Here is a 72,089-nt window from a genome sequence, read left to right as displayed (position 1 = left end):
GTGCCACAACTCAAACCATGGCTCAATATCCTCTAATACCTCAATGTGATCCATTCATACCATTCATTTGGTGAGGATAGCCTGTTTCATTTGAAATCTCCAGAAACGCGATTCGTCTGAAAAAGTCAACTGTACAAGATCACCATTGACTTTTGGGGAATTTTGGTCAACCATGACTTTTGAAGTTTTGAATCATCCAAATTATGATTCTTCATTCATTCACTCGTTCATTGCAAGATAATTTCGTGTTCATTTGAAGTGTGCCATTTTCAATTTGTGCGATTCAAGAGATTAGTTTGGAATTTGTTCAAGGAATTGGCATATGGATTTGTCATTGATGAAAGAAAGTGTTTCACATGGATTGCTTGGAATTTAGAACAGGTTCGAAATCATCCATAAGGATTTCTTCAAGGTTTGCAAAAAAAAAAGAGAAGACATTATCCATTTTGAGTTTATTTTGAAAGAATTGCTTCAAGTATGGTTCTAAGATCATGAATTCAAGAATTTCAAGTTCAATATTATTTCAAAGATCCATGATGGCAAGAACATGTTTCAAGGCCTAAAATTCAAAGGATTTCCTATCATTTTCTATTCAAAAGGAATTCAAATTCGATTCAAGATCATTCAAGAATAATTCAAAGCTTCATGCTTGAATAACAATTTCATTCAAGTTCTAAAGAGAAATTCAAGCATTTACAAATGATGTTTTTTGCATGGAACAAATGAATTACAAAGGAACTTTATCTAAAGTTCAAGAATTGCATCATTTCAAAATTCCATTCAAAGTTCATACAATCTAAAGTTGGAATAAATTGGAATTACAAGAAAAGAAAGAAAATGCAATGCTTTCTTGAATTCTTCAATCTTCAAAGTCTTCATTCTTCAAAATCGAATTTCTTCATGCTTTCATCAAGAATGCTCATGTCACATGGAAAAAGAAACAAGAAGGGTGAGATTAGCAAAAAGTTCAACAAAATATTCAAAAGCCCAAGTCAAAACAAAAAGGGTGTGTATTTAGCAAAAGAAATAATTCAAAAAAAGAAATAATTCAAAAAGGAATCAAAGATATTTCATGTCCACTTGCAAGAGAAAAATCTCATAAAGAATATTCTTATTCTTTTTCTTATCTTGCAATGATTGAATCAAGTTCACCAAATTGCCAAACACATCCTAATCTTTTCCTATAAATAGGAGTGTTCTCTTCATTGCAAATCACACAAAAGCTACTATACTACTAGCTTTCTCACTTCTCTCTTTTTTTTCCAAGTTACAAAGTTCCATAGTTACAAAGAAGGGAGAGGTAGTTCTTCATACCTCACTTGAAGATCTTCATCTTCAAGCTTCCAACTTGAAGTCCATCTTCAAGTCTCCCTAATATCCAAAGAGTCTCCCTAATATCCAAAGAGGTGGCTTCATCTTCATCAAAGGATCCTACAACAACAAGCAAAGTTGTTAGGGAAATTGTTAGTAACAATTCAAGGTTGTTAGTAACAATAAAGAATTCAAGGTGTACCTCAACAATAAACCGGCGAACACCTCCTCGCCGTAGGTAAGTTGTATTCATCCTCATGCTCAATATTATTGTTAAATCATTCTTGTAAATATGTTATTATTGTGCATAACTGAAAATTGAAAGCATAGAAGTTGAATTATTGTTGCTGTAAGCTAAAAAACAAACACAGTTGCAACAACAATAACTAAACAAAATTCAGCAACAGTAACAATTTGCAACAGTTCGGCATCATAACAATAATTCAGAAGCAAAAATTCAGCAACAACAAACTCACGGTTCAGATATAACAAACAATAACTCAGAAGCGCATGGAACCAGAAGCTTACCTCGATGAATAATCCGGCAAACACCTCCTTGCCGCAAGTAAGTAGCTTCTATTTTCACTCTCAATATCACTGTTAATTTTTACCGCAAATATGTTCTTGTGCATCACTGAAAGTAAAAAACAGAGAGCATATGTTATTATTGCTATGTCATAAAAACTTGCTGGTACCATGAGAACGAAATTGAAAAACAAACCTTGAGTTTGTCTTCAAACAAAGAGGCCAGAAGCTTTTGTTCACCGCGGGCAAAATCGAAACAGAAAGAGAACCTAACTGAGCGTTGTTATTACTGTTTGTTCATCAAGAGAGAGCAAGCACAGTTATTGTTCGTTCACAGAAAAAGAAAAAAAGAAAAAAAGAGCATCGTTTTGTTGTTGTTACCGCGAGTGAAGAGAGACTCAGAGAGAGGTTGAGTCGTTATTGTCGTTCTTCAACGATAGTAAGAATCGAGAGAGAATTCCATGACTTTGAGAAGCTTCCTTGTTGTTATTGTCGTTCACAGTGAGAGTAAGGCCACCGAGAGAGATTGAAGTGTTGTTGTTGCCATGAGAAGAGCAAACCGAGAGAGGTTTTTGCTGGTGATTTCGTTTTAGCGAGAGAAAACAAGAGAGAGAGCATCACGAATTTGAGAAAAAAAAAAGCTTCTCTGTTGTTGTTACTGTTTCGAACAAATCGATGGAAAAGGGGAGGATTTTCCCTTACCGATTGTTTGCGAGAGATTGAGAGAGGAAGTTGCCACATGTTGTTATTCCGTCGACCTCCGTGGAAGAGAGCAGTCGAGAGTTTGTGGTTGAGCTTCACAGAGAGAGCGTGAGAACTAGTGAGGAACAAGAGCGCCTCTTGTGTGTTGTTCCTAGGGCTTTCCTCAACTCAATTGTGTAGTAACAGATGGGTGGATCCGGGTTTGACCCGACCCGGTCCATTTCCTTTTATTTATTTTTTACTATGAGTCATTTGGGCTGCACCCCCATCCGAAATTTCAAGCTTCTGGCCCAATTACTAGTTTTTTTTAACTATCTATTTGGTTTTTCTTTTATGAAAATATTTCTCATAAAAAAGGCTTTTGTTTTTTAATTATAAGATTTAGTTTTTATTCTAATCCTTATTAAAAAAAAAATCCCAAAAAATATATTAGATGCATACTTATATTTATGTTTCTAAATATTTTCTTCTTTCATGAAAAAAACCACAAAAAAAAATATCTTCTTTTAGAATTAATTCTTATTTGGATTTGATATTTTCATATTATTTTGTGTAGTTAATCATTTAAATTTCTAATTGATTACTGTTGCACATTTCACTTGAATTTTCTAACTTCATCCGAGACTTCGAGATTATTTCTCTGTTGTCTTTTGGATTTGTCTGTTTTGTTTGGTCTTCCATTTGCTGTAGAAATCCATAAACAATTACTGGATGATCAAAGAATGCTGTAAGCTGTGAGCTTATCCGACGTTCTATTCTGCTGGTGTGGATGCTTAATATCTGTTGAGATCCTAATTTATTCCAAGCATATCACTTGAAGATCACGGTAACACCTCAAACTTAGAAATCCAATTTTCTCATTCTTCGAGGTAAGCCTAAAACTCAATCAACTGTTTTCACAACAGTAATCAATTCACTTTCAAATCATTTCAACTCATTTTCAAAATAATAAACCACTTCTTTTTGATTAAATCTTTTTAATTGATCAATTGATTTTCAAAACGAAGTGGGGCCTCTCGAATATTAGAGAGTGTAAGTCCCATTTCTTTTCTTTTTGTACAGTTTTTTTAACAATAAATTTTTTTTTTTCAAAATAAAATCTTTTCAAACAATTTTCAAAAACATTCAAATCATTTTCAAAACCATCCACCCTGTTTTATGAAAATAAAACAGGGGCCTCTCGAATATTAGAGAGTATAAGACCCACTCCTTTTTCCTTTTATACAGTTTTTCTTTGTACAGAAAACTCTTTCAAAACAAACTTTCAAACGGTTTTTTTTAAACCTCGCGTCTGTAAATAAAACAATTAACCGTGTTTTATACAATATACCATGGGCCTCCATGTAGGTATAAGCCCCAAGCCCTTTTGTACATACCCACTCCAGTACATGAAATTAGGTATTTCATTGTACGCCTTTTGTACATATCTCGATCAGTTGTTTTTTAACTTTGAAATACAAACCAAAAATGAAGGTTTCTTTAAATCTTCCCAAAAATATCATGGGCCTCCATGTAGGTATAAGTCCCAAGCCCTTTGTAAATACCTGTTTACATAGCTTTGAATAAATTCAAGTGGACCTCTCCCCGAATGTGAGTCCCGAGCCCTGTGTATACAAATGGATCATGCTTACAGGTATATTTCCTTCATAAACTCCATTATATACACACACTTTGTCATATATATAATTGTTCATACCTGTTCATGTTTGTTCGTACTTGTTCATACTTGTGATTGTGTTATATACTTGTTCAACTTAGTACAACACTAGGTTCCCCATAGCCTCCTATTGGGCTTCGTGCAAAGAATCTCCACTAGTTTAGGTTAGGACATAGAGTATGGTTTCCCGGTGAAATCGCTCTAAGAGCTCAAACCAACTATACCACGCCTCCCCTTGGGCTTTGTACAAACGAGTGACCCTCCCATAGCCTCCTCTTGGGCTTACAATGCAAGGACCCTGGATTGTCCCTCCCATAGCCTCCTCTTGGGCTTACAATGCAAGGACCCTCGGATAGCCTCCTCTTGGGCTTCGTACAAGGACCCACGGGCTTCTTATAAGCATCCCCAATATCCAAATCAAATACCCTAGGAGATTAGACATTTATCATCTCTATGCTAGGAGTATCTCTTCTATATCATCACAAACAATCAATCAATCAAACTTTTTTGCCACAAGTCTGGCTAATCAATCAAACTTTTTGCCACAAGGCTGGCTAATCAATCAAACTGTTTTACCACCGTACTGGATGATTAATCAAAGTTTTTGTCACAAGGCTGACTTCATTGAAACTTTTGCCACAAGGCTGGCTGATTAATCAAAGTTTTTGTCACAAGGCTGACTTCATTGAAACTTTTGCCACAAGGCTGGTTAAACACAAAAACATCTTTATCATTCTAAGCACCCTAAGTGGCATGGCCCCGGGCTTATAATGAAAAGATTTTCAAACAAAAACAAACAGATGTATGTGATGATATAGATTAGATACATCTAGCATTTAGACGACATTTGTCTATTTTCCTTTGCTTCCACTAGCATAAGTGGGAACTACGATTGCTCTGACTTTCTCAACATCCCTTTGAGAATACGTAGGCACAAGGTCGATCCTTGGCGAGCAAAACAAAACAAAAAAACCATTCAAACCTTAGCACCCGTAGACTGCGAGCTACAGATGCTCTGATTCCCTCTAGGGGATATGTATGCAGAGGATCGCGATGATCTTTGCGAGCATAATCAAACAAACACCTTAGGTCCCACCTATTTCACAAGAACCTCTCAATAACATGGAATGAAAAACAAAGCAAAGAAACCTATAGAGTACTATAGATACGTTGGGTGCTAATACCTTCCCTTCGTATAACCAACCCTCTTACCCAAGATCTCCCCCCACTTTTAGGTTATTGCAGCTTTTTTCCTTTTCCTCCTTTGGAAATAATAAAAAGTTTGGTCGGTACAAAAGAAAAATCATTTTTTATGAGCACTCGAGCCCAAAGAAGGCATCAGGTGTCTCATCCCACAAAAAAGAGGAACAAAACGATTTTTCGCCCGCGACAGAAAAATGGCGACTTCACTGGGGAGACATCTTTTTATTGTTTCCAAAGGAAGGGTTATTTCTATTTGCTTTATTTTTCATTTCATTTTTTGTTATATGTGTGGTTCTGGTTCTGTTACTTGTGTGGTTCTGTTACAAGTGATACATTATGGACAAATCCTAACCCGGATTAAGTACACATAAGAAATTAGGTGGAGGGTATAGTCATGTGCAGGCGCACGTGAGAATCCTTCCGCTCAGTGGAGGTTCCTTGTTGGTAATATATGTTTAGCATGTTTCGTAGCGAAGACATTATTACTTTCATTGAACTGTAGAAGCTGAGAGACCGTAGAACCCCAACCCATCCTGGCCTTATTAGGTTGTGGTGCAGAAACTATTCAGGTGAAGACTTGGATTAGTTGTCATGCGGAGAACCACACTCAGACGAGTTTTTCTTGAGAATATTACTGGCTCATGAGTTTAATTGTGGAAGGCCGGTAATATCCGAAAGAAAAATGTAGACTCTGACGTATCAGTAGAACATGTCATGCAGGTGATTAACTAGAACTATCCCATTTTTGGTTCTCTGACCTCATGCTCGTGACGTTGGACCGTTGAACTTATGCGTTACCATGTTTGTATACCATGTTTGTAGTACCATGTTACCATGTTTGAACTACCATGTTTGCTTTACCATGTTTGAATATATGGCATTCATGCATCCATGCATTCATACATTCATTAAAAAACCCATCTTTTTCCATAAAAACATGATTTTTCCAAAAAAAATTAGAATTTTCTTTGCAAACATTATAGGATTAAGTTATGGAAAAAAGGTATACCAAAAAGTACGGTTTCAAAGCGCCTGATGTAGAAAGACTGATAGAGTTAGCATCTTCTGTACAAGATCCTTCTAATTTTAGGAAAAGTTATGGAAAGCTTTTGCCTATTTTGAACACTCATGTTGATGAAGGACTTCTCAAAACTCTGGTTCAGTTCTATGATCCCGTCTACCGTTGTTTTACCTTTCCAGACTACCAGTTGGTACCGACCTTGGAAGAATATGCCAATCTTTTAGGTATCCCTGTGTCTGACAAAATACCCTTCAATGGTTTGGAAGCCATTCCTAAGTCACACGTCATTGCAGCAAGTATCCACATGAAAAAGTCTGAAGTAGAGAGTAATTGGACTACCAAAGGAAACCTCCCGGGTTTAACTTCACACTTCCTAATAAAGAAAGCCTTTGATTTCATCGAAACTGGTAGCATGATAGCTTTTGAAGCTATACTAGCCTTGCTCATCTATGGGTTGGTTCTGTTTCCCAATGTCGACAACTTTGTTGATATCAATGCCATAAAGATCTTTCTGATTGGAAATCCTGTTCCGACTTTGCTTGGTGACATGTATTTTTCTGTCCATCATAGGAATCGCCAAGGCGGTGGAATCATTGTATGTTGTGCGCCTTTGTTGTTCAAATGGATTGTTTCACACTTACCTGAGTCTCCTATTTTCACGGAAAACCGAGAAGGTTTGCGTTGGCCTCGAAGACTTATGTCTCTTACTAATAATGATATTCGTTGGTATACCTTGGCTCGCTGTGGTACAGAAACCATTGAAAGTTGTGGAGAGTTCGCCAACGTACCCCTCATTGGTACACAAGGAGGAATTAACTACAATCCGGTCCTGGCCCGACGATAACTCGGGTATGCAAATTCAGTTAAACCTGCTGGTCCCTCAGTGGAAGGTTACTTCTACCGAGAAGGGGATAATCCTAAAAAGTTGAAAGCAAGAATGATGAGAGCTTGGTACGACGTCCGATGGAAAGAAAAAGGTGAGGAAAGAAATTGCATTGCCATGGACGCCTACACCTGCTGGGTAAAGAAAAGAGCCAAGGAGTTCCAAATGCCTTATGCTTATGAAAAACCCATGTTTCCTGCAGTGTCTCAACGACCCAACATTCCAGCTATGGAGGAATACCAACGCACTTTGGCCAAGATGAGGATAGAGAAAGATGCTTGGGAAGAAAAGTTTCGTAGCACTGAGGTGGAAAATAGAAAGTTGAAGAAAAGAGTGAAAGATCACGAAGAAACACTCTACTGTCAAGATGGATGGCTCATGAGCAAAGATGAGAAGATTCGCCAGAAAGACGCTGCAATCAAGAGGTACATCAGAGAAAGCAAGAAAAATCTGGAAGGCTCGACAAGCAACGCTCCGACTCCTGATGATTGGAAGAATACTGTTGACAAGCTGAGAGCTGAAAAGGCCGAATTGAAAGCTCACTATGGGAAAGAAATCATGAAGCTCAAGCTGCACAATGCATTTGGTTCTTCGTCTGATGAAGATGCTTAAGATTGTTTAGCTTTTTATTTTTCATTTGCTTTTGTAAGGAGCTACACTCCAATGTTGTAACATTTCCCATTATTGTAATAAAAAAAATGAATAAAAGATTTGTTTGTGTTCAAATGTTTGCAAGAAAATAATCTTTAAAAAAATTTGGAAAAATCATAAATTTCTTTTTGCATACATCATTCTGCATATCGAGTCTGTTGTATAGAGTCTCATCTTTTGGATCTTTCTCCAATAGATCGTCAAGCTGTCGCGTCTCAAAGTTTCTCGACCGCGCTCGCAATCAGATCACAGATACAATACTCGTTCAAGCAGAAGAAGAGTAATGGAACACTCTGAACAAGAGAATATTGAGCTTCGTGGTACAGTGACCACCCTTCAGGAAAAATTGGAAAGTCTCACTACTCTGGTTGACTCCTTAATGGCCGCACAGAATCAGCCGCCGCCACCCAACGGTCAAGCGACAGTAACATCTGAAGTCACTACTCCAGTTTCTACAGTTGCATTCGGTATTCCATCTTTCTCTATGCCAGAAGGTTGGGGCCCGCCTTTCAGCTTTGGTACAGGTTTCCGCCATAATTTCTCCGGGGTTCAAACATCCACAACTGAAGCGCCTGCTGCACAAAGTTCACAGTTCACTCCAAATCAGGGGGTAACTTTTTCTCAAGTCACTATGGCACTTTCTCAACCCACTATGACAGTTCCGACCCCTACGGTTCACACAGTTCCTTATGGTGGCAATGAGATTTATCATGATCAGGATGATAGCATAAATCAGCGTAATCTTGTGGAAGATCTCCAAGAGCAGTTTAACAAGATGCAGTTGGAAGTCAAAGCTATTCGTGGCAAAGATTTGTTTGGAAAGAATGCCCAGGAGCTATGTTTGGTTCCCAGTGTACAAATACCTGCTAAATTCAAAGTCCCTGACTTTGAGAAGTATAAAGGTAGTTCTTGTCCACAAAGTCATCTTGTGATGTATGCCAGGAAGATGTCTACTTATGCAGATAATCATCAGTTGCTTATCCATTACTTTCAAGACAGTTTGACTGGTGCCGCACTGAAGTGGTACACAGGCTTGGATAGCACTAATATTCGAACATTCAATGACCTAGGTGAGGCCTTTGTCCGACAATACAAGTATAACTCGGATATGGCTCCAGACAGGGATCAGCTTCGGTCCATGGCTCAGAAAGATCATGAAGCTTTCAAAGAGTATGCCCAACGATGGAGAGAAACTGCTGCTCAGATTAATCCACCGTTAAAAGAGAAAGAGATGACAAAGATCTTCTTGAATACTCTCAGTCCGTTTTATTATGAACGCATGATTGCTAGTGCTCCAAGTGATTTCACCGAAATGGTAAACATGGGAATGCGTCTAGAAGAAGGAGTCCGAACCGGACGTCTAACTAAAGAAGGTGGATCTTCAAGCGGAACCAAAAAGTTCGGAAGTGGTTTCCCAAAGAAGAAAGAACAAAGTGTTGACATGGTATCCCAAGGGAGGCCAAGAGGAAATGTCAATCGTCAGCGACAGGTTTCTTCTATCACACCAGTCGTTAACACAACACCGAATCCAGGATTCACCCCTCAGTTTCAACAACAACAGCCTCGACCACAGGCTCAGCAGTTTAACAATAATCAGAATCGTGTACAAAGAGCTCCACAGTTTGATCCAATTCCAATGACATACACGAAATTGTACCCTGCTTTGATTGAAAGAGGTCTTGTTCAAACTAAAGCACCACCACCCGTACCTGAGAAACTCCCATGGTGGTACAAAGCTGAGGTCTCATGCCCTTATCATCAAGGAGCACCTGGCCATGATCTTGAGCATTGCATAGCTTTGAAATATGAAGTTCAGAGGTTGGTTAGATCTAATCTCCTCTCTTTCAGAAATTTGAATCCTAATGTGCAAGCAAATCCGCTGCCCAATCATGGAGGGCATGTTGTAAACATGGTATATGGATGTCCTGGCCAATACCGAGTCTATAATATCAACTTCTCAAGAGCAGATTTGGTACAAATGCACGCTACTCTTTGTCGAGGGCCGAATTTTCGCCAGCATCAATACGGTTCCTGTAGAATATGTTGTGTGGATCACGGGTGTTCAATTGTGAGAAGAGATCTCCAAGTTTTGCTAGATAATGGTACTATTGAGATCTACAGAAATAGGGATGAAAATGAAGTTAACATGATAGGATGTTATCCGCATGAGCTTTTAGTCTCAGATATCAACTCGGAAATGCCTACAGTTAACGTCATCGTTCCTCATTTCAACATGCCTGAGCGCATGGAAGTTACCTACAACAAGCCGAAGGTTCCTGTTGCTCCTTTGATCATTTGTCTACCTGGACCTGTTCCTTATGACTCTGACAAGGCAATTCCATACAATTACAATGCCACAATGATAAAGAATGGACAAGAAGTTCCTTTACCTACTCTTTCATCTGTCGTGAATATAGCCGATGTGAGTCGAGTAACGAGAAGTGGACGTGTGTATACTCCACTACCTCCAAAGCAGCCTGTTGCTCCTGTAACTGAGCAAAATCCTGTTAATACACCAGTGGGGAATCCTGTGGAAACTCCTGTCAGTAATACGAACACCGATGTTGGTCAATCTAGTGGAACCAATGTCAATCCTGACTTTGATGAAATTTTGAAACTTATCAAAAGAAGTGAGTATAAGATTGTGGATCAGCTTATGCAGACTCCTTCGAAGATCTCAATACTTTCATTGCTGTTAAATTCAGAAGCCCACAGGGAAGCCCTGATGAGAGTTTTGGATCAAGCTTTTGTAGATCATGATGTGACTGTTGATCACTTTGATGGGATAATAGCCAACATAACAGCTTGCAACAATTTAAGCTTCTGTGATGAAGAACTCCCCGAGGAGGGTAAAAATCATAATCTTGCTTTGCACATTTCTATGAACTGTCAGTCAGACTCTTTGTCCAATGTGTTGGTAGACACCGGATCTTCCTTGAATGTTATGCCAAAGACGACTCTTGCTCGTTTGTCTTACCAAGGAATGCCTATGAAATTCAGTGGTGTAGTTGTCAAAGCATTTGATGGATCGCGAAAATCTGTTATCGGCGAAGTCAACCTTCCCATGACAATTGGTCCACATACATTTCAAATCACTTTCCAGGTCATGGACATTCAAGCTGCTTATAGCTGTCTGTTAGGACGACCATGGATCCATGAAGCAGGGGCAGTAACTTCGACGCTCCATCAAAAGTTAAAATTTGTAACAAATGGAAAATTGGTAACAATAAGTGGAGAACAAGCCTTGATGGTGAGCCATTTATCCAATTTCTCTTTCATAAGTGCTGATGATGTGGAAGGAACTCAGTTCCAAGGTCTCTCTTTAGAAGACGAATCTTCCAAGAAGAAAGCATCAATCTCTTCTTACAAAGAGGCAGTAAAAGTAGTGAAAGATGGAACTACCACTGGCTGGGGGCAAGTTGTGATCCCTACCAAGAATGAAACCAGAGCAGGACTCGGATGTTCACCAACATTCTCAAACTGCACCAAGAAGGATGAAACCCTTCGTCCGATCAAAGAAACATTCATTAGTGGAGGATTCCTTAACCCAATTCCTCAAGAGGTTAATGTCCTTATCGAAGAATGCATCGAAGAAGGTCTACCTGATCCTGAAGAAGAATGGAAATGTTATCTCAATGACTCGGGATACATATCTCAGGAAGAACCATATCCTCCGTCAGAGAAACCCAAAGGCAAAGAAACTGAGCCTGTTCCTGCAGAAATCTGGGACACCTTGGGACAACCAAGTGGAAAATTTGATTATATGGTGAAATATACTGCACCTGAAAGTTACAAGATTGCGATTGAGGATATCCAACCAACTGGATGGGGAGATTCCTTTGAATATGATAGTCAACCAGAAGAGGCTTATCAGCCTTGTCAATTTTCTCAGCAGCCTGAAATTACTGACTTCAATGCATCTGCCAAGATTAACAATCCTGAAGATGGTTATTATCACATAAATGCCATTTTTGAAGATGAAGGGGAAGATGGTCCCGCAGTTGACTCAGAAAGTGTCGCTGACAATGAGTCTCTTCATCCTGAAGATTGGGAAGAACACCCTGAAAATTCTGAAGACTGTGACTCATCTTATGCTCTTCAAGAAGTGGAAGAAGACCGTTTCAACTCTACAAAGAACAAGGTTGACAAACCAGGACCTTCGAATCCTGCTCGACCAGCAGTCGATGTCAATACTGAAGACAATTCTGGGGAGATTTTTCCTGAATACATAATGCACAGAGGAGTTCGTTGCTACTGGAAGGCTGTCGACGTTCCGAATGTTGTTCGCCGCTCAAAGTAATCACCTCGCTGTTATTTTGACCTCCTGCCTTGCCCAAAGCAGAGAGATGTTTTATAGGGCTTTGCTTTTAAATGTTCCGCCCAAATAACTTTGTGTATAGGGCTTTGTTTTAAAAGTTTCCCTCTTTGTCCTGCCCAAGACAAATGAGTTTGTGTTTAGGGCTTTGTTTCAAAAATGAATCATAAATAAAGTGTCATTTTGAATTCCCTACATTATATGTTTTATTTTTTGCTTTTTTTTGGAAATGGTAATCCTAAAAAACCAATAAAAAAAAAAAAAAACTTTTCAAAAAAAAATCTGCATACACTCCTGCATTCATAAATTTTCTGAAATAAATATAAATCACATGTGCAGATTTACTATTGATAAACCCATTGAATGCAATAACCCTATGCCCTCTCCCAACTTTGAGTTTCCTGTGTTCGAAGCCGAAGAAGAGGAAGAAAAGGAGATCCCGGACGAGATCTCTCGATTACTTAAGCACGAGGAAAGAACCATTCTGCCTCACAAAGAGCCTTTAGAAAAGATCAACTTGGGTTCTGAAGAAGACAAAAAAGAAGTGACCATTGGATCGCTGCTTGATGCTGATATCAAGAGTAAGTTAACAGACCTTCTCAAAGAATATGTTGACGTGTTTGCCTGGTCCTACCAAGATATGCCTGGGTTGGATACCAATATTGTTTAACATTACTTGCCATTGAAGCCAGAATGTCCGCCAGTTAAGCAGAAATTGCGAAGGACTCACCCTGATATGGCTAACAAGATCAAAGTGGAAGTTCAAAAGCAACTCGACGTAGGTTTTCTTGTCACCTCAGAATATCCTCAATGGTTGGCTAACATAGTGCCAGTTCCGAAGAAAGATGGTAAAGTTAGAATGTGTGTTGATTACCGTGACTTGAACAAGGCCAGTCCAAAAGATGACTTTCCATTACCACATATCGACATGTTGGTTGATAACACTGCTAAGTTCAACGTCTTTTCCTTCATGGACGGGTTCTCCGGTTATAATCAGATTAAGATGGCTCCTGAAGACATGGAGAAGACATCTTTCATCACCCCATGGGGTACCTTTTGCTACAAAGTGATGCCGTTTGGATTGAAGAATGCCGGCGCAACTTACCAAAGGGCAATGACTACTCTCTTTCATGACATGATGCATAAAGAAATTGAAGTTTATGTGGACGACATGATAGCCAAGTCCAGCACAGAAAAAGAACATATCGAATACCTTTTGAAGTTGTTTCAACGACTAAGGAAATATCAGCTTCGCTTGAATCCTAACAAATGTACTTTTGGGGTTAGATCTGGAAAACTCTTGGGTTTCATTGTCAGCCAAAGAGGTATTGAAGTAGATCCCGACAAAGTCAGAGCTATTCAAGAGATGCCTGCACCAAAGACTGAAAAACAAGTAAGAGGATTTCTCGGACGATTGAACTATATCTCCAGGTTTATCTCTCAGATGACTGCTACTTGTGGGCCAATTTTCAAGCTTCTCCGTAAAGATCAAGGGGTTGTATGGACTGAAGATTGCCAGAAAGCGTTCGACAGTATCAAAGAGTACCTGTTAGAACCACCAATATTGATTCCTCCAGTTGAAGGAAGACCATTAATCATGTACCTTACTGTGTTGGAAGAATCCATGGGTTGTATGCTTGGACAGCAAGATGAAACCGGTAAGAAGGAGCATGCCATCTATTACTTGAGTAAGAAATTCACAGACTGTGAGTCTCGTTACTCCATGCTCGAAAAAACATGTTGTGCTTTGGCTTGGGCTTCAAAACGTCTCCGCCAATACATGATCAACAATACTACTTGGTTAATCTCCAAAATGGATCCGATCAAGTATGTCTTTGAAAAGCCTGCATTAACAGGAAGGATTGCCCGATGGCAAATGCTGTTATCCGAATATGACATTGAATACCGTGCTCAAAAAGCGGTCAAAGGAAGCATTCTCGCCGATCACCTGGCACATCAACCAATTAATGAATATCAATCTCTCAAGTTTGACTTTCCTGATGAAGATGTCTTGTACTTGAAAATGAAAGATTGTGACGAACCGTTACCTGAAGAAGGTCCTGAGCCTGGATCAAGATGGGGCCTAATTTTTGATGGAGCAGTAAACGCTTTTGGCAATGGAATTGGGGCAATCATCATCACTCCCAAGGGTACTCATATCCCATTCTCCGCCAGATTGCTATTTGATTGCACCAACAACATCGCAGAATATGAAGCTTGTATCATGGGTCTCGAAGAAGCCATTGACTTAAGGATAAAGATCCTAGACATATATGGAGATTCAGCCCTCGTGATCAATCAAATCAAAGACAAGTGGGAAACTTACCACCCTGGCTTGATTCCTTACAGAGATTATGCAAGACGTCTGTTGACTTTCTTCAACAAGGTTGAATTGCATCATATACCTCGAGATCAGAATCGAATGGCAGACGCTTTAGCTACTCTATCTTCCATGTTCAAAGTCAGTCATTGGAATGATGTGCCTAAAGTCAGAATTACGCGCCTTGAAAGGCCCGCCTATGTGTTTGCAACTGAAGCAGTCATCGATGATAAACCGTGGTTCCACGACATCAAACGCTTCCTTCAAACTCAAGAGTACCCGCTTGGGGCATCAAACAAAGATAAGAAAACTCTAAGGAGACTCTCTGGCAGTTTCTTCCTGAACGGAGATGTGCTATACAAAAGAAACTTCGACATGGTTTTGCTCAGATGCGTGGACAGACACGAAGCAGACATGTTAATGCATGAAGTGCATGAAGGGTCCTTTGGAACTCATTCAAACGGGCATGCAATGTCCAAAAAGATCTTAAGAGCAGGATACTATTGGTTGACAATGGAATCAGACTGTTACAAACACGTGAAGAGATGTCACAAGTGCCAGATCTACGCAGATAAGATCCATGTGCCACCGACTCTACTCAACGTTCTCTCATCTCCATGGCCTTTCTCCATGTGGGGTATCGACATGATTGGAATGATCGAACCGAAAGCTTCAAATGGTCATCGTTTCATCTTGGTGGCTATTGATTACTTCACCAAATGGGTCGAAGCAGCATCTTACGCCAATGTTACAAGACAAGTGGTTGTAAGGTTTATCAAGAATAACATCATTTGCCGATATGGTATTCCCAGCAAGATCATTACTGACAATGGTTCAAACTTGAACAACAAGATGATGAAAGAATTATGTGAGGAATTCAAGATTGAGCATCATAACTCTTCTCCTTACAGACCGAAAATGAACGGCGCCGTTGAAGCTGCCAACAAGAACATTAAGAAGATTGTCCAGAAAATGGTCGTCACTTACAAAGATTGGCATGAAATGCTGCCATTTGCTTTACATGGGTACCGTACTTCAGTGCGTACTTCAACAGGGGCAACTCCCTTTTCTCTAGTATACGGCATGGAAGCTGTGCTCCCCGTAGAAGTTGAAATACCATCAATGAGAGTCCTCATGGAGACTAAGTTATCAGAGGCTGAATGGTGTCAAAACAGATACGATCAGTTGAACTTAATCGAAGAAAAACGTATGACTGCTCTTTGCCATGGACAGTTATACCAAGCAAGGATGAAACAAGCCTTCAACAAAAAGGTTCGACCTCGTGAATTTCGAGAAGGCGACCTCGTGCTTAAAAAGATCTTGTCTTTTCAACCAGATTCTAGGGGCAAATGGTCTCCTAATTACGAAGGCCCGTATGTTGTCAAAAGAACATTTTCTGGCGGCGCCATGATTCTTACAACCATGGATGGTGATGAACTCCCATATCCTGTGAATGCTGATGCAGTCAAGAAATACTTTGTCTAAAAAATACAAAAGAACAGCTCGGTAAGTCGAAAACCCGCAAAGGGCGACTTAGGCAAAAATGAGCGTCTCGGTGGACTGAAAACCCAAAAGGGCGGTCCAGGCAAAAATTAGAGACAATAAACAGAAAAAATGCATCCTGGTAGATTGAAAACCTGAAAGGGCAATCTAGGCAAAAATTAAGGATTTATGACAAAGTAACTGCATCAGTCCATACTTCGTCACCTGAAGAGTCTGTACTTCATCAAAGGATCTTCAATCAAATCACCGCCAATCTGAAGCGACAAGCACAGTTGGAACTCAAAGTTGTTAGGGGGAATAGTGGTTATTGCTTTCAATGTAGCCTTTTCCGCATAATTACCATTTCTAACTTTTGTAAATACTCCATGGAATCACGCCTTTAGCGGATTTCCATCCTATTAAATAAATTTGAGCCTTGTGCCCATTTGTTTGCAATCTTTAATTTCTTTCAGCTTGCAAAATGACGCTTTAATTGTGTTATTCACTTTTGAAACAAAAAAGAAAAAATAAGTTTTAAATGAATTTACTTCACTTTTCTTTTTCAAAATAAAAGCGAAATTTTCCTTTGAGTGGTGAACAACGGAAGGAACATCAGCAGTCGTCTCCACAGGATGAACAAAAGGATTCTCCCTGAAAAATTGTTGAGACAACGGTATTCTTGTCCCAGAAAAGAATTCTTGAAGCAATTATCCCTCGAGGTAAAGAAGCTCTTCTATCCCCAGTGAAGAAGCTCTTCTATCCCAAGTGAAGAAGGTCTTTTATCCCCAGTGACGAAGATTTTCCATCTCCAGTGAGGAGGTTCTTCCATCTCAATGAGAAAAGATGTTTATCTTCCCCAGAGAAGTTTAAAACATGCAACACCATTCATCACCTGTGTTGTCTACACCGTGTTGAAGAACATTGGCCAAGTATCTGGTTGTATTGCGACGTCGGTCCTTCTCCAGTATATACTTCCTTGTCTGTCAGTATCGTTAGCATGCATGCTACATTCATGACATTCATCATTCATACATATTTGCATCATTTATGCGTTCTTGCATTTTTCAATAATCGTTTGTTCAGGATATATCTATCCCAAAAAAGTGAAGAAAAAAGTAAAAAAGTAAAGAAAAAAAAGAGAGAAAAAAGCAAAAAAAAAAGAAAAAACAGATATGGGCGTGTCATCTCTCAAGTAGGTCGTCACCCATAAGCAGAAATAACTTCTTCTTTCTCCAATTCCCCACTGAGATCATTTCTCGTGGAAGAAGGTTGCTTTAGTTTCTCCTCTCAAAACAAAGGAGAAAATACCCATTCGAGTTCATTCCTCATGGGTACAAAGTCTTGTTTCACTGTCTCTTTCCAATTCATTCTTGGTTAGAACCTTGTCTATACCAGAGATTCAAGTTCCGATTCCTCAAATAGAGTCGTGAAAAAAAGACAATAAGCAATAGTCTCATCATCCGAGCAGCTTGTGTCTCTTTCAAAAGCTTTTTCCTCTCAAGGAAATCAATCATGAAGACCATTTGACAATCAGGGCCTTATTACTGTTCACAAGGCTGAATAACCAGTAATTTCCCTAGCAAAGTCTCCAGGATCATTTTATCACTCGGCTGATAATTGATCATGTCTTCAAAACCACTATCACGAGGCTGGTAGTCGGTAACCCTTTTGTTCTGGTTATATTATTTAACATGTCTATCACAAGGCTGATAGTCGGTAATATTAACCGAACCTTTGAAACTCTTTTTACCTTGTCGAGTCTATCACCATGCTGGTAGTCGGTAACAAAGTATCATACCTTTCACCTTCGCATTATTAAACAAGTCTATCCCCATGCTGATAGTCGATAATGTCGATAGGTAAGCTTTCCTTACAAAGCTATCATTCCCCGGTGAAGCATACACTTGCTTTCCCGAAAAAAAGAGACAAAGCGGATTCTCTTCCTAAAACGGATTGAGACATCCTTCCCGATCTCTTTTCCCCAGTGGAGTCAGTTTGATATCCCTCGGTAAAGATATCCTCGCATCATTCGCAATTTTGGTATCTTAGGTCCAAAATTTGCGTCTTCTGATATTTAAGTCTCTTCCACCCTATCAAAATAAAGATTTTCAATCTTCATGTCTCAGGTTGAAGAAACTTAAATAGGGGCATCTGTCATACCGCAATTTTTAACCTAAGATACCACCTCATATCATTGCATATGCATCATTTGCATCTCTAACAAATTGCATAGCTTGTGTTTGTTACTTGTACTCAGCAGGGTTTAATCAAGAGATCACTCATCAGTGCAAGAAACAGTCAATTAGGGTTTTGTTCTCCCTTCATCTCAAATGAACTATCTTCATCAACAATCAACATTTGGTCCTCAGAGATTCATTTCAACAAGCTCAAAGGCTCTGAACCAACCAGATTAGGGTTTTGCTTGAAGATAGCATACTCTTGACTTTTGCTCAGGATTTGACCTAATGACTTGGGACATGACCTCAAGACTCCCAGTGCATCATTTTTGACCTAATCCATTGGCTCATAACATCTCCTACACAAAGATTGATCAGACAAATCCTCAGATCAGGGTTTTGAACTATCAGGGACTGAAATCAGGGATCACATTTGGGAAACCCTAAAAACCCCCAGGAAGTCAATCAAAGGTTTCAATTGTAACACCCTTCTAATACCCCGCATAAATAATAAATAATAATCAGAGTAAACATGAAAAAGGGCATTACAACTTCCAAATAATTAAACAATAATACTCATGTCATGCCATAAAAGAGAACGTCAATCAAATTTATTCAGATCATCATGTTTAACACAGCGGAATTATCTTTAACATCTGAATAACAAACAGCCAAGTCACAGACTTAAGGCGTTAACATAAAATCCATCCAAAACAAAAGTTTAACAAGTAACTCTAAACGACGCCCCCAGTGTTACACGACCAGAGCATGACACGGACCCAACTGACTCTAACAAACTACTTGACGAGCTAATCCTCACCAAGTACGAGAGCTACTCCTTAATCTGAAAAATAACAACAGTAAGGGTGAGTCTCATTCACATTTAACTAATGTTATAAGATATAGATAATAAAATATCATTTCACATGCAATTCACCCAATTACAGTTATGATCAGATTCAAAACATACAATCAGTAAGCAAACAACCAAATTAACACATATTATAACATTGGACAATCTTCCATTCATGTTATAACATCAAAACAACCTAATGCAATGCAACTACATGCATGTGGTACCAAAATCTGGGATAACCCAACTCACCGACCCACCATCGTCAAGGATACGGCAACACCCACTCACTAATTCCACACAATGGGAATTAGCTACTACTGATCCACCATCGTCAAGGACCAGCCACAAATGATTATGAATGCATGCATCAACCATAACATGCTCATCACCCACATACATCGATCAATGTCATAATCATCAGTAAAACACATATTTCATACCAACAATACATGTATAATAAACACCAGTTATAACCACAACATCATACAGGTAAGACATTCGTTAGTGTACCTATAAGCATATCCCACCACAACAAATAAGATCGATTGTTTTTTTTAAAATGATTCAAACCACAGCTCAAAACACCATTTGATTGTATAAATTATTTGATTAGCTTCACTGTGCTCGAAACGGCACCAAGATCCGGCTTACGGTTTAAAAGTTACACATTTTTAAACATTTCCAGAATGACCTGTCGCAACAACTAACAGCACGCGGCGCCACACACGTTCGCGGCGCGGAACGAATCGAAACTACGCCTTCGCGGCGCAAACAAGGTTTCGCGGCGCGGAACGAGAAGAAACTACGCCTTCGCGGCGCGACCATACTCTCGCGGCGCGTACTGAGCATAACAAAACTTCCTGGCCTTTTGCCAAGCAGTTCGCGGCGCCAACTCCTGGACGCGGCGCGAACTGGCGATTTCCTGCACTCCGAATAGCAGAAAACAGCCTGCGATTTCGTCCCCCTTTTCACCGAATCACTACCATACAAATCTCATTCCAACCAGATTTCGCATACAGTGAAATAACACATATTATAACACATTATAATACATTCAACCATCCAATTATCACCAATACATGATCAATATAATCATTATGCATCAATCCTCCCAAAACCTAACATTTCTACAACCTAAGCACAACCCAATTGATCCGAATAACACGATCAAATTCTATCATACTACCTATAATCCCATAATAGAAGATAAACGGAAGAGTCCCCCCTTACCTGAAGGTTGATTCTTCGTTCTTCCTCGCGTCGCCTTCTCCACTCCTCTTCTCTTTTCACGTTCAGACTCTTTTTTTCCCAAAATGCTGTAACCCTCTCTATTCCACAACTCCTCCTATTTTATTAAAATTGAAATAAACTTATTTTAATTAGTAATAGGGCCTACCAATGCACCCTCTCTTTACTAACTACAACACAAGCCCAATTGCTTAATTCCTCATAGTCTTCCATAATTCCAAATAATTCCCCATAATTTATTTAAATTAATTAAATTAAATTATGAAAATAGATAGAGTGTTACAACTCTCCCCCACTAAATAGTTTTCGTCCTCGAAAACATACCTTAGGCAAATAAATCTGGATAGGAATCCTTCATCTGACTTTCCAGTTCCCAAGTCACATTCCCACCTGCTGGTCCTCCCCAAGCTACTCTGACCAACGCTATCTCCTTGCCACGCAATTGTTTCACCTTTCGATCTTCAATCCTCATGGGCAAAGTCTCAACTGTCAGATTATCTTTTACCTGTACATCATCGACTTGGATCACATGAGATGGATCAGCAATGTACTTCCTCAACTGTGATACGTGGAATACATCGTGCAAATTCGCAAGCGTCGGTGGCAACGCAATACGATACGCCACTTCTCCCACCCTCTCCGAAATTTGAAACGGACCAATGAATCGCGGAGTCAACTTCCTTGATTTCAGTGCTCTACCAACACCAGTTGTAGGAGTCACCCTCAAGAACACATGATCTCCTTCTTGAAATTCAAGTGTCCTCCTTCTTTTATCATGATAACTCTTCTGACGACTCTGAGACGTCTTCATCTTCTCCTGAATCATCTTGATCCTTTCTGTTGTCTCCTGAACAATTTCCGGTCCAATCACAGCACTTTCGCCAGATTCGTACCAACATAAAGGCGTTCTACACTTCCGACCATACAAAGCTTCAAACGGAGCCATACCAATACTCGAGTGAAAACTATTATTGTAAGTAAATTCGATCAAGGGTAGATAACTATCCCAAGCACCGCCCTTTTCCAACACACAAGCACGCAACAAATCTTCTAGTGATTGAATAGTTCTTTCTGTCTGTCCATCTGTCTGTGGATGATAAGCAGAACTCAATCTCAGCTTAGTACCCAAAGCCTTCTGCAAACTTTCCCAGAATCTGGATGTAAACCTTGGATCTCTATCCGACACAATACTCGAAGGAATACCATGTAAACTCACTATCTTCTCAATATACAATTGAGCCAGCTTCTCCATTGGGTAATCCATTCTCATTGGTATAAAATGGGCAGACTTTGTCAACCTGTCTACAATAACCCAAATAGCTTCACAATTCTTCACCGTCCTCGGCAAACCGGAAACAAAATCCATAGATATACTATCCCACTTCCATTCTGGAATAAATAACGGCTGCATAGCTCCATACGGTTTCTGATGCTCAATCTTCGACTTCTGGCAAGTCAGACAAGCATAGACAAATTCAGCTATTTCCTTTTTCATTCCAGGCCACCAAAACAGCTTCTTTAAATCGTGATACATCTTGGTAGCACCAGGATGAATACTCAATCCGCTACGATGTCCTTCTTCAAGAATACTCTTCCTCAATTCGGCAACATCAGGAACACAAACACGATTACCAAACCTTATTATACCATTCTCGTCGATTCTGAATTCACCTCCTTTATCTTGATTAATCAGAGCCAACTTATCAACCAACTCTACATCAGTCTTCTGACCTTCTCGGATTTCCTCCAGAATACTACTAGTCAGCTTCAGCATACCCAATTTAACACTGGTAGGAGTGTCTTCACATACCAAACTCAAATCTCGGAATTGCTCAATTAAATCCAATTCTCTCACCATAAGCATAGATATATGCAAGGACTTCCTACTCAATGCATCGGCAACAACATTTGCTTTACCCGGATGGTAATTCAGTTCAAAATCATAATCCTTGAGAAATTCTAACCATCTTCTTTGTCTCATATTCAACTCTTTTTGGTCAAAGAGGTACTTCAAACTCTTGTGATCACTAAATACTTCAAACCTCGAACCATATAGGTAATGCCTCCACAACTTCAACACAAATACCACTGCTGCTAACTCTAAGTCATGAGTCGGATAGTTTCTCTCATGCACCTTGAGTTGTCTCGACGCATAAGCGACTACCTGTGTTTCTGCATCAGTACACCTCCTAATCCTGACAACGAAGCATCACAATAAACAACAAAAGACTCCGCCGGATTCGGCAAAATCAAGATCGGCGCACTAGTCAACCTCTTCTTCAACTCTTGGAATCCTTCTTCACATTTCGAATCCCAAACAAACGCTTGACCCTTCCTAGTCAACTTAGTTAACGGTAATGCTAACTTTGAAAAACCTTCAATGAACTTTCTATAGTAACCCGCCAGACCAAGGAAACTACGGATTTCGGAAACTGACCTCGGAGCTTCCCACTGAGACACTGCTTCTACTTTCGTTGGGTCAACGGCAATACCATCCTTAGAAATTACATGCCCAAGAAAGCTCACTTCGTTTAACCAGAACTCACACTTTGACAGTTTCGCATAAAGTTTCTTTTCCTTCAATAGTTCCAATACCACTCTAAGATGATCCGCATGCTCTTTTTCATTCTTAGAATATATTAAAATATCATCAATGAATACTACTACGAACTGATCCAGAAAAGGATGGAAGATTCTATTCATATACTCCATGAAAACCCCCGGCGCATTGGTTACTCCAAATGGCATCACTGTATATTCGTAATGACCATACCTCGTTCTAAATGCTGTTTTCTGAATATCGTCCGTCTTCACCCGAATCTGATGATATCCCGACCTCAAGTCAATTTTGCTGAACACACATGCCCCAACTAGTTGATCCATCAAGTCATCAATCCTTGGCAAGGGATACCGATTCTTGATAGTGACCTTGTTGAGTTGTCTGTAATCCACACACAACCTCATTGAACCTTCTTTCTTCTTCACTAGTAACACCGGTGCACCCCACGGTGACACACTAGGACGAATGAATTCTTTTTCCAGTAACTCTTCCAGTTGACTCTTCAATTCTGCTAATTCAGATGCCGACATACGATACGGCGCCATCGACACAGGACTAGTCCCAGGGACTAACTCAATAGCAAACTCTACCTCCCTCTCTGGCGGTAACTCTCTTACATCTTCTGGAAAGACTTCTGGAAATTCACATACTACTGGTAAATCACTACTCACCGCTTTCTTCTTCACTTCCATGGATGCAATCAACATAAACACGGCGGCCCCGCCCTTCATGGCTTCATCCACTTGTCTAGCGGTCATTGCTAAATCCTCGACAATGACATCTTCGGGGAAAATAACCGTTTTCGTGAAACAGTTGATATGAACCCGATTAAATTGCAACCAATTCATACCCAAGATAACATCAAGTTGTTCCAACGGAAGGCACACTAAGTCCATTCCGAATTCTCTACCAAAAATATCAATTGGACAGTTCAAACAAGCGAACGAAGTAGTCACTGAACCCGACGCAGGAGTGTCAATGACCATACTTCCATTAATCTCAGATATTTCCAAATTCAGTCGTTTAACACAATCCAATGAAATAAATGAGTGAGTTGCCCCAGTATCTATTATTGCAATTAAAGGAGTGCCATGGATAAAACACGTACCTTTAATCAACCGATCATCTGGAGTAGTCTCTGAACCAGATAAGGCGAATACCTTACCACCAGCTTGATTCTTCCTCGGCTTGGGACACTTAGGACTGATATGACCTTCTTCCCCGCAGTTGAAACAAGTTACAGTGTTCCCTTTGCACTCAATAGCAATGTGACCTGCCTTCCCACATCTATAGCACTTCTTTTCCTCACTCTTGCATTCGTGAATGCGATGTCCAGGTTCTCCACACTTGAAGCACTTGATAGGGGCACTAGAGTCTCCCCCACTAGGCTTCTTCCAACCTCCAGCCTTCTGGTTACCCTTACCATACGGCTTACCACGATCCATATGCTTTTTCCCTTTCCTGTCGACTAACTCGCGAGAGTGCGACGACTTCAGCTTAATATTGTCCTCTTCAAAGATTCGGCTGCAGTCAACCAAATCGACAAACCTGCGAATCCTCTGGTATCTGATACCCTGTTTAATCTCATCGCAGAGACCATTCTCAAACTTAACACACTTCGAGAATTCACTAGCCTCATCATTATTGTAGTGGACATAATACTTTGCTAGCTCCACAAACTTAGACGCATACTCCGGCACAGTCATGTTACCTTGTGTCAGCTCCAAAAATTCAATCTCTTTCCTGCCTCTAACATCCTCAGGAAAGTACCTCCGCAAGAATTCTCTCTTGAACACAGCCCAAGTGATTGCAACACCTGCAGCTTGCAGTTCGTCCCTACTAGCCATCCACCAATCATCGGCTTCTTCAGACAGCATGTGAGTCCCATATCTCACCTTCAGATTTTCGTCACAATCAGTCACCCGGAAGATCCTTTCAATCTCTTTCAACCACTTCTGGGCGCCTTCGGGATCGTGAGTGCCTTTGAACAACGGAGGGTTGTTCCTCTGAAAACTATTCAGCTGCCTGTCAGCACCAATTCCAGCTCCATTGGCATTCCCTCCCAGCACACCAGCAATCATGCCCAGAGCCTCAGCGATAGCATCATCGTTTCTTCCTCCTCTTCCGGCCATTGTTCTGCTAAATATCAAACAATATCTATTAGAACAAGAAGTATCGACAGTGTCAACCTTACACTAATCGTATACGAGGGATTAACCGACACTAAGACTCTGACTTAAACGACCGACAATGCTCTGATACCACTATTGTAACACCCTTCTAATACCCCGCATAAATAATAAATAATAATCAGAGTAAACATGAAAAAGGGCATTACAACTTCCAAATAATTAAACAATAATACTCATGTCATGCCATAAAAGAGAACGTCAATCAAATTTATTCAGATCATCATGTTTAACACAGCGGAATTATCTTTAACATCTGAATAACAAACAGCCAAGTCACAGACTTAAGGCGTTAACATAAAATCCATCCAAAACAAAAGTTTAACAAGTAACTCTAAACGACGCCCCCAGTGTTACACGACCAGAGCATGACACGGACCCAACTGACTCTAACGAACTACTTGACGAGCTAATCCTCACCAAGTACGAGAGCTACTCCTTAATCTGAAAAATAACAACAGTAAGGGTGAGTCTCATTCACATTTAACTAATGTTATAAGATATAGATAATAAAATATCATTTCACATGCAATTCACCCAATTACAGTTATGATCAGATTCAAAACATACAATCAGTAAGCAAACAACCAAATTAACACATATTATAACATTGGACAATCTTCCATTCATGTTATAACATCAAAACAGCCTAATGCAATGCAACTACATGCATGTGGTACCAAAATCTGGGATAACCCAACTCACCGACCCACCATCGTCAAGGATACGGCAACACCCACTCACTAATTCCACACAATGGGAATTAGCTACTACTGATCCACCATCGTCAAGGACCAGCCACAAATGATTATGAATGCATGCATCAACCATAACATGCTCATCACCCACATACATCGATCAATGTCATAATCATCAGTAAAACACATATTTCATACCAACAATACATGTATAATAAACACCAGTTATAACCACAACATCATACAGGTAAGACATTCGTTAGTGTACCTATAAGCATATCCCACCACAACAAATAAGATCGATTGTTTTTTTTAAAATGATTCAAACCACAGCTCAAAACACCATTTGATTGTATAAATTATTTGATTAGCTTCACTGTGCTCGAAACGGCACCAAGATCCGGCTTACGGTTTAAAAGTTACACATTTTTAAACATTTCCAGAATGACCTGTCGCAACAACTAACAGCACGCGGCGCCACACACGTTCGCGGCGCGGAACGAATCGAAACTACGCCTTCGCGGCGCAAACAAGGTTTCGCGGCGCGGAACGAGAAGAAACTACGCCTTCGCGGCGCAACCATACTCTCGCGGCGCGTACTGAGCATAACAAAACTTCCTGGCCTTTTGCCAAGCAGTTCGCGGCGCCAACTCCTGGACGCGGCGCGAACTGGCGATTTCCTGCACTCCGAATAGCAGAAAACAGCCTGCGATTTCGTCCCCCTTTTCACCGAATCACTACCATACAAATCTCATTCCAACCAGATTTCGCATACAGTGAAATAACACATATTATAACACATTATAATACATTCAACCATCCAATTATCACCAATACATGATCAATATAATCATTATGCATCAATCCTCCCAAAACCTAACATTTCTACAACCTAAGCACAACCCAATTGATCCGAATAACACGATCAAATTCTATCATACTACCTATAATCCCATAATAGAAGATAAACGGAAGAGTCCCCCCTTACCTGAAGGTTGATTCTTCGTTCTTCCTCGCGTCGCCTTCTCCACTCCTCTTCTCTTTTCACGTTCAGACTCTTTTTTTCCCAAAATGCTGTAACCCTCTCTATTCCACAACTCCTCCTATTTTATTAAAATTGAAATAAACTTATTTTAATTAGTAATAGGGCCTACCAATGCACCCTCTCTTTACTAACTACAACACAAGCCCAATTGCTTAATTCCTCATAGTCTTCCATAATTCCAAATAATTCCCCATAATTTATTTAAATTAATTAAATTAAATTATGAAAATAGATAGAGTGTTACATCAATCATCCTCAAATAATCCCTATGACAACATCCAATGGAAATTACATCTCAATTCAAGATCCACAGTCATCAATTTCATCAGGTCGACAATTAGGGTTTTTGACCTAATTCACTGAACAACTGACTTTTTAATCAGGACATGGTGCCACAACTCAAACCATGGCTCAATATCCTCTAATACCTCAATGTGATCCATTCATACCATTCATTTGGTGAGGATAGCCTGTTTCATTTGAAATCTCCAGAAACGCGATTCGTCTGAAAAAGTCAACTGTACAAGATCACCATTGACTTTTGGGGAATTTTGGTCAACCATGACTTTTGAAGTTTTGAATCAACCAAATTATGATTCTTCATTCATTCACTCGTTCATTGCAAGATAATTTCGTGTTCATTTGAAGTGTGCCATTTTCAATTTGTGCGATTCAAGAGATTAGTTTGGAATTTGTTCAAGGAATTGGCATATGGATTTGTCATTGATGAAAGAAAGTGTTTCACATGGATTGCTTGGAATTTAGAACAGGTTCGAAATCATCCATAAGGATTTCTTCAAGGTTTGCAAAAAAAAAAGAGAAGACATTATCCATTTTGAGTTTATTTTGAAAGAATTGCTTCAAGTATGGTTCTAAGATCATGAATTCAAGAATTTCAAGTTCAATATTATTTCAAAGATCCATGATGGCAAGAACATGTTTCAAGGCCTAAAATTCAAAGGATTTCCTATCATTTTCTATTCAAAAGGAATTCAAATTCGATTCAAGATCATTCAAGAATAATTCAAAGCTTCATGCTTGAATAACAATTTCATTCAAGTTCTAAAGAGAAATTCAAGCATTTACAAATGATGTTTTTTGCATGGAACAAATGAATTACAAAGGAACTTTATCTAAAGTTCAAGAATTGCATCATTTCAAAATTCCATTCAAAGTTCATACAATCTAAAGTTGGAATAAATTGGAATTACAAGAAAAGAAAGAAAATGCAATGCTTTCTTGAATTCTTCAATCTTCAAAGTCTTCATTCTTCAAAATCGAATTTCTTCATGCTTTCATCAAGAATGCTCATGTCACATGGAAAAAGAAACAAGAAGGGTGAGATTAGCAAAAAGTTCAACAAAATATTCAAAAGCCCAAGTCAAAACAAAAAGGGTGTGTATTTAGCAAAAGAAATAATTCAAAAAAAGAAATAATTCAAAAAGGAATCAAAGATATTTCATGTCCACTTGCAAGAGAAAAATCTCATAAAGAATATTCTTATTCTTTTTCTTATCTTGCAATGATTGAATCAAGTTCACCAAATTGCCAAACACATCCTAAGCTTTTCCTATAAATAGGAGTGTTCTCTTCATTGCAAATCACACAAAAGCTACTATACTACTAGCTTTCTCACTTCTCTCTTTTTTTTCCAAGTTACAAAGTTCCATAGTTACAAAGAAGGGAGAGGTAGTTCTTCATACCTCACTTGAAGATCTTCATCTTCAAGCTTCCAACTTGAAGTCCATCTTCAAGTCTCCCTAATATCCAAAGAGTCTCCCTAATATCCAAAGAGGTGGCTTCATCTTCATCAAAGGATCCTACAACAACAAGCAAAGTTGTTAGGGAAATTGTTAGTAACAATTCAAGGTTGTTAGTAACAATAAAGAATTCAAGGTGTACCTCAACAATAAACCGGCGAACACCTCCTCGCCGTAGGTAAGTTGTATTCATCCTCATGCTCAATATTATTGTTAAATCATTCTTGTAAATATGTTATTATTGTGCATAACTGAAAATTGAAAGCATAGAAGTTGAATTATTGTTGCTGTAAGCTAAAAAACAAACACAGTTGCAACAACAATAACTAAACAAAATTCAGCAACAGTAACAATTTGCAACAGTTCGGCATCATAACAATAATTCAGAAGCAAAAATTCAGCAACAACAAACTCACGGTTCAGATATAACAAACAATAACTCAGAAGCGCATGGAACCAGAAGCTTACCTCGATGAATAATCCGGCAAACACCTCCTTGCCGCAAGTAAGTAGCTTCTATTTTCACTCTCAATATCACTGTTAATTTTTACCGCAAATATGTTCTTGTGCATCACTGAAAGTAAAAAACAGAGAGCATATGTTATTATTGCTATGTCATAAAAACTTGCTGGTACCATGAGAACGAAATTGAAAAACAAACCTTGAGTTTGTCTTCAAACAAAGAGGCCAGAAGCTTTTGTTCACCGCGGGCAAAATCGAAACAGAAAGAGAACCTAACTGAGCGTTGTTATTACTGTTTGTTCATCAAGAGAGAGCAAGCACAGTTATTGTTCGTTCACAGAAAAAGAAAAAAAGAAAAAAAGAGCATCGTTTTGTTGTTGTTACCGCGAGTGAAGAGAGACTCAGAGAGAGGTTGAGTCGTTATTGTCGTTCTTCAACGATAGTAAGAATCGAGAGAGAATTCCATGACTTTGAGAAGCTTCCTTGTTGTTATTGTCGTTCACAGTGAGAGTAAGGCCACCGAGAGAGATTGAAGTGTTGTTGTTGCCATGAGAAGAGCAAACCGAGAGAGGTTTTTGCTGGTGATTTCGTTTTAGCGAGAGAAAACAAGAGAGAGAGCATCACGAATTTGAGAAAAAAAAAAGCTTCTCTGTTGTTGTTACTGTTTCGAACAAATCGATGGAAAAGGGGAGGATTTTCCCTTACCGATTGTTTGCGAGAGATTGAGAGAGGAAGTTGCCACATGTTGTTATTCCGTCGACCTCCGTGGAAGAGAGCAGTCGAGAGTTTGTGGTTGAGCTTCACAGAGAGAGCGTGAGAACTAGTGAGGAACAAGAGCGCCTCTTGTGTGTTGTTCCTAGGGCTTTCCTCAACTCAATTGTGTAGTAACAGATGGGTGGATCCGGGTTTGACCCGACCCGGTCCATTTCCTTTTATTTATTTTTTACTATGAGTCATTTGGGCTGCACCCCCATCCGAAATTTCAAGCTTCTGGCCCAATTACTAGTTTTTTTTAACTATCTATTTGGTTTTTCTTTTATGAAAATATTTCTCATAAAAAAGGCTTTTGTTTTTTAATTATAAGATTTAGTTTTTATTCTAATCCTTATTAAAAAAAAAATCCCAAAAAATATATTAGATGCATACTTATATTTATGTTTCTAAATATTTTCTTCTTTCATGAAAAAAACCACAAAAAAAAATATCTTCTTTTAGAATTAATTCTTATTTGGATTTGATATTTTCATATTATTTTGTGTAGTTAATCATTTAAATTTCTAATTGATTACTGTTGCACATTTCACTTGAATTTTCTAACTTCATCCGAGACTTCGAGATTATTTCTCTGTTGTCTTTTGGATTTGTCTGTTTTGTTTGGTCTTCCATTTGCTGTAGAAATCCATAAACAATTACTGGATGATCAAAGAATGTTGTAAGCTGTGAGCTTATCCGACGTTCTATTCTGCTGGTGTGGATGCTTAATATCTGTTGAGATCCTAATTTATTCCAAGCATATCACTTGAAGATCACGGTAACACCTCAAACTTAGAAATCCAATTTTCTCATTCTTCGAGGTAAGCCTAAAACTCAATCAACTGTTTTCACAACAGTAATCAATTCACTTTCAAATCATTTCAACTCATTTTCAAAATAATAAACCACTTCTTTTTGATTAAATCTTTTTAATTGATCAATTGATTTTCAAAACGAAGTGGGGCCTCTCGAATATTAGAGAGTGTAAGTCCCATTTCTTTTCTTTTTGTACAGTTTTTTTAACAATAAATTTTTTTTTTCAAAATAAAATCTTTTCAAACAATTTTCAAAAACATTCAAATCATTTTCAAAACCATCCACCCTGTTTTATGAAAATAAAACAGGGGCCTCTCGAATATTAGAGAGTATAAGACCCACTCCTTTTTCCTTTTATACAGTTTTTCTTTGTACAGAAAACTCTTTCAAAACAAACTTTCAAACGGTTTTTTTTAAACCTCGCGTCTGTAAATAAAACAATTAACCGTGTTTTATACAATATACCATGGGCCTCCATGTAGGTATAAGCCCCAAGCCCTTTTGTACATACCCACTCCAGTACATGAAATTAGGTATTTCATTGTACGCCTTTTGTACATATCTCGATCAGTTGTTTTTTAACTTTGAAATACAAACCAAAAATGAAGGTTTCTTTAAATCTTCCCAAAAATATCATGGGCCTCCATGTAGGTATAAGTCCCAAGCCCTTTGTAAATACCTGTTTACATAGCTTTGAATAAATTCAAGTGGACCTCTCCCCGAATGTGAGTCCCGAGCCCTGTGTATACAAATGGATCATGCTTACAGGTATATTTCCTTCATAAACTCCATTATATACACACACTTTGTCATATATATAATTGTTCATACCTGTTCATGTTTGTTCGTACTTGTTCATACTTGTGATTGTGTTATATACTTGTTCAACTTAGTACAACACTAGGTTCCCCATAGCCTCCTATTGGGCTTCGTGCAAAGAATCTCCACTAGTTTAGGTTAGGACATAGAGTATGGTTTCCCGGTGAAATCGCTCTAAGAGCTCAAACCAACTATACCACGCCTCCCCTTGGGCTTTGTACAAACGAGTGACCCTCCCATAGCCTCCTCTTGGGCTTACAATGCAAGGACCCTGGATTGTCCCTCCCATAGCCTCCTCTTGGGCTTACAATGCAAGGACCCTCGGATAGCCTCCTCTTGGGCTTCGTACAAGGACCCACGGGCTTCTTATAAGCATCCCCAATATCCAAATCAAATACCCTAGGAGATTAGACATTTATCATCTCTATGCTAGGAGTATCTCTTCTATATCATCACAAACAATCAATCAATCAAACTTTTTTGCCACAAGTCTGGCTAATCAATCAAACTTTTTGCCACAAGGCTGGCTAATCAATCAAACTGTTTTACCACCGTACTGGATGATTAATCAAAGTTTTTGTCACAAGGCTGACTTCATTGAAACTTTTGCCACAAGGCTGGCTGATTAATCAAAGTTTTTGTCACAAGGCTGACTTCATTGAAACTTTTGCCACAAGGCTGGTTAAACACAAAAACATCTTTATCATTCTAAGCACCCTAAGTGGCATGGCCCCGGGCTTATAATGAAAAGATTTTCAAACAAAAACAAACAGATGTATGTGATGATATAGATTAGATACATCTAGCATTTAGACGACATTTGTCTATTTTCCTTTGCTTCCACTAGCATAAGTGGGAACTACGATTGCTCTGACTTTCTCAACATCCCTTTGAGAATACGTAGGCACAAGGTCGATCCTTGGCGAGCAAAACAAAACAAAAAAACCATTCAAACCTTAGCACCCGTAGACTGCGAGCTACAGATGCTCTGATTCCCTCTAGGGGATATGTATGCAGAGGATCGCGATGATCTTTGCGAGCATAATCAAACAAACACCTTAGATCCCACCTATTTCACAAGAACCTCTCAATAACATGGAATGAAAAACAAAGCAAAGAAACCTATAGAGTACTATAGATACGTTGGGTGCTAATACCTTCCCTTCGTATAACCAACCCTCTTACCCAAGATCTCCCCCCACTTTTAGGTTATTGCAGCTTTTTTCCTTTTCCTCCTTTGGAAATAATAAAAAGTTTGGTCGGTACAAAAGAAAAATCATTTTTATGAGCACTCGAGCCCAAAGAAGGCATCAGGTGTCTCATCCCACAAAAAAGAGGAACAAAACGATTTTTCGCCCGCGACAGCACCCCAACGGTTTTATTTTTCTGTTTTTCTGTAAATGAGTAGTGTAGGTGTTAAGTGGAGGCACACTTGAATTTCTGTTTTGTTGCACCCGTTTTTGTCTTTCTGGTGTAGCGCGCTTAGCGCGGTCTGTAGCTTTTGGCCAATGAATTCTTTTTAATGATTCATTTGCCTCGCCTTTTTCCCACTTACACCAAGGCTTTATAGTATTGTATTTTATAGTTATAATTTTAATTCTTTTGTTGTTGTTTAGACTCAAATTTTGGCTCGATTACTTGAAGTCAAATTTGGTAATTCTTCAATTTTGATTGATTCAACATGCCAATTATGCGGTAATGATTGTTCGAATTTGTACATAGCAAGGTACTCGTTTATCGCTTTCTATAGCATAACATGTTTAGGAGACTTTTCATTTGTACAATTTTCATATTATTCATTCTTTTTGCATAACTTGCTCATGACTTGAATCACATTAGTTTTCCCTTTTTATCATAAATGTGAGGTGGCTTTCCATTGTATACATATGCGAGTGACCGTCATTTCTTGTTTTAACTGGATATTATTATGTTTAATCTATCGTTTGTATTGATTTTGTGAATGCACGAAAGTGATCAAGGCATTTGTTTGATTTTGAGCACAACTACCATAGCCAAATATCAGTTCACCTTGTGAGAGTGTGAGCATTAGTAACCCCCTTTGAGCTTTTTTGTCCATGTCCATATTGTTTTTTCTTAATGCTTGTCTATGAGCGTTTGGTTTTCAATTGTTTATGGATGTTGATTCTTTGTTTTCTTGAATCCTCAACTATGATTTATAGTTTTAATTTTTACCTTGCCTTAGAAAGTAGGGAGTATTCACTTTATGTTGTGGTTGAATTCAAGTTGGGGAGAGGATGTTTGCTTGCTTATGTTGTGATTGATGTGAGGTTGAGGAAAGGAAAGAAAAAGAAAAAAATGTGAAAAAGAAAGAAAAAGAAAGAAAAAAGAGAAAAAGTTTGAAAAATAAAATAACAAAAAGAGTTTGGAATAAGATTGTGTTAATAAGTATTGTGTTTGGTGTGAAACATGTGATGAAGAAGAAAGTTTGATTGAAATTCCTTTGTTTGAAACTTTGTGGAAGTAATTACTCTCTTAGGTTTAGGCAAGTTTTTGTTTCAATTAGCTTTATGAATTATCACTTGATTGTTAACCGAGCCACATTACAACCTTTAAAGCCCTTGTGATTCGTGTCGTTGCGTTTTCGATACTATTTTTGGATGAACGCATAGTTTTGTCTATTGTTTGCAAGTTTGTCGGGTGTGTGTCAAAGTCCTCACCTTTCGGTGTTTTTCATCTACCGATGAAGTTTTGCTAGGCGTGATTCGTGATTGAGCTTGTTTTGTTTTAAAATGTTTTGTATGATTTTTGTACTTAGGATTCGTTTCTTTTTCATGTTGTCATTGTAGGATTGTGGTAAGTATTTACTTTGTTGGTACGTTTTTGTTTGAACCGTACAATTGTTTCGTTTTTCCTAATCTTGTTGATTCTTGATTCTTTGATTTTAACTTTTGAGATTTGAGTGTTTGGCCTTGTTTGAGGATAAACAAATTCAAGTTGGGGAGAGTTGTTAAGTGTCAAAATGTAGTTATTTTGTGTTTGTAAATAGTGGCACTTATCGATACTTTTTGTTAATACCGTTCGAATAATACCCCGTTTTGTGTATAAATACGTATACTTTGTGAATAGATGTATCTTCGTATACTTTTATACTTTTTGATAGTTTTCTATTCATTTTGTAGGTATTGAGGCGTATTTGGAGCATGAGCAATAACGTGGCGAAGACACGGCTTCAAACGCGCGATTTTGAGCGGCGGAATCAATTCATTCGGCGAATAAAGCTCAAAACCAAATAATAATAATTCACCAATTTGGTTGATATGTTGTCATTGTTAGATAGAGCATGAAATAAGCTTTCCAACGCTTCGAACCGGGCGTAAATCGGAGTTACGGTTCTCAAGATATGGCCAAAATAGGATTTCAATTTTCTGTTGAGCGGGCTAAGCGCGGATTTGCGCGCTAAGCGCGGTCTGGGCGGTTTGGAAAGTCATTAAATAGGGAAAAATCACATTTTTTAGGGTTATGCTTTGGGGTATTTGTTCCCAAAGTCATCACAACCATTTTTGAGTAGGGAGAGTTTGAAAACAACAATGGAGCATGCATCTTGATGATTGGAGGTCGAATTTCTCATCGATTGGTGTTGACAAACCAAGAAATGTTTGGTTCCTCTTCTTCTCTTCTCTTTGTATTTCTCTTTTGGTGAGTTTGTATGTAAATACTCTAAACCCATGGATGTTTGTTACTCTTTTTACTAGTTGTATAAAGTTTGCTTTACAAATCTTAATCGGTGTTTCCTTGATCTTTTTGCTTAAATGTTTTGGATTTGTGTTGTTGTAGAAATAGACATCACAAATCTTGATTAGGGGGATATCTGTTAGCTTTTGATTCTAGACATAGGATTGGGGTTAACATCCACATAATATCTGAGTTTAATGTCTCTGTGTTGTTCGATCGGTTGAGACATCGTCGAAAGAGCAATATAGTTGAATTCCCGTCAGTGTTGCAGACATGGACATTGATGTGAGGGATATGTGGTGATTCTGATGAGTATTGTAGATTGAGTACGGCGGAGTGATAAATCTAAGTTTGTGAGGAGTAGTTTAGATTCAAACCAGATAAGCTATTCTCTATCAAGAATGCATTTATTTTATGTTCATATGTTATGTTTTCCTTGTTTACTTAAAACCCATTTTAACCCGAACTCAAGAACTAAGAATCCGTCGAACGAAAGTTCATTAGCACTAATCTCTGTGGACACGATAAATTCCCGGATAAATATTTCCAAATATTTTGTTGCTTGCCGCTATATCGCTTCAACAAAATGGCGCCGTTGCCGGGGATTGGTGTTTTTATTGAATTTGCATTGCGATAGTTTCTTTGTTTTTGAGTTTTGTGAATATCGTATATTTTGTGCATATTCTCATACTTATATATTTTCTTATTTTGATACATGTTTATATTTTCATACTTATACATGTTTGTTTGTTTGATTTTGTTCCTCTTTACTTTTGCTATTTAGCAAGGTGAAGTTGGCTAAACATATTGAACTCGGATAGTTCGTAAACTCTAAATCTTCACTTTTCAATTTGTTTAGCCAATTAAGGATTTTGTAAATATTGTGTTTTATGTATATTATGTTTTTACACATACTTGTATATACTTTTACTTTTGATTCGTTTGTTAAGTGTTTGGGCAAGACGTTTTCTTTAGGTGCCGTTTGAGGCGAAAGCATTGCCGTACCGCAAGGAAGTTTCTTACCATTCGCGAAAAAAATAAAAGGTGTCGAGCTAACGACGTAAAACGAGCGCTTGTTGGGAGGCACCCCAACGGTTTTATTTTTCTGTTTTTCTGTAAATGAGTAGTGTAGGTGTTAAGTGGAGGCACACTTGAATTTCTGTTTTGTTGCACCAGTTTTTGTCTTTCTGGTGTAGCGCGCTTAGCGCGGTCTGTAGCTTTTGGCCAATGAATTCTTTTTAATGATTCATTTGCCTCGCCTTTTTCCCACTTACACCAAGGCTTTATAGTATTGTATTTTATAGTTATAATTTTAATTCTTTTGTTGTTGTTTAGACTCAAATTTTGGCTCGATTACTTGAAGTCAAATTTGGTAATTCTTCAATTTTGATTGATTCAACATGCCAATTATGCGGTAATGATTGTTCGAATTTGTACATAGCAAGGTACTCGTTTATCGCTTTCTATAGCATAACATGTTTAGGAGACTTTTCATTTGTACAATTTTCATATTATTCATTCTTTTTGCATAACTTGCTCATGACTTGAATCACATTAGTTTTCCCTTTTTACCATAAATGTGAGGTGGCTTTCCATTGTATACATATGCGAGTGACCGTCATTTCTTGTTTTAACTGGATATTATTATGTTTAATCTATCGTTTGTATTGATTTTGTGAATGCACGAAAGTGATCAAGGCATTTGTTTGATTTTGAGCACAACTACCATAGCCAAATATCAATTCACCTTGTGAGAGTGTGAGCATTAGTAACCCCCTTTGAGCTTTTTTGTCCATGTCCATATTGTTTTTTCTTAATGCTTGTCTATGAGCGTTTGGTTTTCAATTGTTTATGGATGTTGATTCTTTGTTTTCTTGAATCCTCAACTATGATTTATAGTTTTAATTTTTACCTTGCCTTAGAAAGTAGGGAGTATTCACTTTATGTTGTGGTTGAATTCAAGTTGGGGAGAGGATGTTTGCTTGCTTATGTTGTGATTGATGTGAGGTTGAGGAAAGGAAAGAAAAAGAAAAAAAATGTGAAAAAGAAAGAAAAAGAAAGAAAAAAGAGAAAAAGTTTGAAAAATAAAATAACAAAAAGAGTTTGGAATAAGATTGTGTTAATAAGTATTGTGTTTGGTGTGAAACATGTGATGAAGAAGAAAGTTTGATTGAAATTCCTTTGTTTGAAACTTTGTGGAAGTAATTACTCTCTTAGGTTTAGGCAAGTTTTTGTTTCAATTAGCTTTATGAATTATCACTTGATTGTTAACCGAGCCACATTACAACCTTTAAAGCCCTTGTGATTCGTGCCGTTGCGTTTTCGATACTATTTTTGGATGAACGCATAGTTTTGTCTATTGTTTGCAAGTTTGTCGGGTGTGTGTCAAAGTCCTCACCTTTCGGTGTTTTTCATCTACCGATGAAGTTTTGCTAGGCGTGATTCGTGATTGAGCTTGTTTTGTTTTAGAATGTTTTGTATGATTTTTGTACTTAGGATTCGTTTCTTTTTCATGTTGTCATTGTAGGATTGTGGTAAGTATTTACTTTGTTGGTACGTTTTTGTTTGAACCGTACAATTGTTTCGTTTTTCCTAATCTTGTTGATTCTTGATTCTTTGATTTTAACTTTTGAGATTTGAGTGTTTGGCCTTGTTTGAGGATAAACAAATTCAAGTTGGAGAGAGTTGTTAAGTGTCAAAATGTAGTTATTTTGTGTTTGTAAATAGTGGCACTTATCGATACTTTTTGTTAATACCGTTCGAATAATACCCCGTTTTGTGTATAAATACGTATACTTTGTGAATAGATGTATCTTCGTATACTTTTATACTTTTTGATAGTTTTCTATTCATTTTGTAGGTATTGAGGCGTATTTGGAGCATGAGCAATAACGTGGCGAAGACACGGCTTCAAACGCGCGATTTTGAGCGGCGGAATCAATTCATTCGGCGAATAAAGCTCAAAACCAAATAATAATAATTCACCAATTTGGTTGATATGTTGTCATTGTTAGATAGAGCATGAAATAAGCTTTCCAACGCTTCGAACCGGGCGTAAATCGGAGTTACGGTTCTCAAGATATGGCCAAAATAGGATTTCAATTTTCTGTTGAGCGGGCTAAGCGCGGATTTGCGCGCTAAGCGCGGTCTGGGCGGTTTGGAAAGTCATTAAATAGGGAAAAATCACATTTTTTAGGGTTATGCTTTGGGGTATTTGTTCCCAAAGTCATCACAACCATTTTTGAGTAGGGAGAGTTTGAAAACAACAATGGAGCATGCATCTTGATGATTGGAGGTCGAATTTCTCATCGATTGGTGTTGACAAACCAAGAAATGTTTGGTTCCTCTTCTTCTCTTCTCTTTGTATTTCTCTTTTGGTGAGTTTGTATGTAAATACTCTAAACCCATGGATGTTTGTTACTTTTTTTACTAGTTGTATAAAGTTTGCTTTACAAATCTTAATCGGTGTTTCCTTGATCTTTTTGCTTAAATGTTTTGGATTTGTGTTGTTGTAGAAATAGACATCACAAATCTTGATTAGGGGGATATCTGTTAGCTTTTGATTCTAGACATAGGATTGGGGTTAACATCCACATAATATCTGAGTTTAATGTCTCTGTGTTGTTCGATCGGTTGAGACATCGTCGAAAGAGCAATATAGTTGAATTCCCGTCGGTGTTGCAGACATGGACATTGATATGAGGGATATGTGGTGATTCTGATGAGTATTGTAGATTGAGTACGGCGGAGTGATAAATCTAAGTTTGTGAGGAGTAGTTTAGATTCAAACCAGATAAGCTATTCTCTATCAAGAATGCATTTATTTTATGTTCATATGTTATGTTTTCCTTGTTTACTTAAAACCCATTTTAACCCGAACTCAAGAACTAAGAATCCGTCGAACGGCAGTTCATTAGCACTAATCTCAAGAACTAACAATAAAACGATCGAAATTCTGACCAAAGAATTAGACATTCGAAGACCCCTGTTACTCATATCAGCACCCTCATACATCTCCCTCATCTTTTTGCAAAAAGCCGCTCCCCCGTCACCAATTGCCCAATTCAGAGGCACAAGGCATAAGCCTTCATCACTAGTTTGCCAATCCAGGCCGTCACAGAGTATGCATATGAAATATGACTCGACAAACAAGACAACACAACATACTCATCACAATCACATATCGTCACGAGGCATAAGCCTATATCACAATCCATTACCATTTATACGAGGTAATTCACGTCACCATAATATTTCATCTTCACTTAGTCACAAAATCATCCTCACAAATATATATAACATCACGTATTCACAAAATCGTCACAAATATACAATTCTCATATCATCAAGATCATTACAATTATCATCATGTTTCGGCACATCGGCACAATTACTCAATTTCACATATTAACACAGTCATCACAATTATCATCATAATCCACTAAACTAACGACAATTAGCTAGGATTCATACCATAAGGTTAATCACATAACATTGCACAATAATAATCATATTGGCAATCACAATATTATTCGCAACAAAGGCATCCAAACCGAAATCACAATTTTTGGTCAATTCTCAAAATAATCTCAATATACCAATATATCAAGTAAATCAAATCGACTTTCAATCATCAACTAAATCAATTAGAAATAATGTTAATTATCAAAACAACATCATTGGCATAACAATATATTATTCTCAACTTGAATATTCAACCAAAACACAATTACGGTCAATTTCTCAAAATACCATAATTTACCGATAAACCGAATAATTGGTCCAAGTCCAAGTATATTCCAATCACATAGACTTATTGGAATCAATTCAACTAATAATTTGATTATCCAATTAATAATCAAACTATATTAATTTCAATTCAACTATTATATTTTTATTCCATTATTTTCCAATTCTACAACAAAACCCATTATTTCACTATCAATGGTTTACCCACAACAAACACAACAATCTAATACACATAGATTATCAATTGCACACAACTTATCACATTTATATCATCACATTCCAACAAATCATCAAATACCAAAAATTGCAACATAGAAGAACATGGATATCAAAGTATAGAATCAAATTCACCATAACATACTATTATACAACCCTTTAGCATGAAAGAACCCCACCCTTACCTTGGTAAATATGGACTCTTTCACCATAGCTCTAAGCTTTTCTCCAAAAGAAATCATTTCTAACATCATTTGGGGACACACCTAAAAACCAGTTCGGAAATCAGCTTATCAGACGAACTTAAAATCCTTAAAATCAAAATCGCTCCGGTCAGAACTTACCTCTATGGGTCAGGAACGTTGTGTCCAAGTAGCACAACGATCCAACGGTTGGATTGAGAGATTTGTCTGTTTTGCTAAGGTGACTCTTTGCTGAAACATAGCTGCGAAAATGAGGTTTCTTCTAGCTTTTCTCTTCCACCATTGTTCTCTTCTCTTTTGCCTCTTTTCTCTTCTTCCTATCTTTTCCCCCAAATGAAAATAGTAACCTCTAAAACCCTAACCTTCTCTTACTATCTCACTTATGTCAATTGGGCTTAACCCACCAATCCATCCATTATGTTTCTATCACTTAGGCCCATTTAGTTATATCTCTTTAATAACTCAATTAAGTCAAACAACACAAACACTCACATAATTAAATACTTAAATAATTATTATATCACATAATAACTAAATAAATAAGTTATTATTAAAAACACCAAATAATATAATTACTAATATAATTAATAAAAATATTAATAAAAATCGGGATGTTACAAAAGGGATAGCTTCAAAGAAGAATACGAAGTGGTTTTGGTGTTTGTAATAAACTTAATTAATTCATTTTTCAAAAATTCTCAAAATTTATAACCATGAAATAATAATAATTTATTTATTTTATTAAAAGAAAATAAAATTATTATAATTTAATTTAAGATATTTAAACTTTTTTAATATAATAATTGATATTATCATTAAATTGTATTATAAAATTAATTAATACTTCTATTTTAATTTTTATCCAAATAATTGCCACATATTCTATTATTTTATTTTATTCATACATTGTACCTCACTGCCACCTATGTAAAAGTGGATGAGGGGGGGGGGGGGGACGACTTAAAAACCTGATTTTTTTAAAGAGGGACTAAAAAGTTAAAAATATTAAAATATGGAGATTAAAATCGCATTTAAGATTTTTTTTTAAATTTTTATAAAGGGCCTTGATACATATTCCTAGAAAACCTTTTCCACTTTCTTCCTTTTTGGATCTTCCATTTTGTTTACTCGGAGAAAATTTATAGACACGGGAGCGCTTCTTTGAGCTCAGATAGGAAAAAGAGATCCCATGGTTCGTGATTCTCGCAAGGATACAAGCACTACTGTTTTTTAGCCCCTTGCTTTTTGTTGGAAACTATTGGCTATGAAGAAAGCTAAATATATTCACGTGCAGGGCATTGTGTCTCTATATTCAAGCTCTCACATGATCAAGAGGTTACGTCAAGGTATTGAGTTTTCTAGCATTAGGCATGAAGAGGACATGATCTTGGAGCCCTGTTCAAAAATAGAGAGAGCCAACATTGTCGCCATGAGTCGTTCATCCGCTTCTTATTTTTACTTGCATCTTCGCGTTATTCATGAGCTCGGGATGTTGATTCCTTTTACGCCTTTTGAGGAGGACTTCATGGCGACCATTAATGTTGCCCCTTCCTAGATAACGACCGACGTGTGGAGCATTCTTAGGGCTTTCGAGAATATATGTTGTAATCTGGGTGTTTCCCCTACTATCTGTGTATTTCTTTCTTTCTTTGGCGTAGAGATCCTCCCCGTCTGTGGTTGGAAAACTTTACGCTCTTTGTCTGGTAGGCGTAATAAAAATATAATATTATTACATTCCTTAATGTATGCAACGATACTCGTTTTAAAACGGAGATAGTAAATCCCTTAGACTATGTTTATGATAGGAGGTGCAATTAGATATTTTAATTAGTAATATAATGTTAGTTGTTATTTTATTTTGAATGTTTGGTTGAATTGGGCTTTTAGTAGTGTTTGAGCCTTTAAGTTTATTATCATTAGAAGTACTATATATTGTAGTCTCATTGAGACATTAGGTATCCAAGAAATCAAATGAAATTTATCTTTATTTCTTAGTTTATTTTAATGTCTTTCTCTTTTTATTGTTGAAACCCTAGTTCTATAGTCTTGGTAGGATTAGCATCCTATCAATTGGTGCTTTCATCCATTTACTCAAATCCTCCTATGGATTATCATTATCTTCCACCTTCATATCATCCATATCATTCATGGAGTATTCCTCCTACCTATCCACATATTTGTTTTAAGAAAAGCTCAAAAAAACCTCTAAAAAATACCATTAGATCCATAAACCCTATCTCCACCTCTCGGACACCCCAATCCCTTTCTTCCAATCCTTTTTCATCTTACAAACTCAAAAAGGAAATGAAGTTTATTTTACATCCTTATTCTGTGGGTTCCTTCACTCCTTCCGATCCCATTTCCGATGACTCTGTATGCGTGAAGCGTGGCTTACTTTCTCAATCTTCTGACTCAACCTCAAAGTTCACCTCCGATATGGACACTATCACTGACTCTAATGGATATTCTTCATATGGTTTGCTTAACACCACCGCAGCCCAGCAATTACTATTTTCGGATGCAGAAGAGGAACCGATTGAAGAGGAGGAGGAACTAGATCTGGATTCAATGAATTTCATCAAGAAAACTTACGTTGATGAAGATTTTGCTGCTGAATCTCGAGTTGTTAGCGAAAGGGTTCAAAATCCTATACCAAATCCGATTGCAACTCAAACCCTCATCCCAATCTTAACCCCATCCAACATGGATTCAGGGCTCCTTGCCGACAAAGTTGAGACCGTGAAATCTGAGTTCCTTTTTCCAGACCCGGTTGTTGGTGAAAAACAAAGAGCAACAACGGATTTCTCGCTACCACCTACAAAGCCACCAGATCCTATTTTCGACATAAACAATTCCATCATTCCTCCACAATTTCCTTTCGAGCTTGTTTCAGTAGAGATCGATGATAATCCCTTTGAGCCTTGGGAGATTCTTGAGTCTCTTAAAGATGCTTCATTGCTTCAGAACTTTTCTGCTATCAATGCTAATGTTAAGGGTAAGTTACCGGAGTTTTTTAGTGATGAGGTTTTTCCTGTTCTGACCCTTTTGCATTTGGCTTTCAATAAGCTTGAGGGTAGGTTTAAGCAACATCCGATAACTTGGCGACGAGATGAAAAATACTTTGCTACAATAAGTGTGTGCAGTTCTAATTTATTGCAGAAACTTAAGGTTTGGGATCGAGATTCAAGGGCGCTGCTTGCTTCTTCGAAGAATAAAACGTTTGCTGGAGCAGTTTTGAAGGGGATGCCCAGTGGTGCAAAAATTGCAACTATATATGACAGAAAAGCTGAAAACGAATGTCCCTCCATTGTTTTCTTTGAGAGGAATGGATTGGAAAGAAGAAAGTTTAGTGTTGGTGAAAGAGTTAATGCAAAACTAAAATTTCTGAAGTGGAATTGCAGTTCTGATCTTCTTGCGGGTGTTGTTGAATGTGAAAATTATGATGCTGTAAAGATATGGTATTTTAGCAACAACCATTGGTACGTGAAGCATGAAATTAGATACTTGAAGCGAGATGAAGTCAAGTTCATATGGAATCAAGAAAAGCCTTTGCAGTTGATTTGTTGGACTCTTGGTGGTCAGGTTACGGTTCACAACTTCGTTTGGATCACAACTGTTACAGACAATTCCGTTGAACTAGTCACCGGTGGCCCCAATATTCACGTAACACCACTTTCCTTGTTTTTAATAGTATATTGTAACAACTCCAAGAATAATATAGCTGCATTTCTTTCAGAAGGTAGTTTATGTGTTGTAGAGCTTCCATCAATTAAAACCTGTGAAGAACTAGAGGGGAAAGAATCCAATGTTGAAGCCTCTCACACTGAAATGGTGTTTGGATCCTGCCCTTGGATGGATGTAGCGCTGGTTGAAAGTGTTGGCCAGTCAAAACTAGTGCTTTTTGGACTGGATGAGATTGGCAGATCGCATACTAGCAGAGGGATAGTTGTTTTTGCGGAAAAAGGTCATTTTGAAGTTTCAAAAGATATCTTTACACAGGTTCAAGAAGCTGCCAGTGGTAGTGTTTTTGTCCAAATACCTGACGTCGGGATAAATGTCACTCATGTTTATTTTTCTCAGGGGAATTCTGTTGTGGCTGTGTTGCTTGACAAATTCTTTGACATGGAGTACACCGATTGTGTGAAGGCCTTTGTTGCTTATGCAAGCTCAGCTAAGAAAATTGAGGAACTTGTTACTTTTTACAATTGGTGTACTGATGTGGTCCTCAGATTTCCAAATGCCAAGGAACTTGCAGTAATACGTTCCTCTCATGCTAGTGTACTACTACTTGATACACATTATGGATCAAACATTAGTGGTTGGATTTTATTTGTTATGGTTGTTCCATTTAAGCAATGGGATCCGGAGTAATTTTAGAACCTTGAGGACAAGGTTCAATGTGAACCGGGCGGCAATGATAGGAGGTGCAATTAGATATTTTAATTAGTAATATAATGTTAGTTGTTATTTTATTTTGAATGTTTGGTTGAATTGGGCTTTTAGTAGTGTTTGAGCCTTTAAGTTTATTATCATTAGAAGTACTATATATTGTAGTCTCATTGAGACATTAGGTATCCAAGAAATCAAATGAAATTTATCTTTATTTCTTAGTTTATTTTAATGTCTTTCTCTTTTTATTGTTGAAACCCTAGTTCTATAGTCTTGGTAGGATTAGCATCCTATCAATTTAGATATTATAAAATGAACGTAGTAGAACGCACTGAAGTGAAATGGAGCGGAGCAGAATCAATATACCATTCTATTGTTTGAAAATTTTATGACAAAATAAAATAAGTTGTTAATTCCATTCAAATCGAAGAGAAAGAAATATGATCATAAATGATAAAATGAAATGAAATCTACACTAGTCAACTTAGCTTCACTAGAACGAATTTTATCCGCTTTTCCATCTTTAGAAAGAAAGTCTTGTAGACACCAAAGTCAAACAATCAGGAAGTTACTCAAGTTTTCAGTCTTTTCTTTCTTCTTCATCGTCATTTCCGCGTCTCTTCGCAATCGCAATGAGGAAGTTACTCATGTTTGCATGTGGAACCCACCTTCTTCAATTAATCCATTAAACGATCCTCTGTTTATTACTAGGTATGTTTTTAAATATAGAATTTGTTGCCAACTGAAATAAAATTAAGAAAGTTGAATGTTGTTAATTGCCAGTTGCCACACATTTCTTATCATAGTACTATTTTATTTTTACAAGCCAATTCATCATTTGAGACTAGTGACATCAGTTCTTCTCGTGGCTGTGCAGTGAACTTGTTAGAGAAGATGAATTCAATTTCAGATATAATTGCAGGTAAAATTAATTTATTGCATACCAGATGAGGTTTGTTTTGCCCCCCTTTATTCATATCATTCATCATCGTTTTTTTAATTAGATAACCTAGACTTCTGAATGGTAAAGAGAGTAGATCAGAAGACGCAGGGAGAGGAGTCAGACACATAGAGATAGATAAAGACTTAGAAAAACTATAAAAAGGAGAGTAATAGTTTAGAGATTCAATTGAATATTCTCTTATACTCCCGTCCCATATTATTTGTCATATTTTATTATTTCATACATATTAAGAAACAGTAATAAATGAAAGAGAGAATGACGACTTTACCAAATTATCTTGATTAACTATTGGTGTATTCAAATTAATATTAATGTTAAGTGAGAAAATAAATTAAGAGTATTTATTAGAGGTACAATTGGTAGATTAAATATAAAATTGCCTTCTTGGTAATCAAAAGTGACAAATATTTTGAGACAAATTTTTGTGACAATTATTTTGAGACGGAGAGAGTATTTGATTTGCATTTTCATTTCATATACAACAGACGTGGTGCTCTCAAGTGTCAAGATTTTGTTTCCAACGCCAACATTCCGGGCTCTGTTGAATCGCCTTTCGTTATCCAATCTGGGCCTCAGAGGTACAGCAGCTACAGCTTCTTCTGGTCCTCCCATTGACTCCAACCGCATCCATAGCTATAAATATGATGTGTTTATTAGTTTCAGTGGTGCTGATACCCGCAACACTTTCGTTGATCATCTTTATGCTCATTTAATTAGAAAGGGTATTTTTGCCTTCAAGGATGATATAAGGCTACAGAAAGGAGAGTCCCTTTCGCCACAACTTGTACAAGCAATTGCAAATTCGCGAGTTTCTATTGTTGTTTTTTCTCAAAATTATGCTCAGTCAACATGGTGTTTGGAAGAAATGGCTACTATTGCTGAATGTCGTAGAGATTTGAAACAAACTGTGTTTCCAATTTTTTATGATATCGATCCATCTCATGTACGAAAACAGAATGGGGTGTACCAGAATGCGTTTGTGTTACACATGGAGAAATTTAAAAATAATCCCAATAAGGTTGAGAGATGGAAGAGTGCTATGTTCGATTTAACTGAAGTAGTTGGTTGGGATGTTAGGAACAAGTAAGTGTTGATGTTATTCTTTGTTTGACATGAATTTGTGGTGTTCAATTTAGTTTTCTTAGGAAATGATGTAGGCTCTTATTTCTCTTTCAGGCCAGAGTTTCGAGAAATTAAAAATATTGTTCAGGAAGTGATAAAAACATTGGGTCATAAATTCTCAGGGTTTACGGATGACCTTATTGGGATACAACCTCAAGTAGAAGCATTAGAAAGTCTTTTGAAATTAAGCTCAGAGAATGATGAATTCCGAGTTGTAGGTATTTGGGGGATGGCTGGAATCGGAAAGACAACTCTCGCTTCTGTCTTATATGATAGAATCTCCTATCAGTTTGATGCATGTTGTTTTATTGAGAATATAAGCAAAATTTATAAAGAGGGTGGTGCTACTGCTGTACAGATACAAATCCTTCGGCAAACCATAGATGAAATAAATCTAGAGACATACAGTCCTTCTGAAATATCTGGAATTATAAGTAATCGGCTATGCAGAAGAAAGATTCTTGTAGTTCTTGACAATGCTGATCTATTAGAGCAACTGGAAGAATTGGCTATAAATCCTGAGTTGCTTGGCACGGGAAGCAGAATGATCATTACAACTAGGGATATGCATATTCTAAGAGTGTTTGGAGCACAGTTATCAGTCTCTCACGATACACGTGTGTCGTATGATGTGTATGAGGTTCCACTATTAAATAACAAAGATGCTTGCGAATTATTTTACAGAAAGGCTTTTAAAAGTAAGAATCCCACTAGCGAATGTGTGGAGCTGACTCCAGAGGTACTAAACTATGCTCAAGGTCTGCCAATAGCAGTTCGAGTAGTGGGTTCTTTCTTATGTACTCGAAATTCTAGCCAGTGGAAAGATGCCTTGGATAGATTGAGGAGTAATCCAGACAAAAAAATTATGGATGTGCTTCTGGTTGGTTTTGAGGGATTACATTCTGAGGAAAAAGAAATATTTCTGCATATTGCTTGTTTCTTTAAGGGGGAGAAGGAAGATTATGTGAAGCGAATTTTAGATGCTTGTGATTTGCACCCTGTCATTGGAATTCAAAGTTTGGTTGAGAGGTCACTTATAACTATTAGAAATCAGGAAATTCATATGCATGATATGTTGCAAGAATTGGGGAAGAAAATTGTCCGACAACAGCTTCCTGACGAACCAGGATCTTGGAGTAGATTGTGGCTTTATGAGGATTTCTACAATGTCATGATGACAGAAACGGTAACAAGATATCTTTCAAAAACCAAAACTTCTTTTCACAGTAGATAGTTTAAATTTTACCATCCAATAAAGATATATCGATATGGTTTTTATTCAAGGATTTTAGTTATTTTTTACTTTTGTAACATATCAATCCTTAATTTTTTTCAGGGAACAAACAAGGTTAAAGCCATAATTCTAGATCAAAAGGGGCAAAGTTCTGAATACCCTCTGTTGAGGGCTGAAGGATTGTCAATAATGAGGGGACTTAAAATTCTTATATTACATCAAAAGAAATTTTCAGGAAATCTGGATTTTCTTTCCAACAGTTTGCAGTATCTTCTGTGGTATGGTTACCCTTTTGCTTCTTTGCCATTAAATTTTGAGCCGTTTCGTCTTGTTGAATTGAATATGCCTTGTAGCTTCATCCAACGACTATGGGACGGTCACAAGGTATTGTAATGATGTCTTTTATTTTTCTCTCTGAAAGAATGATTTAACATCTTGAGATATTGTAATTTGTAAATTACTTTTTGAATAATAATGATGAGTTTGGAATAATAAAGTTATGGAATTCATTCAAGATAATCTTGGCGAGATATTTCATGAACAAATTTCAATTAGTAAACACAAAACTGCTGCATACACTTTTTATTTAAACCGGGCGCTCTTTTTTACATTTCTATAAGATATGATTAGTAAACACATACTACTGCATATAAAATGATAGTTTTCTCCTGTTGTTCTTACAGTTATTTTATTTCTATTTATTGAACTCATACTTACATATCATGTGAAAAATTAAGAATAAGTTTTGTATGAAAATTAAAAAAAGCGCACCAAAGTTAACTGATGATATTCAAGTTTGAATACAACATGCTAACACTTAGGTTGCTCATTTTATTTTCCCAGGATCTCCCTTGTTTGAAAAGGGTGGATCTGAGCAGCTCTAAATGTCTTGTGGAGACACCAAGTTTTGCAGGAAGCCGGAGACTTGAGCGGCTAGATCTTACAGGATGCATAAGCCTATCGTATGTCCATCCATCCATTGGACTTCTGGAAAAACTTGTTTTCTTGAGTTTGGAAGGGTGCAGCAGTCTGGTCAGGCTCGTTCTTGATGGTGACACTGCATTTAACTTATATTCTCTCAAAGTTTTGCACCTGTCTGGCTGCACAAAACTTGAAACCACGCCTGATTTTACGGAGATGTCAAATCTTGAGTATCTTGATATTGATCAGTGTACGGGTTTATCGACGATTGATCAATCGATTGGGGATCTTACACATCTTAAGTTCTTGAGTTTAAGAGACTGCACAAATCTTGTCAGTATGCCCAAAAGCATTAGTTCTATAATACCATCTCTCGTAACTTTAGACTTATGTGGCTGCTTAAAATTAGAGAATCTACCCTTGGAGGAAATATCACTGCCTGCAGAAATTATTGACCACTTTGATGAAGTTATCATATCTTTGATTTTTTTGGACCTAAGCTTCTGCACTCTCAGTACAGTCCCCGATTCTATTGCAGAGTTAAGGAATTTAGAAAGGCTAAATCTTGAAGGAAATAACTTCAAATCACTACCATCTTCAATAGGGATGCTTTCCAGACTAGCACATTTAAATATGGCGCATTGCAGCAGGCTTCAATCTTTGCCTGAGCTCCAATTGTGTGCTACATCTTCATCTGGGGGAAACTATTTTAAATTGTTGTCAGGATCTCATAATCATAGGTCGGGATTATATATTTTCAATTCTCCCCTCTTGGAGAACTCAGAAGGAAGTCATAACTTGGCATTTTGGTGGCTGAAAAAATTAGTTGAGGTACGCATACGCATTGTTTACAATAGACATTCACATTGAAAGATATAAGAAGATGTGAAAAATAGAAAGAAGAAATTTTCTGAATGTGCTTGAGTGAGTAAAACACTCAGCATCCGTGATATTTATACGTACTATATAATTTTTTTTTTAAAGTTGTTGATTTATAAGTATCAACAACTTGTTTTACAAATAAATGCTGCTGCCAGCATTTGAACCCTGGACCAACAACTTTCTTAACTCAGCTAACAAGTGCCAACTGAGCTACCCCACCCACCCCTATACACACTATATAATTAATTACATATTATGTTTATAAGGAGAAATAAATAATAGTCCAACTTCCTAAATGCATGAATCTAAATATAAATGAACCTAAAACTTAAGTGCTCTTTTTAATGGAAAACATACATTTTAATTTTCCATTTACAATACTCCCCCTCAAGTTGGTGAATAAGTATTCTCCATTCCCAGTTTGGATATAGCTCGTTCAAGATTTGAGCTACTCAATCCTTTAGTGAGAATATCCACAAGTTGCCCTTGTGAGGACACATATGGGGTGCAAATCATCCCACTATCAAGCTTCTCCTTAATGAAGTGTCTATCAACCTCAATATGCTTAGTTCGATCATGTGGAATTGGATTATGTACTATATTGATAGCTGGCTTATTATCATAGTAGAGCTTCACGGGTCCTTCCCATTTGATTTTCAAATCTTCTAAAATAATTTAAAGGCAAAGTAATTCATAAATGTCTTGTGCCATGGCTTGAAATTCAGCTTCAGCACTAGAATGTGCTACTACATTTTGCTTCTTACTCCTCCAAGTCACAAGATTTTCTCTAAGAAAGGTGCAATACCCTGTAGTGGATCTTCTATCAACAATTGATCCTGCATAGTCTGCATCAGTGTAGGCCTCGAGGGTTGTATTTCCATTTTTTTTGAACAAAATTCTTTTTCCTGGAGTTCCCTTGAGATACTGCCGGATTCTATGAACTGCTTGTAAATGGATCTCTTAGGACAATGCATGAACTGACTAACCATACTTACAATATATGCATTATCGAGTCTAGTGTGAGACAAGTATATTAATCTCCCAACTAGACGTTGATACATTTCTTTATCTATTGCAACATATTCTGTATTACCCAATTTAAGATTTGAATTCATAGGAACGCTCGCAGGTTTACACGTTGTTTTCCTTGTCTCGTTGAGTAAATCTGTAATGTATTTTTGTTGTGATATAAAAATGCCTTTTCGGGAATGTGCCACCTTAATTCCCAAGAAGTACTTCAGCTTTCCAAGAGTTTTCATTTCAATTTCAAACTCCTTAGTCGAACAATTACTCAAGATTTGTTGCTCCTTCCAATCATCTCCAGTCATTATAATGTCAACCACATATACTAACAAAATTGTTACTCCCCCTTGTGGCGAGTGTTTGATGAACAAAGTGTGATCCCCTTGACTTTGCTTGTACCCCAAGGATGTCATAACCTTAGTGAATCTTCCAAGCCATGCTCGAGGTGATTGTTTTAGGTCATATAACGCCTTTTTCAACCTGCAAACTGTATTGTAGGACACTTTTTTTCCATACCCCGATGGTACCTGCATATAAATCTCCTCCTCAAGTTTCCCATGTAAGAAGACATTATTCACATCAAATTGGTGTAAATTCCAACCATAATTGGCAACAAGTGACAAAATTACTCTGACTGTATTCACCTTCGCAACCGGAGCAAATATCTCAGAGTAGTCAATTCCATAGGTTTGTGTAACTGTAAACCCTTTGGCAACCAACCTGGCTTTATATCTTTCGATTGATCCATCGGCCTTATATTTTACTGTGTACACCCATTTGCATCCAACTGGCCTCTTTCCTTTTGGTAAAGTCACAAACTCCCGAGTTCCATTGTTCTTCAATGCGTCCATCTCAATATTCATGGCTTGCTTCCATTTTTCATCAGACAATGCCTCAGAAACATTAGTAGGTATGGAAGTAGCATTAAAGTTTGTAAGGAAGGCTCTATGGGTAGGTGAGAATTTTTGAAAAGAAAGATAGTTTGAAAAGGGATATAAAGGTTGTTTGGTGCATTTTCTGGTACCTTTCCTATTAGCAATTGGAAGGTCTAGGTCATCATCTGTTGTTTGGGTCATAATTTTATCTAGTAATTCAGAAGAATTAATTACCTCATCTAAAGGAGTCGAGTCAAACTCTTGAACTTGTGTCGATTCAAGAACGACCTTTGACTTTCTCATGTAAACCAGATTCTTTCCATATTTCACATCCACTTCACGTCCAAGTTTAGTTATTGGTGTATTTGATTGATTTGACTCGACTCCTAATTCTTCAGGCTCAGATGAGTCTGGTACAAGTGTGTTTAACTCAAGACCAGAAAGATCGGGTCTATTTGACTCGAAACTGGAAGAATTAGGCGGATATGCTCGAGACTAGGGAGATTGAGTGTATTTGAGTCATGAGCAGAATGACCAGATGTACAAATTAAGTGTATTTGACTCAAGACCAGAAATATCTAGACTTTCAAGCTTATCTTCCTTAAAATTCTCCCCCTAAAGATAAGGTTGAGTGAAGTACGATTCCTCCTCATGGAAGGTTACATCCCGCGACACAAAGAACCTTTTAGATGAAGGATGAAAACACTTACATCCCTTTTGAGTAGAGGAATACCTGTCAAAAACACATCTTAGGGCTCTAGCATAGAATTTTTTCCTGTCTTGACTATGCACATAGACAAATGAGACACACCCAAAGATTTGAGGTTTAAGATTACTACTTGTTGACAAATTTGGATAGAAGGAAGAAAGAACATCCATAGGACTCTTAAACCCTAATACTCTAGAGGGTACGATTAATAAGATATGTGCTAGTGAGAACGACCTCCCACCTGAATATTTAGGAACATTTTGATGAAACAATAGTGCTCGGGTTTGGTCTAATAGATGCCCATTTTTTTCTTTCCGTGATTCCATTTTGTTGTGGTGTTTTAACACAAGAAAACTCATGGACAATTCCCTCTTTTTGACAGAAAGAAATAAGAACATGATTGAAGTACTCTTTTCCATTATCAGACCTAAGTCTTTTAATGTTTACTCCAAATTGATTTTTAATCATGTAGAAAAACTTTGGGAAAACAGTACAAACGTAAGACTTGTTTTGGAGTAAAAATATCCAAGTAACCTGGGTACAAGAATCTATAAAAGTCACAAACCACCTAGCTCCTGTTACATTTGGATTGGTAAAGGGACCCCAAACATCTGATTGAATAAGATAGAAAGGGGAAAGACTTCTTTTGTTGTTTAATGGAAAAGGTAGACACTTATGTTTAACAAACTCACACACATCACAATGAAGACTTTCAATATCTACCTTATTGAATAAAGACGGAAACACAACTTTAATGACTCCAAAAGAAGGATGACCTAATTTACAATGAAAAAGAAATATTTTTTCCTTTTTGGAGAGTACTGACTCTGACATAAATGAGTGGGACATGTGGACTTTTGTACACTGACTTGGTTCTTCAAGATAGTAAAGGCCAATCATTTCTCTAGCACGTCTAATCGTCTTTCTCGACTCCTTATCCGGAAATATACAACGATCATTATAAAAAGTCACACTACAAGATAAATCATTTGTAAGTTTTTGTATGGAGAAAAGGTTCATGGATAGCTTCGTAGCATGGAGAACCCTTTTTAAGGTTATAGAATGATTTATTTGAATATCTCCAATGCCAGCTATAGTTACAAGAGTACCATCAACAGTATACATTTTTTTATTACTGGGACAAGGGGAATATGTGGAGAACTGTTTTGAAGAGGGTGTCATGTGGTCTGTGGCTCCTGAATCTAATATCCAAAATAAATGAGGTGTTTCTGAGACATGAAATCCAAATGCCAGAGGAAGCTTACCAGAATACGCCACACTACAATTACTTGATGATTTTTCCATACTATTGATCATGAAGGAAATAGAAGCAACAATCAAATATTTACATATAAGATACTAAAGAAAATAAGATTCAATGAAGAAATCAACCCAGAAAATGTCGGGACAACGACTGAAACTGTGCAGACAGCTGCTGAAAAATATGCATAGTTGTACCGCCGACTGCAGGAAACGTATATATAGCGTTTGATTGAAAAAACTTGACAGCAAGTGTTGCTTAGTCAAGATTTAAGGGTACTGACAACATAAAAATGCCCAGTCAGTGTTGCCCAGTCAAGTAGAGTCCCCTAAATTAGGAGCTTTGATGCCATATACAGAAATGTGGTTGGTTCTAACTCAACCCTACAAAACCAACTTGTAGGGTGAGAATTTCCCCCACTTATAAGCACATGTTCAGGCCATATATTGTCCGATGTGAGACTCTTAACGGTCACAAGATTTCCTCCAAGAAAGGTGCAATACCTTGTAGTGGATCTTCTATCAACAATTGATCCTGCATAGTATGCATTAGTGTAGGCCTTGAGGGTTGTATTTCCATTTTTTTTTTTGTATTTACATTGTATGTTTTCCATTAAAATGAGCATTTAAGCCTTAGGGTCATGTATATTTAGATTCATGCATTTAGGAAGTTGGACTATTATTTATTTCTCCTCATAAACACACTATGTAATTAATTATATAGTGTGCATAAATATCATGGATGTTCACGCACTCAAGCACATTCAGAAAATGTCTTCTTTTTATTTTTAACATGGTATCAGAATCTCGTTTATGATCCGGTAGGCCACCTACTATCAGGGTTCCTCTATCGGACTATCCACCATTTATTTCCATGCTTTAATTGTCTAGTCCTAGGCATGAGGGGGTGTGTTAAGAGTCCCTCATCGGACAATATATGGCCGGATCATATGCTTATAAATGGGGGCAATTCTCATTCTACAAGCCGATTTTGTAGGGTTGAGTTAGACCCAACCACATTTCTTAATAGGAGATTAGTATTTTAATGAAATGCATAATAGTTATGAAAATAAGGATTAGAAATAGAAATTATAGGAAAGGATAAAAGGACTAGACTACTAACTTAGAAATATAAATTTTTATAGAATAAGATTATCTAACATAACCTCGGAACTTGTGATGCTTTAACAAGGAGTATCAAAGGTTTGTCCATGAATACAAAATACTCAATCATAAAACATATTTAAGATCATATCTATAAAAAGTATAATTTGTATTTCACATGTTTGTAAAACCACACATAGGAGGTATTTATAGGATACATCATACAAGTGAAAGTAATCTGAATACTAATCAAACTAAAAATAACCGATATTCAAGGGTATTTATAGGAGGCATTCCTTCTTTTCTCGTTGTTGAGGAAAAGGTGAAAGTCTTAGAGGGGAGTATTGTTAGTAGACATGCTGTTAATTAATAGGGTGTATGTTAGGAAGGGTAAAAGTGAGAATTAAGTTTGTAACTAAAACTATTATAGTTGTAACAAATGAGTAACTAATTCTGTTAGTAAAACAAAATTATACATAGTAATTAGAGGGAAGGGAGAATTAGTTTTTGGAACTCAATTGTAATTGAAGAGTGGCTTTCTCGAATGGACAAAATTTAGGTACAATCTTTTAGGTGTGGTTCTTACTATTTTCTAATGAAAATATGACAAGTGTGTAATTCCCTTTCACACGTATACAAATTTCTCCTATTTTCATTTACTAAATGATATTCAAGTATATTTGTCATATTTTTATTGAAAAATAGTAAAAACCATATTTAAAGAATTGTACCTAAGTTTTGTCCTTCTCGAATCAAGCCAGTTTATTGCATACTCGAAATTCCTGGAGAATTCTTACAATAGTCAAAGAGAAGATATAAGGGGTAGACTCCTAACTTAGAAATATAAAAGGCCCCATGTGTAACACCCCTTTTCTAACCCCAAATATATCATACAATCAAACAGAGTAAGCATGCATAAAGGAAAAGGGCGTCACATGTTATTTTCAACACAATGAAAACCTAAAACAAAACATCCAACATTCTTAATATGCAAAGATCATAATTGTAACACAATGTAAATCTCATACTTTCATACATATGCATAAACGCTTGCGGAAAAACAATTTAATTGCTATTAAAATTTCAATGAATATATCCCATACTATATTCATCTACCAAATTCGAATTAACATCAAATCCACAATTTTGGCTACATAGCCTTAAACAGCATATCCGAGATCTCAAACAAATACATCCGAAATATCCAACAAAACATAGAGAATAGCAATATCCAAACATAAGCATAAGTCTACATAAAATTCCCCCCAAGTGTTACATGATCAGAGCATATGACTCGCTACCTAATCCAATAACAAACTCAGGAGCTCCTCGGCTAAATCCTCGGACAAGCTACTACTCGTCGGAACCTGCACGTTATCAACGAAGGATAACATTCAAACAGAAGGGTGAGAATTCAACTTCTTATAGAAAACATAATAATGGGAAATGTAAACATAAACAAGCATACATTTTACTATTCATCACACTTCTCAATTAAGCAATTCACATATCACATACCAATCATCACTCCAAAATAAATCACATGTATACAAGACAATCACATAACACACAATGTGACTCGAAATGCAACAAATGTGACTCAATGCATGTGGTACCCAATGTGAATCCAATGTTTCATCGCTTTCCGATTCAATGTTTAGAATCCAAGCCACGCTTCCGATCCAGACAAGATCAAAGCCAATACGCCTATCTCCAATTAAGGATCACGTCTTCTACGCCTATTTCCATTCAAGGATCAACGTCTCTTACCATGTGAACCCAAGTTTCACCGCTTCCACCATAAAGCCGACCATGCTATGAATGTATGTACAAATACCAACAATTTATGCAATTAAGATTATCTCATCAATCTTAACTTACCGCATATCACCATAATCCAACCCTATGAATTATCCTTCCATTGTACACAACATTCACAACACAAATAACAAATTCAACAAGGCATACAACCATCATGTATCCAATCACACACATCTTGATTACATCTACACAAAGTATTCCAACAATGGATATACATCACATACTAACATAACGCACATAAGATAATTACACATCATTCCATATAATAACGTCACAATTAATCACTCAAGTGCAATTAAATCCTATACTATCATATAGAATATCTCGGTAGCTTTCTAACGCTTAGAACGGCGCATAAAACGGAGCTACGAATCAAAAGTTATGGTCTTTCAAAGTTTGGAAAAGTTCTGTAAAACAGAGTTCGCGGCGCCAACAGGGATCGCGGCGCGAACTGAGCGAGTTCAAAAATCCCTGACTTTCTGCCAAGCAGTTCGCGGCGCGTACAAGGGGTCGCGGCGCGAACTGAGCAGATCCAGTTTTGCCCAAGTTTCTGCCAAGAGGTTCGCGGCGCGCACAAGGGATCGCGGCGCGAACTGGCGATTTCAGAAAACCCCAAAACCCAAAAACAGCATACGAAACTCATTCAAAACCTCTAAACTTAACCCAAATCAAATTGGAAACTTCACACATCACGAACAACTACAGATTACATGATTTAAACACAAACACAACACATTTTATGGGTCTTATAACATCATACCATCATCAAACATCAACTAAGCACATTTCAAATCATCAAATTCATGTATTTGTTCATAAAACCTAACTTTTCTATGTTTCCATGAGATTGCAAAGATGAAGAGAAAATCACAATCAAACACATTACCCAATCATATAGCCTATAAGAACTTGTATTCAAACCCTTACCTCTTGAATTTCTCCTTCTAACTTCAAGAAATCTACAATCCTCTTCTCTTCTCTCTTCTACTCTTTTGCCTCTTTTCTCTCATCTACTTTTCTTTCTATCTTTCTATCTAATTTAGGTTAACTCATAAAATTACCTTCTAACTCTCATTATCTCATTTGGGCTTAACCCACCTAATACTCTTTCTCACTCAACTAGGCCCATTTGGCTAATTCCAAATAAAATTCTACCATTTATTTAATTAGGTAAATAACATATTACCACAAAATCAAATAATTATTATTCAAACAATAATTAAATAAACACACAAACAATACCAATTATCAAATAATCCTAATTAATTAAAATATAATAAAAATAGGATGTTACACCATGAATCAACATGAGCCTAATAGACTATTGTCTAACACGCACTTCACATTGCTTCTCTCCCCGTTCTCTTTCTCTCTAGTTCTGATATTTCTGTGTTTTTTTTTCTCTGGTACCAGAAACCTTGTCACTTCCGGTGTGGCCTAGACATTGTTGTTCCTGGATACTCATTTCCACGGTGGTTTCGTCGTCAAATTAAGGGAGATTCAACAATTAGGATAGCAGGCTATGGAAATGAGTTTGACAATTGGCTTGGCTTTGCCTTTGGTGTTGCATTTGTGGAAAACTGTCGCCCAGCAACATCCGGATCTTCACATTATTCATTGTCGTCACAGCTTCCCTATCCTCTTTATCTCTCTTTTGAAAGTGAACAAACGGAAGAAACCTTTGATATGCCGCTTCGGTTAGACCTGAGCAAGGTTGATGGCTCAAACACAGAACATCTTTGGCTAATCTATATCTCTAGGCCCCATTGCCATTTTCTAACAACAGGAGCACGGATCACGTTTAAAGCTCACCCAAATGTGAAGTTGAAAACATGGGGATTACGCATGGTATTCGAGCACGATATCTCCAGTTCATCCGAGTTGTGGACAAATGAGATTCATCAACAAGGAGGTTTTCACTTGGATCATGTATATGAAAGTAGCAGCAGCAGGAGTCCTGAAGTCCAGCTTCGTTATAAATGGTACATTACTGAGGAAAAGTCTAAAATGCAGGATCGTTATTGGTACATTACTGAGGAAGAGGAAAAGTCTAAAATGCAGCTTCCTTATAATTGGTACATTACCGAGGAAGAGGAAAAGTTTAAAATGCAGCTTCGTTATAATTGGCATGTTACCAAGGAAGACGAAAACGAGAATAGGGAAGTGAATATGAAACAAAATCATCTCTCAAATATGGGCCTTAACACGTAGTAGCCTGCTCAACAAAAGAACAGGGAAACCGGTTTCCCTGTTTTTTTAATGATGTTGATCCATATCTTCACGCTGAGAAGTTCAAACTTCAAACACAATCTAGCTAGGCAAGGTTTATCAATGGAACAGTACTACGACATTGGATTTGATGTAAGTGATAAGCAAGTATAATACATTCTTCTCTCAGTTTTCTGTACATTATTAGGAAGAGTATATGAAGTTTTAGTGTTATTATTCTTCATCTTTCTTTCAGGTCAGGATATCAAGCTGCAGAAACTGAAAAAAAATGTTCCATATTGATTAGAATAAGAAATTTATTTTTAATGAGTTGACAATAACTACTAGGAATTAGGATAATTTATTAATAACTAATAAATTAATAATTTTAATTAAGTTTTTTTAAAATTTATTTGAAAATTAATTAATACAATTTTTTCAAAAAATTCACTGGGGCTTGGACCCTTAACCATAAAATATCTTCCCAATTCTCAAATATATCTTGCCAACCACAAATGAATACTAATTCTTGTTTGTGTGAGTTATATAAATACTAATAGTCTATTTGGATGAAAAGTTATAATTAGGGAAAGTATTTTTGGATGAAAAGTTTTAATTAGGGAAAGTATTTTTTTTTAGAGAATTTAAAATGATTTGATCAAAATTTATTATTTGGATAAAAAATATAGAAAATTGTTAAAATGATGTATTTTTATAAAGTATTTTGTTCAAGTTAAATTTAAGAAATTTTAAATGATACCAGAAAGTAAAGAATTTGAAATTGTTTATTCATTCTAGATAATGAGAAATGTTAAATATTGATTAAATTTTGAAATTTTACAAGATGTTCTTATTTTATAAAAATTTCAAATTCACCTCTAAAATTTTTAAAAATTGCAAATAACCCTCTAATAATTTTCACATTTTACAAATTGGTTCTTTTAAATTTTCAAAAATTGCAAATTGGTCCATATTTATTATATTTTAAATATAAATGAATTTTTTTAAAATTTATGAAAATGATCCAAAAAATTTAACTACTACTTATTCTAATTCTCCATCCAAACAAAATAATTTAAAAATAAATAAATTTTAATTAAATCATTTGAATTGCTTAAAATTTCAAATTCTTTAAAAAATTTCAATTAAATCATCCAAAACACATTAGAATGCATTAACCCATATTACACGGGATAATGTACATCTTCCCTAGTGGGTTTTTCACTAGAGACATTCAATGCACATCTTCACCATTCATAGTTTAAAAAGAAATTTAATCCATTAAGTATATTTTTTAGTATTAAGTTCCTCAAATCCATATCTATTGTCAAGGTGATCTTCGGTTGGTTTTTTTAAAAAAAAAAACTCTTAAGTTTTGCTAATTTAGCATTACATGTTTTTTTACTCTTATATGGCTTATTGTGACTATACATAATTTTGCTTCATAAACATCATTCATTCTAGCATTTCTTGAATTTTCTAGCATTCATTGTATTTTGTAAAACTATCTTCTTAATTTAAGTGTCATAAATGATGGTTGAATCCAGATAACAGATAGCTCTCTGAGAAATTTTGGACGTCATACCAATGATAAAGTAAACTGTGAATTCCAACTAGTTACTACATGTAACTTTGAAATAAAAAAAGTTCAGTTCTTTCAAGTTTAAGAGAGATTTCATTTGATGCAAGTGCTCCGATTGATGCATACGAACATTTAGCAAAATTAAAAAATGTGTGTTCATTCTTCAATCAAACTGGTGTATTTGAAAGCAACAATAGATTACGAGTGTTTCCAATAACACTAACTAGAAGAGCTCAAGATTGAATTGAGGTGTTGCCCGTCAAAACTATCAACATGGGTGGATTTAGAAAAACTGTTTTTGGGAAAATTTTATTTTGTGAACAACTTTGTCAGTTGAATAGCTAACATAATTGCTAAATCATCCAATAGTTATAGGTATTACAGTTTACAATCCAAAGAATAATGGGAGACGTTGAGGCCCAAGCATTATAGAAAATCATCGGTAAAAAAAAATGAATTAGGAAGTGATTGGGAGGAGGAAGAAAGAGAACTTAAGGTGAACAGAATGGAAAAATGTGAGAACGGGGAAGAAAAAAAAAGGGTAAAATATAGGAGAAATAGGAAAAAAATAGAGAAAAAGAAATTGTTTCCTAAAAGGAATTATCATACCCTTCTATAAAGAATAAAGATCCAAAGGAGGGACAGTATAAGAAGTTTCAAACATTATTTAACACCCTGCAGGTCACTATACCATTTTGTGAAGCACTTCAAAAAATTCCAACTTATGCCATAATTCTGAAAGAGCTCCTAAAAATGAAAAGAAAATTTCCAAATAATGAGATAGTGAAATTTTAAAAGGGATGTAATGTCGTTATCAGAAGGAAACTTCCAACCAAGCAGACGAATCCATGGTGTTTCAATATGCATGCACTATATAAAGACTTAGTATTTCTTTGAGTATTATTTGAGTTGGGGGAAAACTTCAATTTGATGCCCTTATCTATAATGAGAAGACTATGAAGAAAAGAAAGAAGCAAAAACACGATGTTAACCTTGATAGATAAATATTTGTAGTTCCTCGTAGAATCATGAATGATTTGTTGTTGAAAGTTGGAACGTTTGTGTATTTGGTGGGCTTTGTGATCATAGACATGGAAGAAGATTTGAAGTAACTATCATCTTGGGTAAACCATTCCTGCGTACAACAAGGGCAAATGTCGATTTGGAGACTTGAGAACTAATGTTGAAGTTTTGGAAAGAGAAAAAGATAATCAAAGTATATGGTGGCCTACAAATTTGGGAAGATAATTCATAAAAAGGAGTGTGAGAAAACAAAACTAATACGAAAAAGATGAAGAGGTTATGCATTTGCCAAAGAAGATAAAAGCAGTGTTTTAAAAATCGGACCGGTCATCGAACCGGTGAGGGTACTGGGTCACTGGTTTATCGGTCGAACCACTGGGTCACTGGTCGAACCGCACGATTAAACCGGATTAAACCAGATTAAACCGGATAACTTGGTTGAATAGACCTGTCATTATATAGGTATAAAACCGGTCGAACCGGATGATTCAGTCTAAAAAAATATAACTAGCTTTTAAAATTTTTAAAAATATCATATCATAAATTCACAATTTCATAACTTAAATTCAAAATTTAAACAAAGGTATCACACATAACAAAATAGTAAAAAATTACAAAGTCTAATTGCAAACAAAATCTAATTACAACATAATCTAAACAAAGTCTAATTACAACATAATCTATTTGAATAGTTTATAACAAAATAACTCCAATGTGTACCAAATTTAATTCAAAATAGGATCCTCCTAAAAAGAAAATCAAATAAAATTCAATATGTTTATGCTATTTAAGAAAATTTATTAGCAAAGATAACAAATAGACAATAAAGTTTTTAATTTGTCACTAACCAAAAAGACTATGTGAGAATGCTATTTAATTAATACACTACTAAATATATTAAAAAAAAGTTAAAAAAAAGTTTAAAAAAAAAGTTAAAAAAAAAACAATTAAACCGCCGGTTTTCCCGGTTTTTCCGGTTTTCACCGGTTCGATGGCATACCCGATCCAACTATTGAACCAGACCGGTTACCTGGCCGGTTCTCGGTCCGACCGACCGGTCCGGTCCGGTTTTTAAAACACTGGCTACAAATCATCGGCTACCAGCTATCAGTTAGTTTTACTAAACAGACCTTTAATATTAGTCACTCAAATATTAGTGAGACAATAAAATAAATATTAATAACTAAACACTAATTGTGTAAAAAAAATCTCACAAATGTTGATTCAAATCGTGTCAAATAGATGTTCAGTGACATCTTTTAGATGTTATCTCTAACTTTGTTTTTTACTCGTCCTCTCGATAGACTATTTTACCACCTCAATTTAAAGTTTTCATTACAAATAACTGAATAACTCAAGTAGATTATTAAAACACTTCAAAGTAAAAGAAGTCAAACCTTTCAAATCAAAAGGTTTTAATAATATATAATATATAATATATAATAAGCAAGTCTTTATTGCAAGTCATAATAGAACTGTGACTCCACTCCAAAAATTATAAATTTAAATTAGTTTTATAATTTGAACTTACAATTATGGCAAGGGAAGTACTAATACTGAAGAAGTAAATGATGCCTCTACCAATTTTAAGGTTGTAACAACATTGATGCTACTAAAGTTAAGTAATTGGACTAAATTGTAACAACATTGATGCTACTAAAGTTAAGTAATTGGACTAAATTGAAAAGAATAGATGTGGCGTCATTTTCACTTCTTCACCAAATACAACAATATAAAAAAAATGTTTCATCTTGACTGAGAACCTTCATTTCAAAAAGGAAAAGAAACTCATTTAATAATAAAAACGTAAATTTATGTTTGAGCTAAGGTTTGAATATTATATACCTTACCTCTAATGTACTGAGTCAGTTGCTGATAGTATTGCTCCAATGGCCATGTTGCTATGTTAGTCTCATATATGTTTTTCATGTAAATGAAACCAATTTTATAACCAATTTGTTTATTTGAAGAATGCTAAAAAAAAATAATATAATGTCAGCATGTATAACCTTATAGCTTAATAGCAATGAATAAAATATATAATAAAAAAAGCTTTATTTTCAAGAAAATGCAATATGGCTTTGTAGTTGTTTTATGGACAAAACTTAAGTACAATTCTTTAGGTGCGGTTCTTACTATTTTCAAGCATCATCCAATGAGTTTGAATCCTGCCTTTATATTTTTTAGCGCATTAAATAAAATAAATTGTTCAAACTCAGATGAGAAAAAATTTTAAATATTATTTTAAATTTAATAAAAATTCATGGGAATGTATCTATAATCTTATATGAGATTGAGAGGAATAGATAACGACCGTTTAGTTAAAATAAACAGTTGAGATTTAATATTTCGTTTGAATTATTCGTGTGATCCTTATTTTTCTCAATTGCTGAAAGTATGTTGTGTAGGTCTAATGTCAGCTCCAACTGATAAACTAACATATGTTCTTTGTAGAATTGAATCCAATTTTATAACCAATTGTGTGTACAAAGTTACATAAAAATATCATGTTAATATGTATAACCTTAGCTTAAAAAGACATGATAAATAATACCAATGAATAATTTATAATTATAACTTGATAACTTTACTCATAAAGCTGTAACAAACTTGCCAATCATTCTAAAAAATGTTGAAAATAATAATTTGATGGTAACAAAAAATAAAGAAGAGTTAATGTGAAAAATGTAGTTATCTCACTTTAATGACAAAGAAAAAACTATCCTAGTAGTTACCATTAATTCTAAAAAAATATTTACTAATGCTACTATTAATTTTACATAATGTTATTTTCGAACAAAAAAAACCTTATGAGAATTATTGTTAAGTATTTGAACATCGTCTTCTTTTATGAACCCTTCTCCTCCATTAATTTCCAACAGATTCTTTGCAAAATATTCAGGACAAGACATCTCATCATCATCATCATCCCCATATTTTTTCTCGTTTCCACCATCATTTGATTGAGTTATTGCTTCTTCATAAATAATATATTTTTTCACCAAAACATCATTTCCCTACGTAACAACAATCCACAAAATTTGTGACTATTCCTCTAGAAAAAGGGAGAAAAAACAAATATGATTTAGATTTTGAAAATACTAAAACCGGCATAAAATCAAATGATAATTAATCATTAATAAAGCAATACAATATTATTAAAGTCTTACTGATATGAGTGGTTCTATTTGTTTAGGAATGACAGATTCTTCTTGTTTATGAATGATAGGTTCTCTTTCTTTACTCTCTTGTGCAGAACAATTTTTTATTCGTGAAATATTTCTTAAATGAGAATTGGATTGATCACCTATACTTGATTTTGCTTGTGTATTTTTTGATTTCGATTTCAAATTCTTTCTAAATCTGCATAGAACATAATTGTTGACCTGCCAAAAAATATATTAATCACTACTTAGGCTCAAAACTAATTAATGTTAACACAAACTAATAATTTAACATAAAATTTGCCTACCGGAGTATTGTTAACCAAAGATTTGTGGAGGTTATATTCGTGCAAGATCCATCCACCATCTTGAGGAGTGTTACTCCTCTCAAAACGATAACGTTTTTTTAAACCGAGGAGTTGGTCCGTGTCTTTGGCAAATATATTTTTTCCGGTGTCTTCGCCTTCCCAATTACCACTGCCAATAGTGCGAACGGAGCGTGTGCTTGTAGCAGATTTCTTCTTTAAGGTAGTAAAGAAATATAGGTCTTTTCCGCCATATGAGAACGAAGCTTCAAACTCATTCCATATATCCAACGGATTCTTATTAGTACCAAACAAATCATGTTCGATAATGTTGAGATAATCGGGAATTGGTTTATTGTTAATTTTGTTGTAGAGAAACTTTTGAAGAAGTTCATCATCGGTTGGCATGAAGTCTTTGCTTAAACGAGAATTGAGAGCATTCATGGTATTTTGAGATTCAATGGAAGACTCAGGTCAAGTTAATAAGCTTAAAAAAAAAAGTATATCCAAAGGATCTTCTTAAATACATATAATTTAATTAATAAAAGAAAAAACAAACTTTGATTTACCATATAAATCGTATAATCAGTTTTTTTTACCAACCGATTTCCTAAATATATGAAAAGATATTATAAATTTAATAATAAAATTTTAGTTAATTACTTTAATGATAGCATAAAAGGACAAATTTACATTGTAAAGTTGTCGCTTGTGTCTAGCGTAACTTCCGTCTTTTATTTTATTTTATTTATTTTAGAATAAAATTTGAAAATTTTTCAGTGGACCCTTTCAAATTTTTAAGGCACCTAACGCAAATTTATTTGTGTCTCTATTTTTGGATATACACATCAGAAAGTATATTTTTATTAACTAAAATTTAGTTTTTTCCGAAGTTACATCTACAAAACATTCGAAATAAAAAAAAAATGCTTTCGAATACATCTCTTGAAACAGAGGAATATTTTTGGAAGCGCACATGATGCCTAACAATCAAAGATTGGGGTAAGAAGCTCCCTAAATTAAAATGATAGACAATAAAATTTAAAATTTATCTCTTCAAAACAATTTCTGGTGCATATTTTTAATAATTTTGCATATTAAAATAATAAAGGCTTAAATAATGATTTCGTCCCTGTAAGTTAGCGTGTTTCTGGTTTTAGTCCCTGAATCTTTTTTTTTCGTTCCAAGTCCTCATATGTTCAATTCGCTTTGGCGTTAGTCCCTGCTGTTAGTAAGACGTTAAAAAAAAGCTTATGTGGCAGGCGTTGGTTACTTGGCATACTCCTTAAACAATTTTTTATTATTTTTTTTGTAACACACGTGGATATTAGTTTTATACTTTCATTCATCATATCATACATGGACCATTTCCAAAATACATATATGTTACAGGGACTGAACTAAAAAAAATAAACAGTGTCACCTTCCTCTTCTCCTTCTCCAACTTATCTTCATCACCATTTGTGACAAGCTGCAAACAAATGGGTTCAACACCATTTGTGACAAGCAACAAAGAACCCCCATGACCCAACCAACAACAACTTCAACAGTGTCACCTTCATCTTCTCCTTCTCCAACTTAATCTTCATCTTTTCCTTTTTGCCAATCTCAAAGAACCCCCATGACCCAACCAACAACAACTTCAACAGTGTTACCTTCATCTTCTCCTTCTCCAACTTAATCTTCAATTTTTCCTTTTTTCCAATCTCAAAGAACCCCCATGACCCAACCATACATTAACCCTACATTTTGACACTTCCAAAACCTCCTTTTAGGGTTATCAATGGAGTTTGACATAAATATTTTCATGCTTCTATTGCAACCACAAACCGGTGCTTCAACGTGATGAGATTTAGCAGACGAATTAGAAGCCATGGCAGAAGGGAACGAAAAGGTGCAGCGAAGAAGATGAGGGATTTTGGAGTTAATGACCTTGAAGGAGAAGAAGAACAAATTCTATTTTTTTTTCATTTGGTCCCTATTTAATATATTGCAAAGAGAAGATGTCCACATGTGTAATGAAAAAAATATATAAAATGAAACAACGTTAGCCATGTCAGCAACGTTTGCCACCTAATCCTTTTTTTAACGTTCCATTCACATGAGGGACTGAAGCCAAAGCGAATTGAACATATGGGGACTTGGAACGAAAAAAAAAAGATTCAGGGACTAAAACCAAAAACACGCCAACTTACAGGGACGAAATCATTATTTAAGCCAATAATAAATTATAAGGGCAGTCTAATACACAGGAATATTGAGGGTCCCGTATAAAAATAAATTTTAAAGAAAATATTAGAGAATTATATATATAATAAAAAATTCTTTCTTTTCAAGAAAATACAGTAGAGCTGTTTTATTGATATTGCAACTTAAAGGTAATACAGATAAGCGAGACGTCAAGTTAATGACGTTAAAAGCATTGGATGAAATAATTCATAAAAACCACGTTTAACCTATTCAACTGCATTTTAAATTTCATTGTAAAAAAGAATGGAATAGGAGTACCTTTATATAGTGGAGTTTCTTTTCCTTTTAAGTTTGATAAACACTCAATAAAATCCATAAGAAATTAGCCCAAAAAAGATTAGAAGAAATTTTCCAAAACAAGTGTGGTAATCAATTATCTTAGCTAAAATTTAGAGATTTAATGTGTTCTTCATTAATGCTCTGATTTTATTGTTTAAAGGAGAAGGTACAACTTGATCTTGTTTAAAATTTTAAACAGAAAATCACTAATCGATTAAGTGCCTTATTTCAACTTTCATGGTCTTTTGGGCCTTGGGTTGAGATTTGACTTTGGCAGATTGCTTTTAGCACCCCCCTTTTCATTCATATTGCACCCATTTCTTAAGGAAGCTTAAAAACTCAACCAAAAGGTTAACAAAAATAATTTTAATTGACTAAGCAATTAATAAAACACTTATTTAGAGGGTTAATCAGAATTTCCCTCTTTTTCAACCTCTATAAAGTTACCACCTTAAACCTCAAATCATCTTGAGAAAACTCCCCCTTTCGATGGAAAGTCAAACCACCGTCGTGAATCCTTATCTGCGAATCTTTAGGCACGATATTTAGTTCAAACCACAAGATTGACGAATCTATTACAAAATTATCATCTCAATCTACTAAGAGGTTTCATGATCAACTAAATCATTAGAGTTGTTGAGAAACATCCTCAACGAGAACGCCTTGATCACGTTCGTTGAAACACGCCATCAGTGAGCATACTTTGATCACATGTACCAGAATCATAAAATGTCATCAAACAAGACCTTTTCTTGTCTACTCAAATTATAGATAGGGAGATTCAAATTCTTCCTATTAAATCCTTTATTAGATGATCTATTTGGTTTAAACCCTAGTCCGTTTTAATTTAAGGAAGGCCTTTGATTTGATAAAATAAAATCTAGATTTTCTTTCCCCGTAATAAATTTACTAGTGGAATTATACAAAATTTTCACTTCCTTCTTCATTGAAACACAAGTTTTACAATTTTTAGCCTGGTTTCTAATATTAGAGATTTCATACTTTAATGTTTCATTGTTATTTTCTTGAAAATCAATATATTATTCAAGCTCTATGTTGCTATTTTCCATATTATCATGTTCCTTGATTAACTTAGCATTTAATTTAAATAATTGCTTGTATGATAATTTTTTTCCTCACAACCATCTTCTTTGTCAAAGACTTTCAAGCAAACATCTTCATCCTCTTCAGAAATCTTTAATGATTCCTCAAAAGTATTTTTCGGGATGTTGTTAAGGAATTTTTTAAAGAGTCTTCCTCTAACCCTATTGAATTTTCCTTTACCGATTCATCTTCTTCATCTGATACTATATATGAAGGATCTCTACAAATTCTTTCAAAATACGATTCTTCATAAAACCATCTTGATGTTGAGTCTCTAAAATATTTCTTAATGAGATCTCTTCCTTGTCTTTTCTTCCAAATATTTAACTGGATTAAGCTTCTTCATTGTCAAACGAAGAATCTTCTAATGATCGTTCATCCACCGAGATTGTTCTTTTAAATGAAACTACTATAGTTGAATTTTCCTCTTTTTCTTCAATTTTTATTATGAAGTTGCTAATGATTCTTCTAGGATTCTTGAGCTCATTTCTTCATTTTTCAATAGTTGAATCAACTTGTTAAGTTTCTCGATAATTTATTCCTTCCTAGATATTTCCTGGAAATCATGAACATTCCCCTATCTCAATTTAACGATTGGATCATATTTATAATTCCAATTCTTAACTTATATATTTGTCCGAAACAAAAGTGTTAATATATCCTATAAGATTTCCAATGGTTAAGCATCATCTGTGATGATATCTTTCACTTTCATGTGTTGTTCCAACTTCTTGATTTATGTGTTCATTCTCTCTTGATTAACCCTTGGAGAAACTCCATAAATCATTTCAAGAGTGTCTCACATTTCTTTTGTAGAATCACAAGTAAAAGCATAGTAAAAAACTCTAGAATTTAAAGCATTTATCAAAAGATGTTTAACTTTGAAACCAAGTTTGACTTTTCTTAAATCCTTTTCGGTCCTATGAAAATCAAGTTTATTTACTACCTTATCATTAAAGGAGAAGGTATGAACAGGCAGACCATTTTTTTTAATATTCCATATTTCAAAATTGTTAGCTTTGATAAAAGTTTCAAATTTCACTTTCCATAAGTCAAACCTATAACCATCAAATAGTGGTGGTGTATACATGAAAAGACTCTTTTTACAAGAGTTCGAAGTCCTCATCCTTCTGGGGCAATTAGTCTTTAAATAGTAGTGGGGCTCTAATGCCACTTATTAGACATGAGACTCCCAAAATAAGAGGGGGTGAATTGTGTTGGTTTAAAAATTGTTGATTAAAAACAAAATCATTGATAAAGTAAGAGTTTAAAAATATTTAGTAAATAAGCAGCAGATCGAATAAGGAAATAAATGGAAAACCATAGGAGATAAAATAACAGAAAACTAAAAGAGATAAGGGAAAGAGAGAGACACCAGCGATTTATATAGGTTCAGTTAAAGTGAAGGTGACCTAATCCTTTCCTTGGAAATTTGTCTTGAGAGTTTCCACGAGCTTTTAATAGGATATGTTCATGAACCTCCTTTTATAAGGATTTGAATTTTAATGGCAAACTTCTAACCAAAATTGTTTGACTAGATATCCTCCAAACTGAGATAGAGTATTATAATGGCTATCCTTCGAACCGAGATGGCATTTTATAATGACTATCCTCCAAATTGAGATAAAGTTTTATACTAGCTATCCTTTGAACCAAGATGAGATTTATACAGGATAATCTCAAACCAATAGAGCTTTTACACTTGGATGAGCTCAAAAACCCTTATGGGGATTTTGACAGCTGATATTAATGAGCCAAATAAGAGCTTTTGTAGCAAGCAAAAATCACAAACAAAACAGATACTTCGTAAGATAATCCCCAAACCAAACAATAGCTTTTAATTGTTTAACTTGCAACCAAACAACTTCTTACGAGATAATATTTTAGCCAAGAGATAATACACTTTTGGATAAATTACAATAATACCCTCAATCAGAACAATGTTCCTCACTAAGTACAAGAACACTCTCAAAGCACTAAGGGAAAATTCAAGTGAGAAAATGAGAGATTTATAGAAAATGATGAGAGAATGAGAAAGTGGGATGAAAGATCATTTTATGAGATGTTTGAAATAATAGCGAAACTCTCTATTTATAGGCCAATGCATGGTTTAAATTTGAAAAAATTCCATGGAATATTTAAGTCTCATAATTGATTAGCATAATCGATTATTAGACAAAATGGAATATTTTGAATTCTAGCGGTTGCAAATATTTGAGACATGTTCCAATCAACTGTGAGCCTTATAAATTTAGATAATCAATTATAGAAATAGGGCTAATTGATTATGTACTTGTAAACAGGCTTCTAGTTGATCAGACAATTCCGTAGTAAATTAACTAGGCCTTATAACATTTTTTTGGTGATTTTAACAAATAAAGAGAGTCTTCTCAATGGTTTAAAGTGTGTGTGTGTGTGTGGTTTTTTCTTTGTAATTCTAGAAATACCCTTGTGCCTTTACAAGACTCTGATCCCTCAGAAATTAATGACCAAGAGAGATTTTACACTTCCTCTATTTCACAACTCTAAAGCTTCAAGTCTTGGCATTATTATCTTTGACTTTACCATCACACAATTATTTTGAATATTTAGATTGATAAGGCTTGAGATTTATTCAAGTTGATTACCATCATCATAGAGTTGAAAGACCAAATCACTAGAAAATCTTGAAACAAAAGTCTTCATTTGAACATCATTAGATGTTAACATTGACTTTAAAGAGATAACTTGATGATATAAGCACCTAAACAAAAGCATATTCAAAAGGACAGCTTAATAAAACATCTAGGTACATAAAGCATTTTTGACCGCTTGAGATAATTTTAACATAATCTTCAAAAACAAAAGTGAAGTTTTCAAAACCAAACAATTTATCGCAGCTTTACTTTCAACAAACTTCACCCCTTTGGACCCCTTTGACAATACCTGATGAAATTTCATTCTAATTGTTATCGTTTATTTTGATGTTTTGTAAATTATAAGATATTTGTGGGTATGTAATATGATGTATCGCTCTTGTATAATTTGTTTGTAATATTATCCTTCATTTGTTAGACATGTACCTTGAGACACCTCTTCATTTATTCAATTATAATTGAACCCATATTAATGTGTTTTTAACCTTTTGCAATTTAATATAAGTTAAAATATTAAGTGAAGCTTGAATCACAAGTTAGAAGTCTTAAATCAAGGTTCTTGTATGGCTTAATTCGGCTCAGACAAGTTGTGATTCAAATCAAAAGCATGCTTGGAAGTGAAAGTTTTATTTCTTCCAGTCTGATTTGAGCTAGAGAAGCAAGTGATTCAAATCACAGTACTCTTGGACTCGAATCACATGCATGATGATTCAAATAATGAAAATCCAATTTTCTTCAAAATAAGGTGTGATTTTAATCATACATCATTTGACTCGAGTCACACATCCATACATGATTCAAATCACATAAATAACAAACTCCTCACTTTATTACATTTAATTCATTATCATTCTTTTTATTCAAATCACAAAACTCATGATTTAACAAAAAATCTAATTGTATCTTTTTACCTACCCTTT

The 72,089-nt window shown here is 36.0% G+C and overlaps 4 protein-coding genes across 4 annotated transcripts; 2 read left to right on the top strand and 2 right to left on the bottom strand.

The window, feature by feature from the left end:
- Window positions 1–23,357: 23,357 nt before the first annotated feature.
- On the bottom strand, window positions 23,358–27,677 carry LOC131651139 (uncharacterized; the record flags this gene model as incomplete). Its single annotated transcript, XM_058920808.1, has 2 exons — window positions 27,612–27,677; window positions 23,358–24,266 (listed from the first exon to the last, which is right to left on the bottom strand). Coding segments are annotated over exons 1-2 (975 nt in total), but the record flags the coding sequence as incomplete, so codon positions are not given.
- A 15,307-nt stretch (window positions 27,678–42,984) lies between these two features.
- Window positions 42,985–44,929, top strand: LOC131614121 (uncharacterized). The gene is made up of 2 exons (XM_058885751.1): window positions 42,985–44,313; window positions 44,395–44,929. The coding sequence occupies exons 1-2, from the start codon at window positions 43,018–43,020 to the stop codon at window positions 44,683–44,685; spliced, it is 1,587 nt and encodes a 528-aa protein (XP_058741734.1). The 5' UTR covers window positions 42,985–43,017; the 3' UTR covers window positions 44,686–44,929.
- A 507-nt stretch (window positions 44,930–45,436) lies between these two features.
- On the top strand, window positions 45,437–59,466 carry LOC131643801 (disease resistance protein RPV1-like). The gene is made up of 6 exons (XM_058914122.1): window positions 45,437–45,625; window positions 46,153–46,750; window positions 46,844–47,975; window positions 48,126–48,407; window positions 48,867–49,775; window positions 58,032–59,466. The coding sequence occupies exons 1-6, from the start codon at window positions 45,598–45,600 to the stop codon at window positions 58,827–58,829; spliced, it is 3,747 nt and encodes a 1,248-aa protein (XP_058770105.1). The 5' UTR covers window positions 45,437–45,597; the 3' UTR covers window positions 58,830–59,466.
- A 3,711-nt stretch (window positions 59,467–63,177) lies between these two features.
- On the bottom strand, window positions 63,178–65,344 carry LOC131651133 (NAC domain-containing protein 83-like). Its single transcript, XM_058920803.1, has 5 exons — window positions 64,904–65,344; window positions 64,602–64,817; window positions 64,239–64,448; window positions 63,282–63,405; window positions 63,178–63,194 (listed from the first exon to the last, which is right to left on the bottom strand). The coding sequence occupies exons 1-5, from the start codon at window positions 65,342–65,344 to the stop codon at window positions 63,178–63,180; spliced, it is 1,008 nt and encodes a 335-aa protein (XP_058776786.1).
- Between the last annotated feature and the right edge of the window lie 6,745 nt (window positions 65,345–72,089).

Source organism: Vicia villosa, linkage group LG1 (assembly GCF_029867415.1).
Source record: "Vicia villosa cultivar HV-30 ecotype Madison, WI linkage group LG1, Vvil1.0, whole genome shotgun sequence".
Taxonomy (NCBI): domain Eukaryota; kingdom Viridiplantae; phylum Streptophyta; class Magnoliopsida; order Fabales; family Fabaceae; genus Vicia; species Vicia villosa.
This window is presented reverse-complemented; position numbering and strand designations above follow the sequence as displayed.

Coding starts and splice junctions, on each gene's coding strand:
- LOC131643801 (XM_058914122.1), top strand. CDS start 45,598: ATGAATTCAATTTCAGATATAATTGCAG. Junction 48,408..48,866: donor GACTATGGGACGGTCACAAG/GTATTGTAATGA, acceptor TTATTTTCCCAG/GATCTCCCTTGTTTGAAAAG. Junction 49,776..58,031: donor GGCTGAAAAAATTAGTTGAG/GTACGCATACGC, acceptor CTCTGGTACCAG/AAACCTTGTCACTTCCGGTG.
- LOC131651133 (XM_058920803.1), bottom strand. CDS start 65,344: ATGAATGCTCTCAATTCTCGTTTAAGCAAAGACTTCATGCCAACCGAT. Junction 64,818..64,903: donor CTTTGGTTAACAATACTCCG/GTAGGCAAATTT, acceptor ATTTTTTGGCAG/GTCAACAATTATGTTCTATG. Junction 64,449..64,601: donor AAATAGAACCACTCATATCA/GTAAGACTTTAA, acceptor GTTGTTACGTAG/GGAAATGATGTTTTGGTGAA.
- LOC131614121 (XM_058885751.1), top strand. CDS start 43,018: ATGGATTCAGGGCTCCTTGCCGACAAAGTTGAGACCGTGAAATCTGAG. Junction 44,314..44,394: donor CAAAAGATATCTTTACACAG/GTTCAAGAAGCT, acceptor TATTTTTCTCAG/GGGAATTCTGTTGTGGCTGT.